Raw genomic sequence first — 72,089 nt, forward strand, 5'->3', positions numbered from 1 at the left:
TGGGCAAAAGACTTATCAGACACTTCACAAAAGAGGATATCCAAATGAGTGTAATAAATGCAGGGAAAGAAGCCCCACTTAGCCATCAAGGAAATGCAAATTAAAACTATAATGTCATATCACCACACATCTACAGAACAGCTAAAGTAAAAAAGACAGACAATATCAAATGCTGACAATGATGTGGGGCAAGTAAAACTTTTTCTACATTGCTGGAGGAAGAGTAAATTGGTTCAAACACTTCGGAAAACTGTCAATATCTATTAAAGTTGAACATAAGCATTCCCTATGAGGCTGCAATTCCATGCCTAGTTCCATACCCAACTGAAATGCATGCAAATATCCACTGAGAGGTGTGTACAAGAATGTTTAACACTATTCATAATACCCCAAAATGTAAGACAACCAAATATCCATCAACAGGAGAATGGGTAAGAAAAGTGTAGCATACTCACACAATGGAATACTATATAGTAAGGAGAATAAATGAACTATGACTACACAAAACCACCTGACGAATCTCGCGAACAAAATGTTGAGAAAAAGAATCCGGTTACAGAAAAGAATGTATTGTATGATTCCATTTATATAAAGTTGAAAAGCAGGCAAACCTAATCTGTGGTGCTAGAAATCGGGATAGTGGTCACTCCCAGAGGATACTGACTGAGGCAACACAAAGGGCATCTGGGGTTCTGGTTACACTGGTTTGTTCACTTTAGGAAAATTCATCCATCTTTTCAATTACAATTTGTGTGTTTTTCTGTATGTAGAGCACATTTCAATAAAAATGTTGCACGTTTAAATGTTTAGTAACGCTGATCTACGGATATTGCAACACAAATGTAAATTCCATGAAGGGAAGAGATATTTGTCTCTTTTATTCATTGATGTACCCCAAGCACCTAGAATAGTGCCTGATAAATAGTAGGTGCTCAACTGATATTTTCTGAATGAATGATAAATAAGCAAACTGCTCCAAACATATCAGTAGTACTATTATCTGAAACAGCTGAAATAGGATCCAAGCATCTGCATATTTTATGAATCTGTTCAAGGGTTTATGTTATGTCAAGTCTGCAATTCATCAGCATAAGTGAATGGATTTGTGTATTTGTCCTTTTTGCCTATTTTTATGTATATGTTCTTCCAGATGACTATGAGGAAGGCTTTTAGTATATAAACACTTACCACTTATTCAACAGGAACACAGTCTTTAAATATGTTGATAAGTTTTAATTTATGACCCAGAAGTCAATAATAAAGTGGTAAGCACTTTACTGAATGAATTGGAGAAGTAGCAACTTGTATCAATGCTGGCTCCACAATGCTTTCAACTACAGTATTTCTTATTCTATTTAGACAAGCTCTAAGCATTAGTATGATGTCAGCATTTTTCAAAATAAGGTTGAATCATGCCAGGCAAACTGTCAATTTTATTAAGGAGCATTCCTTAAATTGCAAACTTTTCAGAACTTTTTATAATTATGTGGCAGCAAGTATCATAATTTCCATTTTATACAGGAGGCCAATGACTGTCTCAAGGGAAGGTGCTAATACTAATTCTTAAAATAAAACATGAAACCAGTATGCTTTTATAAAGAAATTTGTTGTAGAGACAAATTTCCATTTTCTTCTTCTTCCTTTAATAATGAAACACTTTTCAAGACCAGTCTGGCCAACATAGCAAGACCTTGTCTCTACAGAAAAATTTAAAAATTAAAAAATTAGCCAGACTCCCTGTAGTCCCAGCTACTTGGGAGGCTGAGGTGAGAGGATTTGAGCCTGGGAGGTTGAGGTTGCAGTGAGCCATGATCAAGCCACTACACTCCAGCCTGGGAAACAGAATGAGACCCTGTCTCAAAACAACAGCAATAATAATAATAATGATGATAATTAAACACATGAGTTTTAGTTTGACCAACAACCATCTAGCCAAAGATTCCATGTCCCGGCCTCTCTTGAAGTCAGGTGCAATCACATGTCAAAGTTCTAGGGATTGGGATGTTAGTGGAAATATTATGTGCCTCTCCTGGGTCATGCATATAAAAGGAATGAGTGTGGTATCCTGCTGTCCCTTTCCATCTTCCAACTGGCTAGAGTGTGAACTCATAACCATTCTAGACCATGACCAGCAAGTCATGTGTTGAGTCTGGCAATGCAACAAGACAGGATGTGCCTGGACCTCTGAATGACCTCATGAAGCAAAGCCATCCTCCCAGCCCTGGACTGCCTTCCTCAGGATTATTACATGAAACAGAAATAACTCCTATTTTGTTTAAGCCAAAATATTGTGGGGTCTTTTTGTTATCACAGCCCACATTAAACTCTAATAAATACGAACTCTGCTAACTAAAACATCTCTGAAATAGAACATAGTACACTCATTTGTACAGCTTTGTTTCTCATTTCTCTACTCCCTGAAGGTGGTAGGCAGAAAAACAGCCCCCAAAATTTCCATGTCCTAATCTCTGGAACTTGTAAATGTCACCTTACATGGCAAGAGAGGCTTTGCAGATGTGACTGCGGATCTTGAGATGGGGAGATGATCCTGCATTATCCAGATGGGCCCAATGCAATCACAAGGGTTCTTAGAGGAAGGCAGGAGAGTCGGAGTGAGAGGTGATGTGAGGACAGAAGCAGATGTTGGAGTGATGTACTCTGAAGATGGAGGAAGGAGCCATGAGCCAAGGAATGCAGGTGGCCTCTAGAAGCTGGAAAAGGCAAGGAGACTCATTCTCCCTTAGAGTCTGCAGAAGGAACACAGCCCTGGTGACACTTTGACTTTGGCCCCATAAAGTTTGGGTCAGTCTTCTGACGCCCACCGCGAACTGTAAATGTGTGTTGTTTTTAACCACTACATTTGTGGTAATTTGTTGCAGCAGCGACAGGAAATGAATATATTGAATATGCTTCCACCATATGGATCTTGTTTCAGTTTTTCAAACACGTCAAGCTCTTTCAGGCTGTAGAATCACTGTCCATGCTACTCCCAATGTTTGAATGCTCTTTTCCCATATTATGGCAGGTTCCTTCTTGCCATGAGGGCTCATCTTAAATGTCACCTCTTCAGAGAGGCCTTCCCTGCCCGTCTCACCTAAAGCCCATTTATCTCTGTTATTCTTACAGTAGACTGTTATTTTCTATTATAAAAACCCATGGTTTATAATTATTTATTTCGTTGTCTGTTTACTTATTTACTATTCATCAACCCTGGTAAACTGTGAGTTCCATGAAGCCAAGGATTATGTATGTTTTCTTCATTACTTGTGAATTGTGGACCTGATATGGGCTGTCACATAAATATTTGTTGACTAGATATTTACTATTCGAAGCAGTCAGTTTGGCAATAGAGAGAGTTATACTGTTACAAGAGTTACACTTTTGCAAGAGAGAGAGTTGCACTGTTACACTGTTATCAAGTTTTAAAATTGCAAATAAATGTTAAAAATGAAACTGAAACAAAGTATGAAGTCCTCAAAAAAAAAAAAAACCCAAAATGTCTCTGATTGTTTTTAACATTTGAGAGAATATCTTACAAAAAAAAAAAAAGAACAATGAGAGGTCAAAAATTCCTTTAAATAGCATCAGAAATTGTATCATAAGACACAAATTTTAGCTGGCTAGAAATCCTTTCATTGAGTCTCCAAATTGTACACATACTGGTTTAAAAAAAAAAAAAAAACAGAAAAGCTTTTAGGCATTGCTAATGATTGACTTTGGAACTAAAATGTCTCGTAATTTGCCTTACGTGATTATAGATGAGTTTACATTCAGATGAGCTGTAACACTCCATGGCGACCTATTACAAATTTTTACCATTTGCAACTATTTATCTATATGAGTTAAAATTTTTTATATTATATGGCCAAAGTAAAATACAAAAGTAAATCGGCTACTGAAAGCAGGATCTCAAAGAGATATCTGTATACCCGTGTTCATAGCAGCAGTACTCACAATAGCCAAAAGGAGGAAATAACCCAAGTATGGATCAATGTATGAATGGATTAAGAAAATGTGCTATATAAATACAATGGAGCATTATTCAGCCTTAAAAAAAACCAGGGAACTTCTGACACATACTACAACATGGATGAACCTTGAGGACATCATGCTAAGAGAAGTAAGCCAGTCACAAAAGGACAAACACTGCATGATTCCACTTATATGAGGTATCTACAGTAGTCAAATGCACAGAGATAGAAAGTAGAGTGGTGTTTGCCAGGGGCTAGTGGAAGGGGTAAATGGGGAATTGTTTTGGGTATGGAGTTTCAGCTTTGCAAGATGAAAAGAGTTCTAGAGATCAGTTGCACAACGATGTGACAATACTTAACACTACTGAACTGTACACTTAGAAGTGGTTAAAATGGTAAATTTTATGTTATATGTCTTTTATCACAATTAAAAATTTAAAAAAGAATTTTAAATAAGTAAATTATGTCAGCATCAATAGCCAATTTATTTATTTAAAAGTTTTTGCCATGCTCATCTCTTTTGACATAGTCTTTTAGTGATGACTATGTTCATTATCTTTTTTTTTTTTTTTTTTTTTTTTGAGACTAAGTCTCGCTCTTGGCCCCCAGGCTAGAGTGCAATGGCGTGATCTCGGCTCACTGCAACCTCCGCCTCCCAGGTTCAAGCGCTTCTCCTGCCTTAGCCCCCCAGGTAGCTGTCATTATCTTGTAGCAATAGTTTCACAGTACAAACACATTCCAAAACTTATCAAATTATACACTTTACATATGTGCAGTTTATCACATGTCAATGATACTGCAACAGAGCAGCTAAAAACGTTAAGAGATAGAATATTATGTCTCTTAAAATACTTTTGCCAAACAAAACAAATATATATTTATATTGTTATATATTTATATATATAATTGATATATATTTATATATATACATGCAAATACACACACACACTGAATCCAATCAAGCCTCTCAACCTACCAATTTATAGGAATAACAGCGAACAGAGGAATATGTTAAATGACACCATGGGCATGCATTCAGCAAAATCCAGACTGTGGGAAACGCTATCAGATGAATGACACAATTCCTTCAGCAAATGAAATGCAAAGAACATAGAGATGGTGGAGGAGCTAATTGAATAAAAGAGACGCAGGAGATATAACTAATCACAATATATATACTTGGGTCCTCATTTGAACTAACAGACACAAAAATTTTACGAGACAATCATGGTAACTTGACCTTGAGCTAGACACTTGATGATAGGAAGAAATTATTTTTTAGAAGCAATAATGGTGTATGGCTACACTTATTTAAGAGGTCTTTCCTTTCAGAGTTCATACTCAAATGTTTATGTAAGAAATGATACAATGCCTCAGATTTAATTCAAAGAAATTCAAGTGTGGAATATTGATGGAAAGGTTGGCCATGAATGGCTAATTGTTAAATCTGGGGGACAGGTGCATAAGGGTTGACTATATTGTTCTCTCTATTTTAGTATATGTTTATATTTTTCCATAATAAAAGATTTTAAAGTGTTTTAAAAACTTAAGTTTAAAAATATATCTTATATAAAATAAAAATGTATTGAAATGGTCTATACAAAAGATATATATGGTATTTATATGTGCATATATACATAAAAGACAATTAGAACTATATACTGTATATGCTCAAATAGGAAGAAATTCCCTATTTTCTTTTTTTTTTTTCTTTCTGAGACAGAGTTTCATTCTTGTTGCCCAGGCTGGAGTGCAATGGTGCGATCTCAGCTCACCGCAACCTCCGCCTCCCAGGTTCAAGCAATTCTCCTGCCTCAGCCTCTTGAGTAGCTGGGATTACAGGCATGCACCACCATGCCCAGCTAATTTTGTATTTTTAGTAGAGACGGGGTTTCTCCACGTTGGTCAGGCTGGTCTCAAACTCCCAACCTCAGGTGATCCGCCCATCTCAGCCTCCCAAAGTGCTGGGATTACAGGCATGAGTCACCATGCCTGGCCTGAAGCAATCCCCTATTTTCACAATGTGAAGTTTGCCCTCAAAAATGATGTTGTCAAGCTTATATAATAATCTAAACCCTTATGGATGTGGATGAAATAGCCAAACATCTACTTACAGTATCTAATTATTAATTATACATATGTATTTAATATCACATATAATATAAACTAAATGTTAATTTCAAAATATTTCTCTTTTTCCCCATTCACATTGCATAAAATAATGCTATCTTCATTCCTTACATGCTTGTGATCACCAGAATCATGTTCTGAGTCTTTTCACAGTGAGATTCTAGAATCTCCAACTGGGTTAATGCGTACACTCGGGAGTACAGCAAAGGCTTTCAGTTTTTCAAACACGTTTTAAAAGAATCTGTCCCCAGGTCCTCAAATTTATAGACTCTTTTCCAAGAACTGACCTCCTGAAAGTGAATCAATGGTAGAGGAGCAGGTTCTATATCTGCCTGCCCTTTCATAGTCTCCCCTTTCTACCTTTACCATGGGATGTTGTACAAGCATGTAAAAACTTCCAGGGTGCCAAACAAAGGGTTAATTCCAAATACAGTACTGACATCAGTGTTGAGAAGGTGAAAGACATTAATGACTACATAACAAATTTTTTTGCAAGTAAGGTGGTTTCTAAGTCTTTGCTTTCAACAAAATTGAAGGAGGACCAAATTGAGTTGTCAGCTAACAGATGATTAAAAATAATTTCTGATGATAGATTACCATGTGATTTTTGGCACCTAACTAGGAGAAAATTCAAAGACTTAAGTGACATGGCTATAAACAAAACTCTTTCCATTTCCAACTTTCTGTTTATATGAACAAATTTTCTCAGAACTTCCATTTATGGAAATGAAAATAAGTGGCCGGGTGTGGTGGCACTTTGGAAGGCTAAGGCAGGAGGATGGCTTGAGGCCAGGAGTTCAAGACCAGTCTGGGTAACATAGCAACACCCCGCCTCTACAAAAAAAGAAATTAGCTGGGCGTGGTGGTGCACACCTGTAGTCCCAGCTACTCAGGAGGCTGGGGTGGAAGGATTGCTTGAGCCTCAGAGATCAACACTGCAGTGAGCAGCCTAGGTGACAGAGCAGGACCCCGTCTCTTAAAAAGAAGATGGGGGGGAGGGAAGGAGAGAGGGAGGAAGGGAGAAAAAGGGAGGGAGGGAGGGAGAGGAAGGAAGGACAGAAGGAAGGAATGGAGAGAGAGAGAGGGAGACAGGAAGGAAGGGAGGGAGAAGAAGGGAGGGAGGGAAGGAGGTAGAGGGAGGGAGGGAGGGAGGAAGCAAGGAAGGAAGGAAGGAAGGAAGGAAGGAAGGAAGGAAGGAAGGAAGGAAGGAAGGAAAGTAGTAATAGAACTGATGCCAAATGCAGTCTCATTCTGGCAATGAATAATACTTGTTTTTAATATATCAATTAAGGAGAAAAGGTCTCATCTATCTCATTGAGATATTCTTTTCCAATATAATTTTTTAAGTTTGATAAACATTTACCAAAATTTGTCAAATATTTTTAATTTGATCAATTGTATAATTTGATCTACTGTATAACTCTATCTGGGATCAATTTGCTAACATGCCTTATGATCATGGGGAAATTTTTTTCACATTTCAAATACAAACACGTGCACATATACAATTTGTTGCCAAGAAATATGATAGCGAGACTTCCCTGTGTTAGGATACAATTCTGTGAGGAAAATGAAATGTAATTATTATTACATAGAGAATTATAAAAATATAAATTTTAAAAATAATTTGTGAGGCTTTTTAGGGGTAGATGGGTTTATTGAATCACTATAGAATTTAGATTTCCTTAAATAAATTTAAAGACTGACATAGCAGTTTTATTCTATTTTTTTTTAAGACTGGCAAGCACTTGAAGCAGTTTTATTCTGAAATATCAACATTTACAATATGCTAGAATTGCATCCTCTGTAACCACTTAACCTTGTGATTAAAACTTTATTATTTATTTATTTATTTATTTAGAGATGGAGTCTTGCTCAGTTGCCCAGGCTGGAGTGCAGTGGCATGATCTCAACTCACTGCAAGCTCCGCCTCCCAGGTTGACGCCATTCTCCTGTCTCAGCCTCCTGAGTGGCGGGGACTACAGGCACCCGCCACTCCACCCTGCTAATTTTTTTTTTTTTAGTAGAGACGGAGTTTCACCATGTTGGCCAGGATGGTCTCGATCTCCTGACCCTGTGATCCGCCTGCCTCGGCCTCCCAAAGTGCTGGGATTACAGGCGTGAGCCACCACGCCCGGCATGATTAAAACTTTAAATACCAATTTAAAATATGAGAAAGTATATTGTTTTTCAAAATTCTTTCAGTGGCTTGACAAGTAAATAAGTTTGAAGCCCACAGTTCTCTAGAGTCTACATCTCCATCAAATCCATTCTGTCTGAGAGACATAATTATTTGAACCTGTGTATGACGCTGTCACTAGAAATTTTATCCCAACTAAAAGTGTCCATCTCCATAACATGAGAATATTGGATTTTTCATTCATCATGTATATGTATACTTAATGTTTTCTGCCAAAACAAAAAAGATTATTTTTCAAGGGTTCATTTATAATATCATTCAATATTTGGCAACGTGAGGTCGTATACCCAGGCCTAATTACCGACTCTGTGCTAAATTTCTTTGCCTCCATTCTACAAATTTTATCAGGTGACTTCTGCAGAAGCACCGCATGCTAACTGACTGTGCCACTGGAGCTCCAAGGTGACTTCTACAAACATCCAAAACTCTCAGGAGTTAAGATCATTTCAAACTAATATGTCTTCCCCAAATAGAGGTCATCCCATAATGAAAGAGGTTTTATAAGAGCTCACATGTAAGGTGATGCTTCTTTTCTGAGGGATAATTTCAGGAGAAAACCTCACTTATATATGGGCATATGTGGTACACCAAAATATAAATAGTGATAGTCTCTGTTATTTTTGGTATCTTCCAAATGTTATAGAGTGAATATGTATTATCTTTATAACTAGAAAGAAGAATGTATTATTAAATAAGAAGAGCTAGCCTAATAGTAATGAGCACCCCATGACCCAGATTGTGATTACTAAATACTGATTCACACTAAAAGGAACCAGGACTTTTTGGAGAAATCGCAAGGACAAGAAAAATGTGTAAGATTAGCCTGGATCACCCTGTTACGCCAGAAAGCAAAGGAGCTATAATAATCCTGATGCTGTGTCAAAAGAACTAGGGCGCCAACTTGAAGAGTCCATCAACCAAAGAGGGGATAATTGGAATATCAATAATAATAACAATAGAAATTAATTTAAAAGCATCAAATATTTGAAAAATCCACGAGTTTGTAAAATCACTCAAAAAAAAAAACCCCAAAAATTAAACTCTTGTTAATCACCTTTGTGAATGCAACGGAACCAATTCACTTGTATGAAAACTGGTAAATAAAAGGAAAGAAACAAGTATTTATCTTGCCTTCTTTTAACAAAGTCTGCCTCACAGTAACCAAATAATAAGTAAGGGAAAGTTTCTATTCATAGAAGTATTCGAGCTAACAATCAAAGAAGGAATGATGGAATTAGAATATCCTCTAATGAATTAATGGACGTAAACAATGATCATTAATTGCTGCTAACATCACGGAAAGAGAAACCACTGGATACTATGTGTCTCCCGTATACAACACTCCTGATGAAATATTCTTGCCAAAGAATCAAACCTGAATCTGAGCAAGCCTCTGCGTCTACCAATTTATCAATTCATAGAAAATACAGGAAACAAAATAAGATGTTAAATGTCAATGCAGGGATGCAACTGGCAAAATCTAGACCCTGGAAAATTCTACAGGTCAAACAACTCAGATTCTTCAACAAATAAATAGGAAATTTTGAAAAACTTAAAGGACTTATAGATTAAAATAGAAAAGAGATATTGACAAATTGCAATGAATGGGCCTTTTTTTTAAATTTCAACTTTTATTTTAGATACAGGGTATGCATGTGCAGATTTGTTACATGGGAATATTGCGTGATGCTGAGGTTTGAGGTATGAATCCCATCACTCAGGTAGTGAGTGTGGTACCCAATAGTTTTTCAACCCATGCCACCCTCTAGTAGTCTGCAGTGTCTATTGTTCCCACGTTTATGTCCATTGTGTGCTCAATGTTTAGCTTCCACTTATAAATGAGAACATGTGGTATATGGCTTTCTGTTCCTGTGTTAATTAGCTTAGGATAATGGCCTCCAGCTCCATCCTTGTTGCTGCAAATGATTTCATTTTTTCAATGGCTGCATAGTATTCCATGGTGTACATGTACCACATTTTCTTTATCCAATCTACCATTGATGGGCACCTGGGTTGATTCCACGTCTTTGCTATTGTGAATCGTGCAGCAACGAACATACAAGCGCATGTGTCTTTTTGGTAGAATGATTTACTTTCCTTTGTGTATATACCTAGTAATGGGACTCCTGGGTTGAATGGTAGCTCTCTGTTTTAAGTTCTTTGAGAAATATCCAGACTACTTTCTGGAGTGGTTGGTAATTTTTATATTCAAAAAGGCCTTATTTGAATCCTATTTCAAACAACCAGACTGTTAAAAACTATGCTTATGGCACAATTGGGGAAATTTTTTTTTTTTTTTTTTTGAGACAGAGTCTCACTCTGTCACCCAGGCTGCAGTGCAGTGGTGCAATCATGGTTCACTACAACCTCTGTCTCCCGGGTTCAAGCGATTCTCCTGCCTCAGCCTCCCGAGTAGCTGGGGTTATAGGTGCCCACCACCATGCCCAGCTAATTTTTGTATTTTTAGTAGAGACGGGGTTTCACCATGTTGGCCAGGCTGGTCTCGAACTCCTGACCTCAACTGATCTGCCCACCTCGGCCTCCCAAAGTGCTGGGATTATAGGCGTGAGCCACCACGCCCAACCGCAAATGGGGAAATTTAAATATTGACTGGGTATGAGATTATTTTAAGAAATTACTCTTGGCGGGGCACAGTGGCTCATGCTTGTAATTCCGGTACTTTACTAGGCCAAGGCAGGTGGATCACTTGAGGTCAGGAGTTTGAGACCAGCCTGGGCCACATAGTGAAACCCTGTCTCTACTGAAAATACAAACATTAGCCAAGCGTGTAAGCCCAGCTACTCGGGAGACTGAGGCAGAAGAAGCACTTGAACCCACAAATTGGAGGTCACAGTGAGATGACATTGAGTCATTGCACTCCAGCCTGGGCGACAGAGTGAGACTCTGTCCCCCCAAAAAAAAAAAAAAAAAGAAGTTACTGTTTTGTAGATATGATTACAAAATTGTGGTTATGCTCTAAAAAGAATTCTGTGGTACATACATACAATGGACTATTATTATTCAGCCTTACAAAGGGGTGAAATTCTGGTACATGCTACAACATGGAGGAACCTTAAAAACATGCGGCCGGACATGGTGGTTCACGCCTGTAATCCCAGCACTTTGGGAGGCCAAGGCGGGCAGATCATCTGAGGTCAGGAGTTCTAGACCAGCCTGGCCAACATGGTGAAACCCTGTCTCTACTAAAAATACAAAAATTAGCCAGACATGGTGGCACATGCCTGTAATCCCAGCTACTCAGGAGGCTGAGGCAGGAGAACCGTTTGAACTGGGGAGGCAGAGGTTGCAGTGAGCCAAGATGGCACCACTGCTCTTCAGCCTGGGTGACAGAGCAAGACTCCATCTAAAAAAAAATTATGCTAAGTGGAATAAGCCAAATGCAAAACTGATAAATATTGTATGATTCTATTTATAAGGTACCTAGAGTAGTCAAATTCATAGAGACAGAAAGTAGAATGGTAGGTGCCAGGGGCTGGTGGGAGCGGGAGTGAAGTGTTTCGCTTAATAGGTACACAATTGTTGGGGATAATGAAAAACTTCTGGAGACTAATGGTGGTGATGGTAGCACAACAATGTGACCGTACTTAATGCCTTGAAATGTACACCTAAAAATGGTTAAAATGGTAAATTTTAATTTGTAAATATAGCCATCAGTTTTCAAAAGTCCTCATCTTTTAGAGAGGCAGATGTAGTGGTGTCTGGGATTAGCTTCAAAATATTCAGGATGGGAAAGTGAATGAGGATAAGAATAGAGCAAGAGTTGATAACTGTTGAAGATAAGTGATAGATTCATGAAAATGTATTACGTTGGTCATTCTACTTTGAAATGTGCTTGAAATTATCCATTAAAAAAAGGAAAAGGAGCCGGGCATGGTGGCATGTGCCTGTAGTGCCAGCTACTCAGGAGGCTAAAGCAGGAGGATCACTTGAGTCCAAGAGTTCTGGGTTGTAATGCGCTATGTCTATCAGGTGTTTGCACTAAGTTCAGCATCAATATAGTGATCTCCCAGGAGTGGGAGGTTGCCTATGAACCAGCCCAGGTTGGAAATGGAGAAGGTCAAAACTCCCATGCTGATCGGTATTGGGACTGTACCTGTGAATAGCCACTGCACTCCAGACTGGGCAACACAGCGAGACCCTGTCCCTAAAAATAATAAAAAAGAAAGAAGAGGAGAAAGAAAAGGAGCAGATTTATATTCTGTCATACATTGTCCAGGTCAGCCCATTGATGCCCTTCATTTTGAGTAACTCAGCCAATCTTGGCTGGAACCTCAGCAGCTGAGGTCTGGAATTAGTTATGCTGCTATTGGCCCAGGACTCAGAGTGACTACAGTTATAACTGGGGATACACAGCTCTAGACATTTCAGTTCTTCCCTAATCCTTTCAAGTAGTCACTCATACAACAGTACTTCCATCTCAATTTCTTGCTTTGTGCCCTATCTCTCTCCTGGAATAGAAGCCTATTCTAAAGCTGTCCACCTATCTGAGACCTTCACACCTGCCTCCTCCCTGCTTTTTCCCTTATAATCTCAGCCTCTGTGTTCAATTTCTCCCTCAAAGAACAAATAATAAAAATATAACAAACACTTATAAAGTACTTATTTGTGCCAGGCATGGTTTCAAATGCATTACATATGTCAGGTCATTTAACCCTCACAATTGACCTACGATTCTAGTGCCATTTTAATCCCTACTTTGTAGATGAGGAAACTCAGGCACTGAGTGGTTTAAGTCCCATGCCCAAGCTGGCATACCACATGCCCATGCTGACATACCACAAGCCAAGGCAGTGATAGAGCTGGGATTCAGACCCAGGTACAGTGAGTGGACCCAGAGTCCTTGGTTTTCTCCCCATATTGGAGACCTATGTCTCTTTCAAATAGAACATTCATATCACTTCCTAACAAATCCAGCTTACTCCTCCCCTGCTAAATCCCTATCTAAGGCTCTTGAGTGCTTTCTTTGAGGTCAGTGGCCCTGATGGTCAAGCAGCTGGAATTGGAAAAGCTGCAGCAGAGAAGCCCTGCTGCTGATAACAGAAATTCTGGCTGCCTGGGAGGGTTGTGAATCCACGCTGTTTCATCCCTCAGCCCCTCAACTGGAGCAACAGGGTATGTGAGCTGGGAAGGCAATTTCTATCGTACACCAAATGATACAGGAAGTATTTGACACACCTGCAGAGTTCACTGTAATGGTATTTGACCCTTACTAAAAGTCTCTAATTTGAAGAGAGAAAATGAATATTTGTATGTTGAGGGCGACACAGAGAGGATACATTATAGTGTGACAGATGAAAATGGATTTACTAAGACATTAATAGTATCTAGACAGGTTTTCAAGCACACCTGGGAATACATTACTGACACATTACAGAAATACACTGATACACTTTTATTCCCATAGCAGGCAGAAAAACACTTTATCTTTTACAATTCAAAAGAAAACTACACTCCAATGACACCCAAATCTATTAATTTTGTCTTCTGGGCTAAAACTCAATTTTTCTGAGTTTTGGGCATCATTTGGTGAGGGGAAAGTATTTTGGGGAAGAAATTCACCAAGATCAAGTCTCTCTTTTGCTATCATTTCAATGTCATGTGGCTTAATAATATGTCAATCCTTCATAAATGTATTATATACACAATACATATTCATGCATGTACATAAACATATATACATTTATACATATATACATCTCACTATTAAAATATGAAATTCTCCTAAATATATTATACATGTACATATACATGTTGAAATGTGAATTCATAGAAATTCCATTTTTGTGGAATTTCTGCTCATGTAGTGAGTTCTTAGATATGTTTCAGTTTATTTCTGAACTCTCCATTTTCTTCTACTGATTTATCTATTTCTATGCCATCCTGTTTTCATTTTAGTATTTTAAAAGTAATTTTTAATCTTGAGATAAGACTTCATTATTTTTCACTTTAAAAATATACAGATAATCAACTTGCAGTGATTTATTCTTCCACATGAAATTCACATTTCGACAAAGGTAGAATTTCAAATCTTTGCCAAAAGGATGAATTATTTCACATACAATGCTGATATCATTGCTAGCTATTTAAAAGGAAGCAAAACTAGACTTTGTCATATCATGTAATAAAGAAAAATAGAGGCCAGGCGCAGTGGCTCACGCCTGTAATCCCCACACTTTGGGAGGCCAAGGCGGACAGATTGCCTGAGGTCGGGAGTTCGAGACCAGCCTGGCCAGCATGGTGAAACCCTGTCTCTACTAAAAATACAAAAATTAGCCAGGTGTGGTAGCAGGCACCTGTAATCCCAGCTACTCAGGAAGCCGAGGCAGGAGAATTGCTTGAACCTGGGAGGCAGAGGTTGCAGTGAGCTGAGATAGCACCATTGCACTCCAGCCTGGGCAACAGAGTGAGACTCCGTCTCAAAAAAAAGAAAAAAAGAAAATAAAAATATAATAATAATAAAATAAAATTTAGGATAATTTTATATTATCTTAGTGTAGGGAGACTTTCTGAAACCAGACAGGCAACCCAGGAACCAGGAGTCATAAAGGCAAAGACAGACATATGTGACTACATTTTTTAAATCTTAATTTTTTTATATAGCAAAATAACCATAAGTAAGGTGAAATATTGGGGGAAACAGGCAAAGAGTAAGAATAGAAGAGGAAATCTAAAGAGTAAAAAATTATGTAATAGGCTGCACAGCCTCATTAGTACTCACAGACATGCAAAATAAAATATGGGATTTTACCCATCAGACTTGGGGGATGGGGATTAAAAGGTAATTATATCCAATAACGTTGAAGATTTGGGGAAACAGTCTCGCATACTGTTGATAGAAATTTTACCAATTTTTTGGAAATTTTGTAATGCCAAATACAATTTTTAAATGCCAAATTAATAAATAAATGTCAAAATTAAAAATTTACATGCTTCTTGACCCACATTGGGAAATCTATTCCACAGAAATACAAACACCAATATTTCAGAACACTTAAATTCAAGATTGCTCATGATACAATTCAGAGGCAAAAAAAAAAAAAAAAGGAAACAAACTGAATGTCTACCAATAAAGAAATGCTTGAAGGCCAGGCGTGGTGGCTCACGCCTGTAATCCCAGCACTTCAGGAGGCCGAGATGGGTGGATCGCTTGAGGTCAGCATTTGAGATCAGCCTGGCCAACATGGTGAAACCCCATCTCTACTAAAAAAGTACAAAACTTAGTCTGGCATAGTGGTGCGTGCCTGTAATCCCAGCTACTTGGGAGGCTGAGGTAGCAGAATTGCTTGAATCTAGGAGGCAGAGGTTCCAGCGAGCCAAGATCACACCATTGCACTCCAGCCTAGGTGACAAAGTCAGATTCCATCTCAAAAAAAACAAAAACAAAAAAGAAAGAAAAAAGAAAGAAAGAAATGCTTGAATAAACTGTAGCTTGTTTATTCATATTTATTCATATAAACAGACTATGCAATGTAACATTACATTTATCTTAAAAAAATGTTAAGGAAAAACATACCTTTATAACAGAAGAGGTTTGGTGGTCACTACCTTAAGCAAGTTATCAAATCACTTACAGTGGGACAGTCTATTACACACCTCCTGACGTTATACAATAGAAGTACACAGAATCATTTACAAACTATTCTTGCCAAATATATCCAAACCTAAATCTAACCAAGCCTTTAGACTTAACTTTCAGTTTCCAGGAAACACAGGGAATAGAAGAACAAGTTAAACAACACCCTGAGGAAATAATCAGACAAATATAGAATGTGGGGCATTCTGCAAGACAACTGACCTGGTCTCTTGCTAAGGTCAAGAGTAAGGAACAAAAAAGATGGGGAACTATTCTATATTAAGAGAGACTTAAGAGACATAAAATGAATTGTAATGTGTGATCTTTTATTGGATTCTGATTCTTTAAAAAATAGCTATAAAAAGATTTTAGCCCCGCATGGTGGCTCATACCTGTAATCTCAACACTTTGGGAGGTTCAGGTGGGTGGATCACTTGAGGTCAGGAGTCCGAGATCAGCCTGCCAACATGGCGAAACCCTGTCTCTACTAAAAATATAAAAATCAGCCAGGCGTGGTGGCACATGCCTGTAATCTCAGCTACTCAAGAGACTGAGGTACAAGAATCACTTGAACCCAGGAGGCGAAGGTTGCAGTGAACTGAGATTGTGCCACTGCACTCCAGCCTGGGCCACAGAGCGAGACTCTGTCTCCAAAAAAAAGAGATTTCAGATACCATGAGGGAAATTTAAATATAAACTGAATATAAGCTATAAGGGAATTACTGATTTCTAAGATGTGATAATAGCCTCATGGGTATATACAAAAAAGTCCTTCAGTTTTAGGCAATGCATGTGATGTATTTATGGGTGAAGCATTATAATGTCCAACTTACTCTGTCTCAAATGATTCAGGACAAAATATTAGGTTACACTGTATCAAACTGTCATTTTTAAGATCAAAAACAGTTGAGTATTTACAATTTTGCAAGGCTTAACCTGATGAATGGGAGGAAGAATATGAGCACAAATATAGTAAACTGTTAATAAATAAATCTAGACCAAGGTTATATAGGTATTCAATATACTATTACTTCGATTTTTCATGCTAGAAATTGAAGGAAAAACCCAGACCTATGTCTATTGGCCTGGATCGATACATGATATATTGTCTTATTTTTTTTAATGCTGAGAAACATTTATAGAAGACCCATGATATGATTTGGCTCTGTGTCCCCATCCACAGATTACCTTGAATTGTAATAATCCCCATGTGTTGTGGGAGGGACTCAGTGAGAGGTAATTGAATCATGGGGGTGGGTTTTTTGGTGCTGTTCTCGTGATAATGAGTAAATCTCATGAGCTCTGATGGTTTTATAAAGGGGAGTTCCCCTGCACATCCTCTCTCTGCCTGCTGTTATGGAAGATGACCCTTTGCTCTTCCGCCATGATTGTGAGGTCTCCCCAGCCATGTGGCACTGTGAGTCCATTAAACCTCTTTCCTTTATAAATTACCCAGTCTTGGGTATGTCTTTATTAGCAGCATGAAAATAGACTAATACAACCCATCAAAGGAGTAGAGCAGAGAAACAACCTAAATGTTTTTATAGATATGTCTACCCATAAAGAAAAGTGTTAATTGTGAATTAAGCTATTAATATTTTTATCTGAGGATAGTGAGAATGGAGGGAGTGAAAGATTAATAACACTTTTTTTTTTTTTTTTTTGAGACGGAGTTTTGCTCTTGTTGCCCAGCCTGGAGTACAATGGCGGGATCTCAGTTCACCACAACCTCCACTTCCCGGGTTCAAGCGATTCTCCTTCCTCAGCCTCCCGAGTAGCTGGGATTACAGGCATGTGTCACCACGCCTGGCTAATTTTGTATTTTTAGTAGAGATGGGATTTCTCCATGTTGGTCAGGCTGGTCTCAAACTCCTGACCTCAGGTGATCCGCCTGCCTCAGCCTCCCACAGTGCTGAGATTACAGGCGTGAGTTACCATGCCCAGCCAATAACACTTCTTAATGTATCTCTGAATTGTTTCACTTGTCAAAATGAGGATGTTTTACTTGCATAATTTTTGAAAAACTAATTGAAAATGCACACATACTCACACATACCCCACCTATACAGAATCTCCCAGAAATTTGGGGTATGTGTTACTTTTCAAATGACCTACAAAGATTTCCACAATTTTTTAACCCTATATTTTCATTTAGATCACGGGTTGGCGAATGCCTTCCTATCCTATGGCTAAATCCTGCCCACCACCTGTTTTTGTAAATAAAGTTTTATTGGAACACAGTCAAGCCCATTCACATAAACACTGTCTATAGCCAATTTCACAGTACAATGGCAGAGTTGAGTTGTTGTGAAAGACTGTATGTCTCTCAATGCTTAAGGTATTTACTATCAGGTCCTGTCCTTTACAGAGAAAGTTTGCTAATTCCTGATTTAGATGGTCATCTTAATGGATGTTCTAGATAACCTGGACAATCTGCCTTATAATGAAAGGTTACTATCCTATTTCAGTGCTCTAATTTTCAGACGGATTTATAATCATTTCAGCCAGAGTAAAATGGCTTGGATTGTGGCAACCTAGTGATAAAAGAATATAGGTAGGCTTAAAAAGTAATTCCAGGGTGGGTACGGTGGTTCATGCCTGCAGTTCCAGCACTTTGGGAGGCTGAGATGGGAGGATTGCTTGAGTCCAGAAGTTTGAGGCCAGTATGGACAATATAGCAAGACCCCATCACTACAAAAAATAAAATAAAATAAAAAATTAGACAGGCGTGATAGTACGTGCCTGTAGTCCTAGCCCCTCAGGAGGCTGAGGCAAGAAGATCCTTGAGCCCAGGAGTTCAAGGCTGCAGTGTGCTATGACTGCCCATTGCATTCCATCCTGGGCAACAGAATGAGACCCTATACCAAAAATTTTAAAAACAGTATTTCCAGAAAAACAACATAATCTTTTGCTCTAAATTAATATTGTTAATTTAAATGTTACAGGGTATATATTTGCTGGTTATATGCTGCTTGATTTGGTTTTATACTTGTATAAAAGCTGTAAGCAGAAGGAGTTATAACTGATCATATATTACCACATAATAAAAATAATTTAGGTCAACACTGGGCTCCAATAAATTATTTCTCTTTTAAAAGGTTCTGAATATGTATGTTGAAAATTTCCATAATAAAAAGTGTATAATTAAGTGATTAAAGATCTGTGTATTATTCACTTTTGAGAATCATTCCCTTTTACAGTTGAAATAACAGCCAAGAATATGAAGCTGAAAAAACCCTCTGAGTCTAATTACACAGATTTAAGTATTGGCTCAAAGTTGCCATATTTGTTATATACTTAAATAATATACTATAGGATATAATGGAATTTTCTTCTTTGGATTTCTTTTTCTCTTTTAAATAGGAGAGTCAAAACTGTCTATAAAGGTTTACCCCATCATCCCCTTTGACTCAGGAAGTGGCCTATTCTAGAACATTTCCAGATTTCCTCCCATATTTTGAATTTATGAGTGGGAAATAAATTCTTTTTACCTTCACACACAATCTAAAGACTCAGGTGATTTCCTAAACTTAACAACACACACAAATCCTTTCAGCTTCTAATGGAGATTTTTTTCTAATGGAGATATTTTAAGGTTGGCTTTCTCTCAAAACAAACAAAAAAGCAGGATATTTTTAAAAGGCCATCATGGTTGGGCATATTTCAATTATTCTGAAATGAACATTGGCAAAAATTAACTTCCAAAACGACCCTGTAGCAAACACATCCTGCAAATGCAGCCGGATTCCATTGGCTCTGCTTCTCAGCACGCTTCTCAATCTGAGAAACCAGAATGATGCGAAAGCAAGATGCATGTCTGCAAGGAATATGATGCAATAATCATGTGTCTACAATTCCATTATGGTATAATTAATCTTAATTACACATTAAATTCTGCCTGAATTAAAAGACTAATATAGCTTGAATCTTGTTTGTGTTGCCTATAATTTTACCGTGTTATTTTAAGAAATGTAAAATAAACCTTCTAAAGCAAAATGGTGACTTTGGGGGATCCAGTTCCCAAGGGCTCCTACAGCCCAACCGTGGTCAGCCCAGCCCATTTTACCCATTTGCTGAGGACCAGGGGGGAGTGTTTTGCATCCTTATCTCCCATTCCCAGCCTCAGAGGTAGTCAGGACATGGGAAAGGAAGTGCTGATTACATATGGGAAAGGAAGTGCTGATTACATATCCAGTCGCCTGACAGAAGGGGGCATCATCCTTACTCTCCTTGTATTTATCTCTCTCTACATTGTTCTGAAGACAAACTAGAGACTTGGTGTTTGCCTCCTTCTCTGTGCACCACTGTAAGAATTTCCTGGGTTACCTTTCAGTCTTCTCTCTCTTGCTTACACAGGCACTTGCTAACCTTCTGAAGATTCTCCAGGCACACTCAACAACTACAAGAGCAGAGGATCTTCTTAGAAGGCAGAAAGTTGCACCACAGCAGCCCCTTTATTGTGGTACAATACAGACACAGTCCGTATTATCTGTGGGGCTAGCATCATGAGATCCTTTTTCCATTTCTACCTATTGAGCCATGGTGCAAATGAGAACTGTTTTTTGTTTGTTTGTTTGTTTGTTTGTTTTTCCATTTCCATGGAGATGGGAATTCTGATGTCCTATGCCTTGCCAAGCGGGCAAAAATGTCTGGAACTACTAGAAAAACTTGATGTCAAAAAAAAAACATGAACACAAAACAGTGGCTTATACTTTTTAGCAAAGCATATTTTGACCCTGAGAAGGATAAATTTGCTTATTTTTGGAATAGGGAAGAAAGTGTTCACTGAGAGTTCTGCACCAAAAGTGGAAATTACCAAAGGCACTATGCTCCACATAATACTGACAACTCTCGGCTAAGAAACTGGAGCAAAGGTGGCAAGGAATGATGGAGGGTGCCCTGGGCGAGAGGAAGACACTGAACACCTGCAGTGGGAAAGATGATGAAAGAGTATGGTAGCGGGCAAATGGGAGGCTCCACATGGAAGCTATAACCACTCCATGAAGCCTGAGAACACATCTACATCCTTCCTAGAGGATATAGTAAAGTGGAACATCAGTGCAGAAACCCTCAAACTTCCCCAAAAATGTCTGAACTTAGCCTCTCTCTTCTTGATTTTCCTGTATTTTCCAGGGAGGTTACTGAATCATAAACAGTCCCTTAGGCCAGGCACAGTGGCACATGCCTGTAATCCCAGCACTTTGGAAGGCTGAAGTGGGAGGATCACTTGAGCTCAGGAATTCAAGATCAGCCTGGGCAACATAGGGAGACCCCTGTCTCTACAAAAAATTTTAAAATTAGCCAGATGTGATGGCACATGCCTGTGGTTCCAGCAACTCGGGAGGCTGAGGTGGGAGGATTGCTTGGGCCCAAAGGTTGAGGCTACAGTGAGCTATGATTGTGCCACTGCACTCCAGCCTGAGTGATAGAGTGAGACCTTGTCTCAAAAACAAACAAACAAACAAACAACAGAGTCCCCTTTATCTGAGATATACCATGTTCATAGATTAGCGCACTTGAGATTGTGTAGATGTCAATTTTCCCCGAAAAAGTCTTAGAAACAGACCTGCACATATATTGTCACTTGGTTTATGAAAAAGCAGAGTTCCTAGAGTGCTGTTAATGTACTGTTCCTTGATCTGGGTGCTAGTTACATCAGAGTGTTGAGTTTGTGAAAAATTAACAAGCTGTATATTTATGATAGGTGTACTTTTCAGTTTGTATATTATACTTCAATTAAAACTTTGTTTTCAATCCCTTTATAAGCATTCAAATGGCATTTTTCAAAGATTAAACTGTTGTTGTTCAAAGTCAAAAAATAAAAGAAAATGTTCAAAATTTGGATGAATTCAAAGGTGATTTTGTTCCTAGTTTCTTGCTTGCCCCTTTTAAATACCTAGATAACTATTTGTTTTTCTCCACTCTTGCAATATTCTGGCCTCTTTTCTTGGACTGTTTATCTTCACATTCTTTTTCTTGCCAGTATACTTCAGGGCATTTGAAAAGCTATTGATTAACAGATCTCTTCCGTCGTGCAATTAAACCAAGTGCCCCAGGATGCTTTGCTCCAGCCACTGTAACAAGCTTCTTTGTTAACAGAAAACAACTAGAATAACTGCACTGAAGGAAATATATAACTTAATAAGTGTTTAAAAGTCACACTTCAAATGTTTCCTCCTCACCCACTGAGAAACTCCTCATTTTTACAGGGAGTGCACAATTCTTCCTAAAGGCCACTGGTACTGAGACTGTTACATTTTCTGTGGTAAAGTCACTTATCTTTAGCTGAATGCTTTCATAGATAACAAACAATTCGGTTTTGCGGGACACCCTGTAAGCCAGTAATGATCATTTATTACTTAGCTCCGTTTGGAAATCTGTAACCCAAGACTCACTGAAGTCAATAAATAGTGGAAAAAAGGGTATTCTGGCATGAAGACTGTTTATATGTTATACTGGATTTGTGCTCACTTTCCATTAAACTCATTGAAGGGGCCTGGAAATTTCATTGTTTTCTATTTCGGAAATTCCACTTACCTAGAGAACCATCCCCAAACAGTGAAATAAGATACATGGCTTTACATATCATATGTGCCTCTGGAAAATGAGGGGCACAGACAATGGCAACACAAAGATATATTAAAAACTACATAATGTAACTTGTCTTAATATACTTTTCTGAGTCTAAAAATATGCCAGACCAAAAGAAACATATTTACATAAAAAGCAGACAAGGTCAAATAACAAAGAAAGCCCTTAATTAGTTGTAATCAACTTTAATTTGCATACCGTATATAATTCCTAAATGACTGTTAATAATAACTTTATATAATGGACTTCCAATTTTCATGAAAATGGCACATTTTGATAAGCAGACACAAAACCCTAGTACTAATAAGGTTTAATTTGCATACATTAGACTGATTATCCAAACAAAAGGATTACAGTATTACTTCTCCATACCTTTATGTCCTTATTATGCACATTTATTAACTTCACAAAAGCTAGCTGTTAGTGACAAACAATAGCCATGGTTGAAAGAGAAATCTACCGAATGAATAAGGTACATTTTAATGCTAAGGACAAAGGATAAATGCTGAATTTAACTGTTTGTTAGCTAAAGGGACGAAAATTACACAAAGGGTGCTTCATCCTTTGCATAAACCAGCTTGTATTTGTGACCTGGAAAAAATATACCCTAACACACTTTATCACTCCCATTTCATAATGAACTTATCTCAAGCTAGGAAGCCTCAACACTGCAGTATGCTGAGAATTCATGAACAGCCACAGAATTAAGCTTTAAATGTGTAGTGCTAGGGTGCAGTGTTAATAAATATATTTCAACAAGCTTAGTTTTCAGCGGAGTAAATAATAATATAGGTGGCATTAGTATTGATATCGGTTCCTAATGGTATCATTTGTACCCTGCAATTAAAGTTTAAGCACTAAATAAAGCATTATTAGGAGATCCGGGTTGGCTTTTCTTATATGTGAACACAAATGAAGCTCATGAGTGTTTGGATAAAAGCCAGAAAACTTGAAACTTAACCACAAGTTACTTCCGGGGTTTTCCTCCACATTTTTGCTACTTGGCAAGATACAGAATTAGAACACCAGGAAATGATTTCCAAAGAAGGCAGGAGGAAATGGAAGCCCCAGGAACTGAACTGAACACCACCATGGTTAACTCTGACCATTCCACAACATCTTTGCTGAAGGATCTTTAAACCTTCCCATGTTACCCATGAACTGCTGCTCTCTGCTCAGAGCTCCAAAGAACTACCAAGGGCTGGGTTAGGAAGGAGATGCATTTCAGCTGATAATCCTGTATTGAGCAGGATTCTCCAACTTTCCCTCTTGCATTTCCAGAGCCTAGAAAATATATGATTCAAACGACCGTTCAATGCCCATTTGTCAAATGCCTGGACACTACACAGGGAATGCTGGCTCAGAGATGCCTTTGTCCACTCCTTACCCCCGGGTGTGATTTCCCCACTGTAAATTCCTCACCTGGGAGCTGCTCTAAACGGCCACAGATATCTGACATGAAACGTCTTTAAACCAACCTAAGACTGGAAGGCTAATCGAAAATTATGCTCTTTAAAGTGAGCAATGGAGTTCCAAAGAATTTTGTTTTTCCCAGTACGAACTTAGAGGCTTTAAATCAATTTCAAATTGGACAAGTAGCAGTAAATATGTCTCCAGTATTCAGTGTAAGAATCACCACACAAGACACATCAAATAACAACAAATGCTACTGCTCTGAATAGAGATATTATCATGACCTCAAATGACGGTAGTTAGAATTTCAAAATACCACAATAAAACAAGAATTCATTGTTTTTACCATGCAATAACTACATTGACATAAGATGGTGATAGTGACTCTACTATTTTGCCAATCCCAAAGTCAATATCTGAATGTGTCCAAGATGTTGCCATTGACTTCAGCAGGGTCACCTACATATACAGGAACACCAAATTTTGATCCAGAAAATAAACAAACACTATACTAATGCAGTTCATCCAAAGACAAAAACTTAGATGGCGACTTTCTACAAACTCAGAGGTTTGGCATGTTGATCATTTTATTATGTCCTCAATTATCTCTCTTTATATGTGGATTTTCAAAAAGGGGAAAGTGTGGCCCAGCCTGGTTAGGACCGTATTCCTTTCGTCCAGGGGCAGAGCTGGAATGGGCACGGATTAATCCTCTCACCCAGGCAGCTGTTCCTTTTGCTGTTCCACAGTGGCCCACTGAGTGGGAGGCTATGCTTCTGGACCCAGCACACAAACATAATACAACAACATGAGATAGGAAACGCAGTCTTGAAGCAGGAACATAATCTCTATCAGCGTTTCCTTTACTCAAACTGATAGCTCACGCTCCTGAATAAATAAATTTACACTCCAATTCTCTTTCTACCTTTTCTCTGTGCATTGTGGAATAGAAATAAAGATCTCTTTGTCAATTCAGATGTGCTGCTTTTCACGTGCTATGCTGCAGATCAGAGCACTTCAGATTATGCAGAGAACAAAGGCCAGCTTGCCTGCTTACCTGATTACTGAGAAATGTCCATCTACAGCTTTGTCTTCTAATAGTACGTCAGCTGCCACCGTGATTCAATCACATTCCAGCAAGACTTCTAGCAAAGGTATGAAATGCACCTCAAGCTTTAGAAGATAAGAAACACAAAATGAAAACATATGTAAATTACTGTCCTGTTAATCTCACCTACAAGTCTCCAAATCATTCCGGCCTAAAGGGGATAGCTAGAACTGTACCCAGGCTCCAAATGAATCATTTGAAACATTCAAATTCTGTGCATACTATTGAATCTCATCTACTTGCATGAGAATATAAATGCATTGTACATTAGTTTGCCTGGGATATGACGCTACTGAACGTACCCTCTTTTGCTTACTAATTCCACTAGTTAATATCTTTTAGTGAAGACTTGTCCAATCTTCTTTTCACCCACCACAGTCTTCTCTGAGAGTGAAAACTCAAATTACTTCATTAAGGTTAAGAATGCTAGAGCAAAGTAAATCCTTCTGGTGCATTCCTAAATGCCCTTTGGAAGCAAGAAAGGGAACTGGCAATGGTAAGTTTTGTGCTTATTACTTTCCTCTCTCTCTCACTTAGCCCAGGATTCCTGTCTGTGAAACTGAGATGTTGTAGCATATCCAAGAGAATGAGTTTTTAGGAAAAAAATCATTTTGCATCACAGATCTTATGTCACCACATCATCTGACAAAGCAAGTATATATCCACTGACATTTCACTTATGCCTGGGTGATCAAGTCTCCCATTTTACCCAAGACAGTCCTGGGTTTTGCCTGTTGTTCTGGAGTAAATATTAAACACACTCCGATCCTTTTCACACTCCAAAGTGTTCTGGTTTGGACAATAAATTATATAGTCCACTGAAGCTGTTTCTCATCGTTAGCATATGTAAGCAAGTATTAGATAACATCATTTACAGATGTTTATGTTGAAGGTTCTTCTCAAGTTCCAGAACATTAGTTCAACTTCATATTGATAAACTATATTGATATTTTATATTGACTTTTCATACTGATACTTTATATTGACATCTCATGTTGATATTTTAACATTTTTAAATCACTTTTGGGTATTTACACTTTTTTATCCATATAACAGGCCCAAATAGTATAAGTAGCGATGTTAGCATCCTCATTGACAGCTAAGACAAAGATCATCAATTTACCTGACCAGACAGTAAGCCTTCTTTATTTCTTACTCTAGAAGTACTCTTTCTCTTAAGCCATAATAGAAGCCTATACAATAGTACCCCCATAAATATGTACAATTTTATGTGTCAATTAATAAAATAAAATAAAAATAGTTTAAAAGGGGCCTATAGAATAGAACTGAGCTCTCGCTATTTTTGAGACATCATTCACCTTATTTAACTCCAGCTCACTTCCCTAGCAGAAGGATGCTTTTGAAACAAATCCTACAGCTTTTTGTGGCCTGACAATAACCCTTTCACAAGAGTTGAATTTCTCATCTCTCCAGATTATATCAAACCACAACCCAATTTAAGATTTTTTAAATTATAAAGTCGGTGGGGTTTGGACAACGGAAGGAAAGGGACTCATGACAGTGGGGTTTTTTTCTGTTTTATTTTGTTTTTTGAGACAGAGTCTCGCTCTGTCACCCAGGCTGGAGTGCAATGGTGCAATCTCAGCTCATTGCAACCTCCACCCCCTGGGTTCAAGCGATTCTCCTGCCTCAGCCTCCCAAGTAGCTGGGATTACAGGCGCCTGCCACCACGCTGAGCTAATTTGTGTATTTTTAGTAGAAACGGAGTTTTACCATGTTGGTCTGGTCAGGCTGGTCTCAAACTCCTGACCTCAGGCGATCCATCTGCCTCAGCCTCCCAAAGTGCTAGGATTACAGGTGTGAGCCACCACACCCTCAAGACAGTGTTTATAAGACTTCACATGTGATTCAGGCAAGTATTTTAAGGCCTGAAGCTCTGTCTTCTATATTAAAGAGAAATGATTCAAAACAGAAACATTTTCCACCAGGGGCATTTCCTAAAATGATACCTACCTAGTACTTTCTTTACATCCAACCTAGAATCACTGGGACCCAGGACACCAGAAAGCAAGGAAGACTGAATGTCCTCTTGCCTTGGCTTTTAGGACACCATGCTCTCCTGATTCTACCTGCCTGGCCACCCCACATCCTTTTGTACCAGACTATTCTATTCTATTCTATTCTATTCTATTCTATTCTATTCTTTTTTTTTTGAGACAGGGTCTCACTTCTGTCACCCAGGCTGGAGTGCAGTGGTTTGATCACAGCTCACTGCAGCCTCGGCCTCCTGGGCTCAGGTGATCCTCCCGCCTCAGCCTCTCAAGTAGCTGGGACTACAGGTGAGCACCACCACATCCAGCTAATTTTTTGAATTTTAAGTATAGACAGAGTTTCACCATTTTGCCCAGGCTGGTCTCCAAATCCTGGGCTCAAGAGAGCCACCCCGCCTCAGCCTCCCAAAGTGCTGGAATTACAGGCATGAACCACTGCATCTGGCCCTCTACCAGAGCTTCAAATTTGTTCATTCAGTTGAATTCCTCATAATTTTGTCTTACACACACTTCCTTGCAAAGGCTATCAACTGACAGTCCCCCTTTAATACATATGTATTTTAATTGGGCCACAGCATTTTTTTTTTTTTTTTTTTGACACAGAGTCTTGCTCTGTTGCCCAGGCTGGAGTCCAGTGGCGCAGTCTCAGCTCACTGCAACTTCCACCTCCCGGGTTCAAGTGATTCTCATGCCTCAGCCTCCTGAATAGCTGCGACTATAGGTGGGCGCCACCACGCCTGGCTAATTTTTATATTTTTAGTAGAGATGGGGTTTTGCTGTGTCGGCCAGGCTGGTCTCCAACTCCTGACCTCAAATGATCTGCCTGCTTCTACCTCCCAAAGTGCTGAGATCACAGGCGAGAGCCACCACACCCAGCCATGGCCCACATTAATTTTTCAAATTGAACCAATATCTAAACCCAAGACATTTCATGGTAAAATCCAGATTCCTGGCTTCAGTTGAAAATCCATGCAATTCCATTTTCAGTTGAAAATCCACGAAATTCCATTACAGCTGGAGTAGACAGTCCCAACCATTGATGCAAAGTATGCATCCGGCCCGCATTCTCACATATGTTACCTGACTGGCCACTCTAGGCACTGGAGTTTGCAATCTCTGTTCCACATACCTAGCATGGATTCAGGGACCAGCTCTTTGCACACTAACAATGTCCATTTGGACATTTTCTAAAGTCCAGTCCCACACATACCCACATGTCCTCAAAGGTCCAAACCACCACAAACCACAGGTCCTCTGAGGTTACCCATAATCCTAAATGTCCTCTGAGGTCCAAGGCCATATATTCTGCTGCCTAACCAACACCTCCAATTAGACAATTAAAAACAAGGGTATTCCATATTCAGCATCTCCAAAACTGCTCTTTCTCCCAAATGTAACCATCAGTGTGGCTTATCTCAGAAAACAAAACATTTCAAGCTAGACATTTGAGAATTATATCAGATACCTCCTTATCCTTCAACCTCTATATCCAATAATCACCAAGTTCTATTCATTGGCCTCCAAAACATCTTTCCAATGCTTCTATCTTCACTTTATCCACCTTAGACCATCCTACCATCATTTCCATCCTAGACTAGGCAGTAGCTTCGTAATTGCTATCTCCAAATGCATACTTGCACCTTTCCAATCCATTCCCTTGCTTAAAATTCTTCAATGGCGGCCACGCGCGGTGGCTCACGCCTGTAATCCCAGCACTTTGGGAGGCCAAGGCGGGTGGATCATGAGGTCAGGAGTTTGAGACCAGCCTGGCCAAAATGGTGAAACCCCGTCTCTACTAAAAATACAAAAATTAACCCGGCGTGGTGGCACATGCCTGTAGTCCCATCTACTTGGGAAGCTGAGGCAGGAGAATCACTTGAGTTGGTAGGTGGAGCTTGCAGTGAGCCGAGATTGCACCAGCCTGGACGACAGAGCCAGACTCCATCCCAAAAAAAAAAAAAAAAAAAAAATCTTCAATGGCTTCTCCTTTATGTGAATCCTTAATGAGGTCCTCCAAGCCCTAGATGAGCTGACCCTGTAAATTATTCTTCCACCGTCTTCCCTGGACCTTCTCCTCTACAGCTTCACTGGTTTTCTCTCAGTTCTGTGAAGATGCAGCACTCTTTCCTGCTGCAAGGCCCTCAGACAAACTCCTTTCTTTATCTAACAGTTATCACCTGCCTCTCCCCATTTGACCAGCTGAGCTCTTCCCAAACTTCTGTTATCATAGTAGTTAAGTATGATATTGGTATCACATGCTGGGAGAATATATGAGACCACCCACAGCTAGAGATTACCACTTTTGAGTTCTGCCCCAGCCCCTGAGAGGTGAGGTAGAGCAATTTTTCAGCTGGCCTGTAACCCACCTTCAGCATTGTGCTCCAGCGTGTTTGTTGGGAGATATAGCACAGATCAATTGGTTCTCAAAGTATGGTCCCTGAACAGCAGCATCAATATCACCCCAGACCTACCGAATTAGAAACTCTTGGGTGGGGCCCAGCCATCTGTGTTTTATGAGTGCTCCAGATAATTCTGTTGCACGCTCAAATTTAAGAACTACTGATTTTAATAACATTGTAGATAACACCTGCTCATCCCTCAGACCTTTCACTTCCTCAAGTCAGATCCCCCTGCTGTTTATTTTCATAGCACAAAGTACTTTTCCTTCATAATACATATCCCAAGTATTGCCAATTAAATATTTGTGTAGTCATCTGTTTCATGTCTCCACAATACATCAACTTCATATTGATATACTGTATTGATATTTCATATTGATACTTTATGTTGCTATTTCATGTTGATATTTTAACATTTTTAAATCACTTTTGGGTATTTTGTCTTATACTGTCTTATGAGACCAATTTTAAATCACTTTTGGGTATTTTGTCTTATAAGACCAATTTTGTCCTATGTACTTTGATCCACAGTGCATGGAGAAATGAGGCAGGTCGGGGAGAGCCTTTTTTTTTTTTTTTGGAGATGGAATCTCACTCTGTCACCCAGGCTGGAGTGCAGTGGTACAATCCTGGCTCACTGCAACCTCTGCCTCCCAGGTTCAAGCAATTCTCCTGCCTCAGCCTCCCGAGTAGCTGGGATTACAGGCATGTACCACCACGCCCAGCTAATTTTGTATGTTTAGTAGAGACAGGGTTTCACCATGTTAGCCAGGCTGATCTCAAACTCCCGACCTCAGGTGATCCATCCGCCTCGGTCTCCCAAAGTGCTGGGATTACAGGTGTGAGCTACCATGCCTGGCCTGGGGGAGAGACTTTAACACGAATAAGGAAACTCCTTTTGACAAACCCTCAAAGCTTTTAAAATACCTATTGGACATGCTTTCTGCTGAGACCATTGCCAGCCTAGGTCCAAGATCTTATTTTGGGTTGAGGGCACAAAAGGTACAATTCAAAGGAGAGACTCACCAAAACTGAAGACACCAACAAAGGCCAGTGGCCAAGGTTCAGCAGCGTGAATATTGACCATCCAAACTTCATGTCCAACCACCAGGACCTTAAAGACTTAAAATGGGTTTCAGAGAACTCAGCTGGTTCAAGATACCAACTTGTTTAGTTAAGATCAGCAATAAGGCTGGGCACTGTGGCTTATGCCTGTAATCCCAGCATTTTGGAAAGACAAGGCAGGCAGATCACCTGAGGTCATGAGTTCAAGACCAGCCTGGCCAACATGGTAAAAACCCTGTCTCTACTAAAAATACAAAAATTAGCCAGGTGTGGTGGCAGGCGTCTATAATCCCAGCTACTCAGGAGGCTGAGGCAGGAGAATCGCCTGAACCCAGGAGGCGGAGGTTACAGTGAGCTGAGATGGTGCCATTGCACTCCAGCCTGGGCAACAAGAGTGAAACTCTGTCTCAAATAATAATAATAATAATAATAAAAGATCAACAATACTAGCTACTATGGGAGATTCCTCCTGAATTTTCTATATCTTAACTAAATTAAAGTCTATTGCTCATTTATGTCACTTGTTCAGTGAGGTTAGGAAAGGGGAGTATGTGTTCAACTCCATACAGTCATTCAAGGGCCAAGGTTCCTTCCATCTTGTGGGTCTGCCCTTCTCTAGGTCCATGAAATCCTCTCCACCTAACGGAGACACAGAGAGAGGACAGCATATGGTATGTTTATCATGAGCCAGGCCTGGATATGCCTCACATCACATCCACTCAAATTTCTGTTGGCCAGAACTTAGTCACATGGCCACACTCAACTGCACGGGGAAGCTAGGGTCCAGGAAAAAAGAGAATAAGGACATTGATAAACATTTGCAATCTTGCCATATTCCTCCCTTCTGGTCATCAATTATGCATTACATGCTTCAACCTAGACACAGACCACCTCCCCAAAGAAAGAAAAAATAAGTGTTACCTCATCAATGCATCCAGATAAAAGACCATGATCTCTGGGGCATGTGCTGTTCTCCCCATCTGCTGAAGTCCAGATTTGGCTTCTCTTCTTCTGAAAACCTATGAATTAGACAAATTACCAGCATCTTGAAGAACCTGGTCACCAGCCTATCTGCCCACAAGAGGTCCCCAGGTTATTTCAGCCCTGATAGGGTTTGGATGTTTGTCCCCTCCAAATCTCATGTTGAAATAAAATCCCCAGTTTTGGAGGTGGGGCCTGGTGGGAGGTGTTTGGATCATGAGGGCTGATTCCTCATGAATGGCTTAGCACCATCCCCTTGGTGATGAGTGAGTTCATGGGAGATCTGGTTGTTTAAAAGCATGTGGCACCTCCCCACTCTGTTGCTCCCACTCTTGCCTGCTCCCCATTTACTTTCCACCATGATTGTAGGCTTCCTGAGGGCTACAGAAGCAGATGCCAGCACCACAGTTCCTGTACCGCCTGCAGAACCGTCAGCCAATTAAATCACTTTTCTTTCTAAATTATCCAGTCTCAGGTATTTCGTTATAGCAATCCAAACTAAGTAATACAGGACCCCAGACTGCTACATGCCGAAGAACAGAGGACCAACCAGACATCAGCCTGCCCAAATGCCATGGGAATGAGAACCCTTACAGGCCTCATACTGTGGGAAGCCAAGGGCTCTTCTGGACCCCCACAGGAGCACTGTGGACATGAGAACCCATTGGGCCACTATGCTTCACCTGCACTGGTTCACGGAAGGTCCCATGAACCCACCCACTAGGGTTCTGCCTGGTCATTTTGGCCCCCAGCTTGCATGGGTGCTGGGGAACAAAGACTCAACCAGCCAGCCGGGCAAAGTGGCTCACGCCTGTAATCCCAGCACTTTGGGAGGCTGAGGTGGGTGGATCATGAGGTCAGAAGTTCGAGACTAGCCTGACCAACCAGGTGAAATCCCGTCTCTACTAAAAATACAAAAATTAGCCAGGGATGGTGGCACACACCCCCATGGTGGCTCACGCCTGTAATCCCAGCTACTCAGGAGGCTGAGGCAGGAGAACCGCTTGAATCCAGAAGGCAGAGGTTGCAGTGATCTGAGAGTGCCATTGCACTCTAGCCTGGGTGACAGAGCAAGATTCTGTTTCAAAAAAAAAAAAAAAAAAAAAAAAAAAAGAGTCAACCAGCCATCAGTCTTCAACCTGCTGTGGAAATAAGAGCACTTTGGACCACCTTATGGCCTTTGTACCGTGGAGAGGCGAGGGCCCTTGTAGTCCTTCCTACCTGTGTGCTGTGCAAGTGAGAGGTTTCTCAGCCACCCTTCTAAGTGCTAGTGTCCCAAGGGACCTCCCCATCAGAAACCTGGCCGCCATTGAATGTTCCCTTGGTGATTTCGATCCCTGGCCTACATGCATGCTGAGAAGGAGAGCGCCAACCATCACTGGGGACACGCCCTGTGGAAATGAGAGCCTTTTTGACTACCATATGGGCCTCGCGTGGTGGGGAGCTGAGGGCCTGGCTGGCCTCAGATCTCAGGTTTACCGTGGGCAGGAGACTCCTTTGGGCCACCATACTTCTCCCTCGCTGGTTCACAGTGGTGGGGCGGGGAAGGGGGTTCCGGTCAGAAAAATGCCCACCCACTAGAGTTCCATGGGTCATTTTAGCCCCCAACCCTACTGGGACTGGGGAACCAAGCACCAACCAGTCATCAGCCAGCCAGTGTGCTTTGGAAATGAAAGCGCCTTTTGGCCACCAAACGGGCTCCATCCTGCCTACGTTCTGGTGCCCCCAAGGGGTCTTCCTGTCAGAAATCTGGCCACTTGCTAAGGTTCCGTGGGTCATTTCAATACCACACTAACCCCCTCCCCGCCTTGCTTTACTTGCTGGGAAACAGAGTGTAAAACGGCCATCAGTGAGCCGCTTACTCTGGAAATGAGAGCTTTTTGGGCCCCTATATGGGCCTCACTCAGCACAGAGCTGAGGACCCTTCTGGTCTCAGGCTGTAGGTGTACTGTGGAAGTGAGAGCCCTCTCAGCGACCATCCTTCTTTCCATTCTTCATGCGGGTGTATCAAGGACCCTTCCGACTACCAGCGAATCAGCTGCGGGATAACTGGATTGGAGGTCCTTCTGAGCACCAGCCATCCTGAAATCCACGCACCAGTGGATCCTTCAGGGCCCCAACCTATGGTGGACCGAGGAACTCTAAGACCCGCCCCCAGGTCTCCAGGCACTGTGTAAGACGGATGCCTTTTGGCGACTGTTTCCCACACCCTGATATCCTGGAGGGATTTCCGGTTCCTAACCTGACTCTCAGCGAGAGTTCTGCAGGTTAATTTGGCCCTCCAGATTCCATGCATGTTGGGGAACAGAGGACCATCCAGAAGTTCTCTTGCCCACATACTATATTGATGAGAGCCTTTTTGTTTTCTTACAGCTCTTGCATGATGGAAAGCAGAGTTGCCTTCTGGCCACAGGCTGCTTGCCTGCTGGGAAAGTGAGGACTTTAAGCCACCATCTTGCACGATGATGCTCCCGGGCTCCTTCCAGCCACCTACCTGTCCACACAACAGGGTTCTGCCAGTCCTTCAATTTCTCAGCATGCTCATGTGCAGTAGTAAGCCAGGGCCTATTCGGCCAGTGTCCTTCTAGAGTACCAGTGTAAAGAAGACCCTTCAGATCACCCAGTTGCTTGTGAGCTAGGGAACTGAATTGGAGACCCTTAGGGTCACCAGCCTGCCCAGGTGCCATGTAGCAGTCAGTCCTTCTAGGCTTCAGCCTGTGTTCACCTGGGAAACTGAAGACCCTTCTGACCTTTTGTGGCCTGAGTGTTGTGGAAACAAGAGCCCCTTTAGGCTCTTTTTCACCATCCTTTCCTTGGGACCGTGTCCCAGTGGCCCTTGTCACCAACTTGCCCACTCACTAAGGTTCTAGGAATCATTTTATCCCCCAGCCTGCCTGCAGGCCAGGGAACAGGAGGCCATTTGTCATCAACTTGCCCACAAGCAGTTGAGTCTAGAGCCCTTTCAGCCACCATCCTTCCAGTGTTCTGGTGCCCCAGGGGCCCTTTCCAGCCACCAACTGGCTTTGCCCTAGTGCCATGGGGTCCTTCCAGTCCCTAGCCCACCCACAGGTCACAGTTCCCTTTGTCCTTCAGGCCCCCTACCTACACATGTGCTGAAGAACTGAAGGTCCTTCCATTCATCAGCCTGCCTTCATTCTGTGGAATGAAGAGCCACTGTCAGTCTCTTGCACTGGTGCTCTGGTGGCAGGGAAGGGACTTTCCAGACAGTAGCCAGCTTGCGTGCCAAGGTTCCAATGGTCCTACCAGCCCCCAGCCTGCCAAGGAGTTATGATCAGAGGGCCCTTTCAGTCACCAGCCTGACAACATACTGGGGTCATGGAGGAGTGAGGTTACTCAGGGCAGTAGCCTGCCCACTTGCTGTGGAATCTAGAGCTCTATCAACAATCATTTGCCCTCACACTGTTTCTCCAGGGCCCTTTCGGCCACCATCAGTCCCACAGTCAGTTCCTTGTGTTGGTGACCTGGGGGAACTGTCCAGCCACCAACCAGCCCACACACTAGGGTACCAGGGATCCTTTTGGCCCCCAAACTGTCCATGTGCTGGTGAACCAAGGGCCCTTGTAGTGAAAAAGCAGCCATAGACCATACAAATAAGTGGGCATAGTTGGATTTGGTCCACAGGTGTAGATTTCTGTCTGATTATCTATAATAGTCACTCTCTAAAGTTCTAGCCAGGTACATGCCTGTACAGAATAAATACTACAGTTCTAAACCTTTTTTGCATCTAGATGTGACAATGTATCTAAGTTCTGTTCATTTAGATATGATAAAGAGCAATGTGTGCAACTGCTAAACCATACCCAAAAAGAGAAGGGAGGTGACCTCTCCCTTTCTCTCCTGTTCCAGGGATGGAATGTTGACATGCACTAAGTCGGGTCATGCAGATGAAGGCAACACCCTAGGGACAAAAAAGCAACAAAGAGACAGAAAGATCCTGGGATCACTATGACTTCTTGGAGTAGAGCCACCATATCATCTGTATGAAACACTAACATCTATATGAAAGTGAAATAAGCTTCCAACTTGTTTAAACCACTGTTGTCACTGACTTGCATACAGTCCAATCTATATCCTAACAAATATGCCTGGTTTCACCAAAAATTAAGGAGTTAGTTCAGTTCAATCTCTTAATAACAAAGAAAAACCAAAATCAGGAATCCAAGCACAAAAGTATGAGTGAGAAATAGCTCTTGAATCTTTTGACTTCTCTCCATCTCCTGCACTACTATCTTCTCCCCTTTAGACCACTGCCATTTGACAGCTTAGAATGCTCAATGGTTTTTCAATGCTTTTAAAACATTGACCAGACTCACAAAAACAACCTACTCATTCTCCCATCTGCAACCCTCTCTGGCCTCATGCATACCAAACTCACCTCATTCTCCCAACTCTAGCTACATCATCTTTCTGTCCATTGTATTTACCATGCTCTCTCCTACCGCAGAACCGCTGTGCTGTCACCTCCACCTGCAACGCTCTTCCCTATCCTCATCACACAGTTAACTCCAGCCTACTTTTCAGACATCAGCTCAAATATCACTTCCTGACCCTGTCTCCCTTGATTCAGCAAAGGCCATATTATGGGCTATGCTGACACCATGAGCTTGTCTGTCAAAGGCTTGTGACAGTTACAGTTTTCCATTTACTCTGTGATGATTTGACTAACTGTAAGCTAATCATGTCTTAGGGGCTATGTCTGATTTTGTTCACCATTGTATCCAGATGAAGGGTTCCCATAAAGTAGACAAATGAATTATTATACATAAGCCCCTGTTGCAAAGGCAAGGCAACATGCTTCATAATGGTATTTGGTCTTGTCCTATGTCTCTGAGGATTAGGTTCAGCTACAAAGAATAGAAAACAAAACAAAACAAAAAGACAATGGCTTCAATCAGAAAAGAGATTATTTCCCTTTCATATAAAATATGTGTGGAAATAGTAGGTTCAGGGCTGGAGCATGATAGCTCTCTAAGATTGTGAGAGATCCAGGTACCTTCCAGCCAGCCACTCTGCCATCCCTAGGATGTGGTTCTTGTCTTCATGGTTCCTGGCTTCAGCCATTACATCTATTCCAGGCAGCAAATCTGAGGAATGCAGAAAAGGGCCTGCCTCCTCTCTTTTAAGATGACTTCCTGGAAACACCACAAAAAACGTGTCCTTCTCCAGAATTAGTTAAATTGGCCACTCCTTCCCAAAAGGGAGGCCAAAAAATGTGATCTTTCAGCTGCACATGCCCAGATAAAAATCAGGGTTTGGTTACTAAAGGATATAGGGAGTGTTTTGATTATCTATTGCTGCCTAGTGAACCACCCTAAAACTTAGTGGCTTAAAATAATAGCAACCAAGAATAACTAATACAGCAATAACCATATTATTATCTTTCATAAATCTGTGGGTTGAGTGGGCTCAGTTGGGCAGTTCTTAGGCTGGCCTCACTTGGGGTCTCATGCAGTTGGCAGTCAACTGATATGCTTGGACCTGTCTCTTCCTTGTTATGATCTCATGGCCTCTCCTCTCCACACATTCTCTCCATGTGACCTCTCTCCCACTGAGCGTCCAAAACCACAAAGCAGAGTCTTCCAGGCCTTCTCAAAGCTTAGGCAAAGTGTCACTTCACCACCCTCTACCGGTCAAAGCAGTCACAGGGCCAGTCCAAATTCAAGGGGAAGGAGAAATAAACTTCACTTCTCTATGAGGGGAGTGACACAAAATTTTTTTGAGCAAAATGTCTACATTTCTTTTGAAATATACACTAAAACAGAATGAGTTTTACTAGTCAATGAAACTTTGTCAAAGCAAAATCACAAACTTCTACCGGGGAGGCCCAGTCAGCTAGCAGCAGTGATCCCCAAGCAGGAACACCAAGGAGAAGCCTGGGGGACCCCTCTCCAAAAAGCCTCCTTTTAAGAGGCCCCCAACTCACTTCTCCCATACGAACCCACACAGATTTAGGAGCTTGGACATTTTCCAATGACACTGGAAAATGAGCTCCTCATTTTCATATATTTTTAGTTTCTTCTTCCACTGCAATAAATATAAAATTGGCAATGCTCATACACCACAGCACAGACAATATTTTGGGCTTTAGCATTCAACTGTAAACAGTGACTAGGTTAAAAAAATAAAATAAAAAGAAAGTAAGTTGGACTTTTTGGGTTTTTTCCCCCGAGATGGAGTCTTGCTCTGTCACCCAGGCTGGAGTGCAGTGGTGCAATCTCAGATCACTACAACCTCCGCCTCCTGGGTTCAAGAGATTCTCCTGCCTCAGACTCCCAAGTAGCTGGGATTACAGTTGCCCACCACAACGCCCGGCTAATTTTTGTATTTTTAGTAGTGATGGGGTTTCACCTTGTTGGCCAGGCTGGTCTCGAATTCCTGACCTTGTGATCTGCCCACCTCGGCCACCCAAAGTGCTTGGATTACAGGCATGAGCCACCATGCCTGGCCGCCTTTTTTTTTTTTTTTAACAAAGAAACAAAATTCCTAAGAACCAGGCATGAGCTACTCAAGATTTATTTTGTTGGGTTAAGGTTTTGGACCAAAGATTCTGGTTTAGGCAGATGCCCTTGACAGCCCAAGTAGACCCAGGATAGTAGCCAGAGCACGGTCTATGGCAATGTAGAATGCACGCACTGGAAGACAGCCTGCCCTCGGTCACCCTTGGCAGTACATCTTCAAGCTGCCATGTTCGAGATACGAACACAGACATCTTTATAGTTCCATCATTGGCTGCCATCTAGTGTAGCAGGAATGCGTGGGTGAAGGAATACAAATGTGCTGGGAGAGGAAGAGAATAGTATCTCTGCTAGCTGCCTGGAAAGTTGGCCCCTTAATCACAATGACAACTAGGACATTTCACTTGGACAGTGCATTAAATTTATAGATTTCTTTTAAAGTACAAAGACTAAGCAGTAAGTTCTGTCACTGAAGCAAACTGGGATGTCAATAAAAGAAAAATAGATTAACTATTTTTGCTTAAAGTAGTGCAAAGAAATCTGGCAAAAAATGAAAGTGAACTCAATATCTGCACATGAGTAATGGGGCAGAATTTTATTTAAACGGCTAGTGGTTCAAATACTATTGCTTAATAGCTCTGATAGATATAAAATGTAGAAACATCTGAGGTTTATACACATGAGCAAAGGAGCTGAAGGCCAGGGATATGGGATTCTCGTTCAAGACAGAAGCTAAAAGCACATGCTGCAGGAGCAACCTAATGGATTTATTTGGATCGTACTCCCACCTTCTGACAAACAGAAAAAGACCTGGATAGAAAACTGTCATTCCAGCCGGGCACGGTGGCTCATGCCTGTAATCCCAGCAGTTTGGGAGGCTGAGGCAGGTGGATCACCTGAGGTAAGGAGTTCGAGACCAGCCTGACCAACATGGCAAAACCCCGTCTCTACTAAAAATACAAAAATTAGCCGGATGTGGTGACGTGCACCTGTAATCCTAGCTACTCGGGAGGCTGAGGCACTAGAATTGCTTGAACCAGGGAGGCAGAAGTTGCAGTGAGCTGAGATAGTGCCATTGCACTCCAGCCTGGGCAACAAGAGTGAAACTTTGTCTCAAAAAAAAAAAAAGAAAAGAAAAGAAAAAAAAGAAAATTGTCTTTCCACACACAAAAATCTGGCTTAATTCTTCTTCCTATACAACTATACCTCAGCTAAGAAAAAAAATCTCTCATGAAAAACTCAATAACCTGGGCTACTAAAAATAAAAAGGAAATTTTTAATACATAAACAAGTTTAGTAAACAACATGTGAATTTTCTGTTGTTAATGAAGACATGATACATTCAAAACAGTATTTTTTTGAGATGAAGTCTCACCCTGTTGCCCAAAAAAATATATTTTTAAAAAAAGAATAAAACAAAAAAATATATAGAAAGAGACTTCACAAGAAAAAATGAGCCCAAGTCAGGCTGGGCGCGGTGGCTGACGCCTCTAATCCCAGCACTTTGGGAGGCCCAGGCAGGCAGATCACAAGGTCAGGAGATCAAGACCATCCTAGCTAACACGGTGAAACCCCATCTCCACTAAAAATACAAAAAAATTAGCTGGGTAGTCCCAGCTACTCGGAAGGCTGAGGAAGGAGAATGGCGTGAACCAGGGAGGCGGAGCTTGCAGTGAGCCGAGATCTCGCCACTGTACTCCAGCCTGGGCAATGGAGCCAGACTCCGTCTCAAAAAAAAATTTAGAAAAAGAAAAAATTGAGCTCAAGTTCTATCCCTCACAATCAGAAGTGGGTCTTAGCACAAATCAGTAGCCCCTCCTCCAACACACAAAAGCACTGCCATTTGCCTTTGCAGTAGAACATAAAACATTTGTTACTGAATTAGAACATTAAGCAGAATCACTGCAGAGCATATTTTGATGGGTTACTTCAATATCCACCTGGTTCAGTTCAAAATATCTGTAGATCCAGTTTGTACATATTCATTAGGTATACTGAATAAACCACCTATTATCCCATTATTTTTTTAAAATGGCAGTTCTTATAGCTCAAACATCAAGATTATAAAGAGTGCTCTTAAAACAAATTCTCAGATGAAGTACATTAATGAGACACCTTACAAGTGAAACAAACCTAGTTCTTTTTTACTAAAATGACGGGATAAAGGCAGTCTATGCTGAGGAGTGGCTTCACTTGTTTCCCCATGGAAAAAGGCTGAAAATTTTTTGGATGATAATTTAAAAACTAAGCCAATAAAAAAATATACAGGCCAGGCGCGGTGGCTCACGCCTGTAATCCCAGCACTTTGGGAGGCTGAGGCAGGTAGATCACCTGAGCTCAGGAGTTTGAGACCAACCTGGCCAATATGGTGAAACCCTGTCTGTACTAAAAATACAAAAATTAGCTGGGCGTGGTGGCAGGCGCCTGTAATCCCAGCTACTCGGGAGGCTGAGGGAGGAGAATTGCTTGCTCCCGGGAGGCAGAGGTTGCAGTGAGCCGAAATCGTACCACCACACTCTAGCCTGGGCGACAGAGCGAGACTCCATCTCAAAAAATAAATAATAAATAAAACAAAATAGAATATACACCTTAAGATATTATAAAACTTGAAATAATGTCAGGTGCTATGGAATGGAAACAGTTCTGAGTCCCCCCTCAACAACAACAACAACAAAAAAAACTGTAACAGGTTTTAAGGGAAAAACAAAACAAACCAGAACTCTGAATATGAATAGCAATATACAGACTCCATAGCACAGAATACCACACAAGAATGAGTTCTATAGCAGTACTGTCATAAGAGTAGCTGGCTGGAGACTATACTTCCAGCAACAGGGCTCCTAGGTCAAAAATGTGTTAAAAGCTTGTGATGTCAACAAGGACCAAAAAAAGAAAAAAAGAGGGGATGAGGGGGAAAAGGGAGGAAATGCTGCATGGACAGGTCCATTATAGACATGATATTCAGAAGCATAAAAATAATATTCTCCAAAGAGTCCCCCTACTGGGGCAAAATCTGTTTTTCACTGCTAAGCACAGGAAAGATTAAGAAAGCGAAATAAATTCACTTGTAACCATAGCATCTTCCATATTTGAATGACAAGCATGTTCAACCTGAGGCTGCATGTTAAGAAAATATTCAGCCAGGCATGGTAGCTCACTCTGGGAGGCCGAGGTGGGTGGATCACGAGGTCAGGAGTTCGAGACCAGCCTGACCAAGATGGTGAAACCCTGCTCTACTAAAAATACAAAAATTAGCCAGGCGTGGTGGTGGGTGCCTGTAGTCCCAGCTACTCAGGAGGCTGAGGCAGAGAATCGCCTGAAGCTGGGAGGCGGAGGCTGCAATGAGCTGAGATAGCGCCACTGCACTCCAGCCTGGCGACAGAGCAAGACTCCATCTTAAAAAAAAAAAAAAAAAAAAGCTTTTTGAGGAAGACGCGGCCGTAGGACCTGCGGATCTTTGGTTCGCACGCTCCTGCTCCTGACTCACCGCTGTTCGCTCTCGCCGAGGAACAAGTCGGTCAGGAAGCCGCGCAGCAGCCGTGGCTTTTAAGGATACCGGAAAAACACCCGTGGAGCCGGAGGTGGCGATTCACCCAATTCGAATCACCCTAACGAGCCGCAACGTTAAATCCCTGGAAAAGGTGTGTGCTGACTTGATCAGAGGCGCGAAGGAAAAGAACTTGAAAGTGAAAGGACCAGTTCGAATGCCTACCAAGACTTTGAGAATCACTACAAGAAAAACTCCTGTGGTGAAGGTTCTAAGACATGGGATCGTTTCCAGATGAGAATCCACAAGCCACTCACTGACTTGCACAGTCCTTCTGAGATTGTTAAGCAGATCACTTCCATCAGTATTGGGCCAGGAGTTGAGGTGGAAGTCACCATTGCAGATGCTTAAGTCAACTATTTTAATAAATTGATTACCAGTTGTTAAAAAAAAAAAAAGAAAAAGAAAGAAAACATTAAATATGCATATGAATCTAAGCAACATAAAAACCAAAGACTAAATTATGAATCTTAAAAAATTGGAAAAAACATGTTTTAAAGCCAAGTAGGTATGATTCTGAAAATTATTATATATGACATAATCCAAGAAAGGCCAAGAAAAGAATCCTCATATTGTTCAGTATTTAGGCTTGATGTTGTCCTAGGAAAATAGTGATAATTCAATGAACATGTTACACATACAACTAAAAAGTCCCTTTCTGGTTTCAAATGAATTGAAACAACAATCTTCCTTGGCTGACTTTTCTCCTCTGTCAAACAAACCTTCTATGTACAGGACCAGTTTAAATCCCTCCTCCCCTTCAAACACGAGATATGAACATCCAGGAACATTCTGCAATGCAAAGTGCCTTAAGAAAGAGAAGGATTCTGGAGCGCCGGGGGTGATATAACTGATCTGAGGAAACTGAGATGCTGTTGACACTGATGGGAGCCAGTCAGGCCATAGTGGTTTGTTTCTCCTCGGGTGTTTCCTCCAACAACTGCATGATCAGTTCACGCAGGGGTTTGCAGACCTTTGAGTAGCCCCCTCCTGTCAAATGCAGAAAATCAAACATGTCGTGGCAGGAGATGGCATGGTTGGAGTGCACGAAACCCCTGTCAGTATCCAGGAGCTGCATGTTGGTAAGTTTCAGCAGCGAAATCTTGAGGAGTTGGTTCACCTTGGCATTCTTTTGCCTCAAAGGGTTGGGTTTCTCACCTTGAGGTAACAGATCAAATACAATGATTTTGGCCTGTGGCTGCCTTGTGTTGATAAGTTGTACCATGGCCACCATACCACCTGCTACCTCTTCTGCTTCATTTTCATGGCTGTTTCTTCCTACCCAGACAACAATGACCTTAGGCTTAATATTCCCCAGTTCTCCATTCTTTAATCTCCACAAAACATATCTTGTTGTATCTCCCCCAGTTCCAAAATGCAGTGCTTGAAGTGGGGAAAAAAAGCTCTCGCCATGTCTCATATGGCTGCGTTAACTGCACCATGGAGCCTGCCACAAATGGTACATCAGGCTCTTTGTCTTTACAGTCCAAAACAAATCTGTGGTGCTGAGATATCCGTCTGTCATCTCCTTGAATGTCTTCCGCCGCACGTGGAATAGCTGCTGGGCTTGAGTCTCCTTGGTTCATTCTACACTGAAGGAGGGGTCCATGCGGGCCCCAAGCGGCTGAGGCGTCCATGGGTGTCGTGTCTGTCGCTCCCTTGGTCAGGCGGCCCCACTCGGGCATATCCCTCCTTGGGCCCCAGTACCAGCAGCAGCCGAGAGTGACACAAAATTTGCAGTCTCTTTAACCCACCACCAGAAGGATGAATATTTGGATGCAATTAGCAGTCTTTGTCTCACATCCCTTCAAGACAAACCATCTAGAAGACTAAGAGAGGGACATTGGTCTGTAAAACTCCTCTCTTTTAAGATGACTTCCTGGAAACACCACACAAAACGTGTCCTCCTCCAGAATTTAGTTAAATTGGCCACTCCTTCCTGAAAGGGAGGCCAAGAAATGTGGTCTTTCAGCTCATGAAATAAACTCATGAAAACGCATGAAAATAAACACTGGCCATTATGCTTAGAAGCTAAAGGAAATCAGAGTAAAGGCCGGATCTCAGCTCACTGCAAGCTCCGCCTCCCGGGTTCACGCCATTCTCCTGCCTCAGCCTCCCACGTAGCTGGGACTACAGGCGCCCGCGACCTCGCCTGGCTAGTTTTTTGTACTTTTTAGTAGAGATGGGGTTTCACCGTGTTAGCCAGGATGGTCTCGATCTTCTGACCTCGTGATCCGCCCGTCTCGGCCTCCCAAAGTGCTGGGACCACAGGCTTGAGCCACCACGCCCGGCCGAAATAGGCTTTTTAAAGGACATTTTGTCAATATCTATAGTTACCATACATACCTTTCAATGGAGCAATTTCAGTCCTGAGTCAATATTCTATAAAAATAATTTTACAGGTATTCAAAAATGTAAGCAAAATAAGGCCAGGTGCGGTGGCTCACACCTGTAATCCCAGCACTTTGGGAGGCCAAGCCGGGCGGATCACCTGAGGTCAGGAGTTCAAGACCAGACTGGCCAACATGGTGGAAACCCATCTCTACTAAAAATACAAAAATTAGCCGCGTGTGGTGGGGCACACCTGTAGTCCCTGCTACTCAGGAGGCTGAGGTAGGAGAATCACTTGAGCCCAGGAGGCAGAGGTTGCAGTGAGCTGAGATCATGCCACTGCGCTCCAGCCTGGGTGACAGAGCAAGACTCTGTCTCAAAAAAAAAAAAAAAAAAAAAAAAAAAGCATGTAAAATAATGTGCATTTCAGTGTTCATGTGTCACACAATATAAGCTAACTTTTATTTAGCATCTATAGTGCAGCACAGTGCGGCAGGTACTTTTATCATCTTCAATTTTCAGGTGAAGAAAGTAAGGTTAATTTGATTGCCCATGGCTACTGAGCCAGAAGTAGAAAGAATGGGCTCCAAGCCCTGTCCCATTGATTCCAGAGCCCAGGCCCTCACACACTGCACATTCTGTTACAGATGTCTTCACAAATCTTGCCGAGCATGGCAGATGTGCACTGCTTTAGGATTACCTTTCTTTCTTTTTTCTTTTTTTCCTCTTCTTTATTTTATTTATTTATTTAATTTATTTATTTATTTATTTATTTATTTATTTTGAGATGGAATTTTGCTCTTATTGCCCAGGCTGGAGTGCAGTGGCACCATCTTGGCTCACTGCAACCTCCACCTCCCAAGTTCAAGTGATTCTCCTGCCTCAGCCTCCCTAGTAGCTGGGATCACAGGCGCCCACCACCACACCTGGCTAATTTTTTATATTTTTAGTAGAGATGGGGTTTCACCATATTAGGATGGTCTCGAACTCCTGACCTCAGGTGATCCACCCACCTTACAGGTATAAGCCACTGTGCCCAACCAGGATTACCTTTCTTCTCATGTATTCTTGTCATCTTAGTTCAAGTCATTCAGACGGGCAAGAGAGAGAGATGCTGGAGTGAGGGGGAAGATACTGAGCATAGAGTTAGGAGAACTAGATTCAAGTATAGAATTATTTAAATCACCATATTTTGAGGCGGGGGTGGCAGGGTAATACATAATGCTGGCAAAGTTGTAGCAAAATACATAAGCTGTAATACATAATGCTGGCAAGGTTGTAGCAAAATTGGTACATTCATATGAAGGTAGTGTCAATTGGTTCAACCAGTTGGAGACATTTTTGGCAATATTTCAAGAGACTAAAATGTTCATAGTCTTTAATCAGTAATCCCACTCTTAGGAAATTATGTAAAGGAAACAATGCAAAAGAATAAGTTAGGTGCACAAAGGTTTTCATTACAATGCTATTTGCGATAGCAAAACAATTAAAATAACACAAATGTCTAATATGGGGGAATGATTAAGCAACGATTAAGAGTTTGTGTTTGACAAGAACCACAGCTGTTCACCTTTTTTCTCAGAATCCTTTGGCTCATCAAGCCCTGATCCTCACGCAGCCCCGGGTGCTTGTGTAAAATAAAACAACAACAGTCATGAAGGCACATTTTAGCTCTGCAGAATCAGAATGGAGTCAGCCCAATGTTTTCTTCACATGTAAAAAACTGAGAACAGCTCCACCTGCCCTCTTTTAGCTCTGCATAAGTCTCTGGTCTTTAGCACATTTGCTGTTTACAGTTGCAACTCCCTCACAGTTTTCTCGTCATTTCCAAAATGTTTTCTTCCCTGAAGTTGTGCCTAAGCTTCTGGCGTTCAGGATGCCCGCCAGGAGAGGCTCTGGGGCCTGGTTGCCTCCAGCGTCAGCATGACAGAGGCCAAATCGCCACTTTACGAACTGCAGAGCCTCACCAAGAGATGACCTATAATTATAAGAAATACAACAAATAGTGATTATTTTTATTGATGTCAAACTGCATTTTTACAATGAGCTGTGTTCCAAGTGAGAATGCCTTCTTCCCTGGCCAATGCCCAGCTACAACCTGCTTACCAACTCCATGCCCAGAACATAATCAGTTCTTGCAGGTTTGTCCGAAGTGTCCTAGAGAAGCTGTTTGGAAACAATGTCCACTGCAGGGGGCTGCCAGTTTTGAGGATGACGTGAGGTGGAACAATGACCATCATTAGTGAACAATAATGGAATCAGAACAATACACCAAATGCTTTAGGAAGTTAAAATGTTCCCTGCCTAATGGCCACATGTGCCATATAATTATTTTCTTTGTGTACTTATTGCAATTTTGAAATTGTCTTTCATTATAAATTGTGTTTACAATATAGGTGACCCCCTTTTGCTACATATTCTAATACTGCCAGGTCGTGATGTTTCTCAATACAGTAGATGTCTTTTTCTTGGATATATTTCTTTATTTAGCTCGTTACTTCTATGTTTTTTTTTAAAGCTGCTTTCTTTTCTATAAAACCTCTTTCAGAAGGTAGCTGAGAGTAGAAAGGAGGTGTGCTTTGTTAGTCCCAAATTGTAGTCGTCTACCCACTACTAGCAAGCTGTGTGACTGCGGACAAGTCAGTTCATCTCTCTCTAATGCCCCAAGTTACTCATTCTGTAAAATTGGGTGAGATTTACAGAGGATAAGAGCAGTAGATTCCAGGGTCAGACTGCTTAGCTCATTCCCATGCTGGCTCCACCTCTGCGACCTTGGGCAAACTGCTTCTCCCGGTGCCTCAGGTGAGCAACCATCGCAGTTTGCCTGGGATTGAGGAATTTCCCAGGATACAGGACTTTCAGTTGGAAAACCAGGCAAATCCTGGGAAAATCAGGCTGAGTTGGACACCCTCTCTGTGCCTTGGTTTTCTCATCTGTAAAAGAGGGATTCTAATAAGTTGATCCATGTGAAAAGCACTTAAAACTGCAGTCTAGCATTTTGGTGTTCTTTATATGAAGGAAACTTTTTTTTTTTTGAGACAGAGTCTTGCTGTATCACCCAGCCTGGAGTGCAGTGGCACGATCTTGGCTCACTGCAACCTCTGCCTCCTGGGTTCAAGCAATTATCTCACCTCAGCCTCCTGAGTAGCTGGGATTATAGGTGCGTGCCACAATGCCCAGCTAATTTTTTTGTATTTTTAGTAGAGACAAGGTTTTACCATGTTGACCAGGCTGGTCTCAAACTCCTGACCTCGAGTGATCCACCCACCTCGGCCTCCCAAAGTGCTGAGATTACAGGCATGAGCCACCACACCTGGCCAGGAAACACGTTTTAAGTACTGGCAAAGAGTAAGCGCTCAATCTGTGCCACCTTTTATTCTCAGGATTGTCTTCTCTAAGGCATCTTCTGTCTCTCTCTTCCATCTCACTCTGATACTATTTCACCATCCCCTTTCTTCTCTCTTCTATTTAATAGCTTAAAGACTTAAATGTGAGCATAGTTTGTAATAAGCCCGACATGCTGTGAAATCCTTTGTTTCACTTACCACTACAGACAATACCAATGATGCCTTCGAAATGTTTTTAAGCAATTTAATATAGCTCTCATTGGAATGTCACAATTTTCAAAGTTATAGTTCAATCTCCCTTTAGTGTAATGCAATAAAAAGGTTACTCTAATGTCATTTCCTTCGTATAAATAACATCAAAGTGCTTCAACCCAGAAGCTGAAGAAGAGAGAAAGAAGGTGAGGAGAAGTAGGTAAGAAATTGGTCCATGACGACATGCAAGGGCAGCATTGCCTGGGCCGGTTTCCCTCTCTGTCTTTGACAAGACATTTCTGGGTGAGATATTTTTGCTTTCCATGCAGTGGGAACCAAGCCTGACCAACGGGATCCTGGAAGGTGGGGGGATAGCTGTTGAAGAGATGGCTGGGAACAAATGAATGCAGAGAAAATCTCCATAAACAAGGCCCCCTTTGAGAGGAAAACAGGACTCAACATATGCCAGATGGAAGTGGGACCTCCCAGGGAATGGAACTTGGGACAGCCTTCTCTGTTCTTTTTCTTTTCCCAATCTATGATTCCTAATAACTAAATAGGCCATATTTTTGGAGGAGATCAAGAGAATGAGTGAAAGAAAGGACAGGCATTTTCTCTGATGATCAGTCCCTTTTTCAGTTGGCAGAGAGCAAAAAATCCCTCCTCAATATTTTTGTGGGGTGTGGGGGGGGGCGCAGAAATTAAATCAGCCTATCTTTGTTTACAATTCTCTGTGTGGGGTACACACCACCATACCCCAAAAGCCAGGCCTGCATGAGGGAGGGAGGAAGGAAGGAAGGAAGGAAGGAGGGGGAGAGAGAGAGAGAGAGAGAGAGAGAGAGAGAGAGAGAGAGAGAGAAAGAAAGAAAGAAAGAAAGAAAGAAAGAAAGAAAGAAAGAAAGAAAGAAAGAAAGAAAGAAAGAAAGGGAAAAGAAAAGGAAAAGAAAAGAAAGAGAAAGCAAGCTAGCGTAGAATCGGCTCTACAGTGTGAGAGATTGTCAACAACAGCATTTTCTATTTGTACTGTTGGTGGTCTCTTCATTTGTCAGAAAAGGGAAATTTTACACCTGTTAGATTATAGTCTTGCAGCTATTTATTAGGTAGAACGTACAGTGACAGATAACGCCAACTCTCTATTATCCATGAAAAGAAATACGTAAAAATCACTCCTATGTCTAAATTTCACTTGAACCGTGGGTTTCAATCGCCTTTCTTTCCAGCCTTTCTGGGATTCTCTAAGCAAAATACATTGCTTTTAATTTCTTTTTAGTCCTTTGCAAGCCTTAAACCGTAGGAGTAATGAACAATGAAATGGCCCCAACAGCAGTAATGGGAGAATTGAGGGAAAAGAATGGGGCCAGGATAAATAAGGGATGGGGGCAGGGGAAAAGATCAATCAGCGCCCACCTCATGAGGATGAAACATCAAGTGCCATTTGCCCAAATAAAAGTACCTACTACACTCCCACAGCCACAGTGCAATTTTCTGGTTCGGGAAAGATGTTCCTGGGTACCAGGAGCTGTACTAAGACCTGCAAAACCTAAAGTGGGGGCAAAGAATGTGATGTTGATTAGAGGCATGCAACACAAAATTTCATGCGATTGTGAGAAATCTACAATTTCCTACTCAAAAACAAATCCGTTTGAGATTTCATTTAATCTCCAAAGAAAAACAGCTAAGGCTCACTTTCTGTGCATTAGCATCTGAGTAGATGTATTTGCTCTCCTCCTCCCACTCCTTCTGCCTCCACTCTCGGCCTGCACCTGCTACCACGGTCATTTTTGAGGGGCGATCGAGTCTGTGCGTCCTGGGGACCCCTCGGTCCCGAGCCCCACGCGAAGCCCGGCGCCTCTCCTCCCAGGCCCTCCCGGCCCGCGCCCTCTCGTGGGCGCCTATAAGTCCAGCGTCCTCATTCACCCGCGCCATTGGGGCCACCGGGGGTCCGGTCTTGGCTTTGCTCACCGGGTCCCCGAGACCCAGGAGGCGATTTGACAAGGGGCGTCGGGGCCGCAGCCGCAACGCCCCTAAGTAGCGCGGCCCCAGCAGGGCGCCCGGAGCTCCCCTGCCCCTGGGTTCCTGCACCTCCTTCCAGAGGGGAAACCGAGGGCGCCTCGGGCAAGCCGTGCCCTGAGGAGCGCCCTGCCCGGGGTGCCCGGTTAGAAGAGGAGGTGACGCCGTCGGTGCCGGACAGGCCCGGCCTCAGCGGCCCCACGAGGCCCCTATAGGCCGTGAGTGCTCCAGTTCTCCGCCACCGTCGCTGTCCCAATCTCAGTCTGGGAACCGTCCCCCTTCCCTCAGAGATGCTGGGTGTCTCAAAAGAGATCCCGGGTGGGCTGGAAAGTCGGGAGCAGAGTGGGGGGCGTTGGGAGGAGGATAGAACTGGCCCAGGTTTGGAGGAGTCGCCTGTCAGAGCGTTGAATGTAAGCCCTTTTGCGCAGTTATTTTTATTCCGGGGCCTTTCTTGCTCGTCCTCGTCCTCGTCCTCCTCCTCTATTTTTTACCCCTTCTGTTCAGCTGTTTGTGTTTTCTGATCGGGGAAGTGATTTGCGGCAGGAAATTAGATATCTTTATTCCAGAAACACTGTGGTTCTAATGGTATCTATTCCAGAGCCGGCTCCATCTTAGTAGCTCTTTCTCTCTCTTTCTTTCTTTCTTTCTTTCTTTCTTTCTTTCTTTCTTTCTTTCTTTCTTTCTTTCTTTCTTTCTTTCTTTCTTTCTTTCTCTCTCTCTCTCTCTTTCATTCTCTCTCTCTCTCTCTCTCTCTTTCTTTCTTTCTTTCTTTCTTTCTTTCTTTCTTTCTTTCCACTTGCAGGTTATTTTGCGATGAAGGGAACAGAGCGCAGAGCAGCCCGGCATCTTTCCTCCTCCCATCCACACAATACAACTCTTAATTAAACACAGGGACATCCACACCTCCCTTCCCACAGGACCCCTTCCATCTGCTCCTCCCGCTCTGAAATATCAGCCTTGTATGGGCAGGGAAAGCCTCGTGTTGAACTTCCCAATTAGCAAGACATATCGCAAAACGAGGGACTCTGGGAGCTGTTGTCACTACTATTTTTGATCCTTCCTTTCTAGGCCCTACCTAGTAAGTGTTTTGGTGGCCTTGGTATAACTTTAAAATCCTGCAAGTCTTTAGAAGCACGATTTCTGTTTTTCTGATTGATGAGTTCAGATTAACACACACGGTGCAAAAGAAGTAAGTTATGGATCGATTTGAACTGGGAATTTTTTACATTTGTAAAAGCTTCGTCTTTAACTTTTTTTTAAACCAGAGGTTGTAAGGGCTTCAAGGAAATTCAATTATTTCCAGGTTAAGCAAGTGAAAGAGGGTTGGACGAGAACCCTGCATTTCTCTTTTCTCAATTTCTGGCCAGACCAAGAGGGAGTAGATAATGTATGAGTAGCGGAAGTAGTGGAAGCTGGGATTTGAGGATTTCCAGATTTAAATGTTGCAGGAGAAGTGAAAGGAGGGGGAGAGGAGGATACCTGGGGGGAGCTGGAGCAGGGTGGTGACCCGGGAGGCCATCAAGTCAGAAGATGGAGAAATCCCAGAGAGAGGAGGTAGGGAATCATCTAGTCAAAAAGTGGAGAATCCTAGCTTCAGAAGATGGGAGCCCCAAAATCTGAGCTCAGGGAACTTAGAATCACAGAGTGGGGTATTCTCAAATCAGAAGATGGGAGGGGACCTTGAGTGATATGAGGGTACCACAGAGGCCGATGTCAAATCAGAGAAATCTCAGAGTAGCTGCCTTCGGACGATACTCCGCCGCCACCACCACCACCACCACCACCACCACCACCACCACCGGGGACTGAGGAATCTGAGGGCGCAGGCCGCCAGGCCTCCACGAACACCCCAGAGACTGCGGATTCAGACTTCCCGGCTGGTGTCGCATCCTCGGCACGCTTGCCTTGGCCCCACCCCCAATTATTTCACTTCTCAGTCCAGCGTTTCCCGAGGTTCGCCGGCAAGAATCCACCCAGCAATTATCTCCCTTCTCGCGCGCATGGGGGGACATTAACCACGAACGCGCTGGAGAAGAAAGGTACAGATGGGTCTTTTATTGAACACTTGGAAATGTTTCCAAGGCTTTTGTTTTTTTCCCCCATTCATTCCTGCCGGATCACTGGGATCTGCCAACTTCAGTCCCCAGAGGTTGCAGCAGGAGAGCCCGGCCCACTCGGAGCCCCCGCTAGGGGGCGCGCTCTGGCCGTGGCTCTGAGCCGAGCCCGAAAAGGGGGCTGGGGTGGCGAGGCTAGGGGTGCGGAAGCCGACAGTCCAGCTCGGGTCCGCGCGGCCTGGGAACTGACACAAGCGTTGGGTCGCCCGCTGCATCATACTCTAACTCCAGTTTGTGCCCACCCGCCCCCAACCTCCACCCCGTCCAGGGTCGCCCGGAGCAGCAGCTACTGAGCCAATGCTGCACCGGGGACGCCTCGACCCTGGCCGTAGGCGGGGTCCTGCCGTCCGGCGGAGGAGAGGAGAAAGCAGATGGTGGTGATTACAGGGCACAGTAAAGTTTCCCTGTCTCTCGGGTCTGGAAAACTGGAGGGATGGGTGCGGCGGCAGAAGATGGGGAGCTCCCGCCGAGGAACTCCGTGAGAGCTCAGAGCCCAACCACCTGCTTCTCGCCCGTGGGAGGGGACACACGCCCCCTCTTCTGAGAGCAGACAGGAGGCTGCGACCATCTCGTCCAGCTTTGTGCTTGGAGCAAAGCTTGAAAAAGCCTCGGCTGCCGCCTGGATGGCTGATGGTGGTGGCGGTGAGGGGTTCTCTTTCCTCTCTAATTCTTTCTCCCCCACCCCCTCCCCCGGCTACTGACGGGCAACAGAAAGTGAGGAAGTTTGTAAATAAGGGGAGTTGTCCTAACATAGCCATCACACTCACGCATCCATACCTTGAGGGCTCGGCCGTGGTCCTCGGGAGGCTTCCAAAAAGCTGCTTCCCAACAAACCTCTCCCAGCCAAGCCCTAACTGTGGAACCCAAGGCTTAGGCGGAGGACACGGCGAAGAGGGAAGGATTAGCAAACGCGACAGAGTCTTCCCAGGAAATCCAAGTTCTATCAGTCCCTTTGGACCTTTCCACGGGCTGTTTCTTTGAAAATACATCAACAAATATACACCGTCCACAGACATATCCCAACAGCCGTGGGGAGAACTGAGGCAGGGTAGGAAGTGGAGAGCACGCAGGAGGCCGAGAAGGCAAGGGAGAAGTTCTAGGCAAGCGGATTATGTTACATTTCCTCCTATTACCAGACTTCCAGGAGGAGACACCTCGATTTGTGCATAAAATGCATACCCTAAAGTGGATAAGACTCTGAAAGCAGCGTTTGAGGAGGTTAACCTTGACTGGTTGAAGTTAAGGGGGGGTTGGGGGGAAGCAAATATTTCTGTTTGTGCCCTCCGGCTCTTCCCAGCACCGGCTGTCAATCCCGACGCTTGTTATCCTCACAAGGCTTCAGTTTGTTTGCCTGATCTCAGCAAGGTTTTCTTCCACAAGTAGAACTATAATTGCTATAATTCTACTGTATCATTTGGATCATTGCAGTATTGTTGTTTTCTCTCTCTCTTTCTCTCCTCCTAACACTGCAATAACGCGCTCCAGTGTTAAATTAGCAGGTTGCGGAAGACCATAAATGAATGAAAGTTTGTTTAAAAAAAAAAAGAAATTAAATAAATAAAACGGCAAAATGACTTGGCAAAGGGGATATCACATCACAGAGAATCCTTGCGTGTAATCAGGTCTTATTGTCTTCTCTTCCAATGGCTTCCAAATTGGTCGCTAGATTCCAATGAAGTTTATTTCTATTGTTTAAATATATGTTTTGAAGAGGCTGACCGTAATTTAAGGGGACCTGAGCTGTCCGGTGCAACTGGAAGCCCATCGCAGCTTGATTTATCTATGTGTATATTGCACAATAAATTAAAACATCTCAAGTGAAAAGTATGTGAGGTTAACTCTCTTCCAAACATTTTTTTTCTTCTGGATAATGACATCTAACTGCCACCCCCCTTATTCCACATTTCTTGCAAATATAATTTTAAAACTACAATGTAGAATTAGCTCTCAGAAAAGAAAGGGGTTTCTTCTTCCACTCTCCTCTTCAAGGCAAATTATTATTTCCAGTTCTGGGAACAAGCCCCATTTTTTACCATAAACAACAGTTCTAAACACATGTGACCATCACTTCCAGCCATTATTGTCATTTTTATTTAGTGATTGATTTTAAAAGCAGATGAACTGCAAACCATCGTTTTCCAAGCAGTCCAGGAAAAGCAAACCAACAGCTACAGACCCCAAAGATTAGAGGAGCCTGGACTTGTGAATAACAAAGTACAAACAAGAATGATATTATCACTAAAATGAAATTACTTTTGATTAGTGAGTAAAAGTGAGGCAAAAAGGAAGTGAAGTGTCATTTTCCTGGCAAAGTAAAATTAAATTGGGCTAAACTGTAAGTTCTTTCATACATAATCCTATAGCCCAATTCTTAAAAGTCTGCCCACTCAACACATCAGTTACACTCTTCCTAGATATTAGAGACATTATTTTATTTTTCTAAAATGATATATAGAATAACATAATATATATATACACAACCCATATCCTAATGAGACATTGTGAAGACCACCACATAGTCTTATGTCTCCCCACCCAGCACCTTAGAAAAGTTTTCTGTAATTTTAAAAATTTAATCTCTTAGAAATAGCAAAAGTTAATTGTAGATTTTTGAAGTTGGGTATTGAATTGTGACAAGGGCGGTCTCAGGGCTACTGTGTGTAGAGTGAGCGAGGTCAGGCCCTTCTCCCCGAGGTGGACGTGTTTCCCAATAGCATACTCACTTGGGAAGATTGATTAGAAAATAACAAAAATAAATAAAAGAACAAATAAAACTAGTGTTTTCTCACAGGTCTCCCCTGAAAACATTTTATATCCCATTAATAGAATTAGATCTAATTCCAGGGATCATTAAGTCAGAATCAGAAATTCTTTGTTAACCTCCCCTTTTACAGTGGATGATTAAAATTAGAATACACCCCAGCAGAAAGTCCGACTTCTTTTAAAAGAAGAACAGCTGCACAAGGGGAAGGAGGGGGATGGAGGCGAAGAAGTCTTCCACCCAGAGAGTTGAAACTCCGTTGGGCTCTCAGAAATGATTTGTGCATTTGTCTTTTTGTTTAACATGATCTTTCTTGGACTCATTTTCAGCCCACTCCCTGCGTGTGCGGAGCCGACTCTGAAGTCACAGAGCCACCCGGCAGCCGGGTCTTGTAGATTTCCAACGCGGGGCCCGCCGGGGAGGGAAAAGTGCCTCTGTCTCCCCCAGCCACCAAGCCGCAGGGACGCCCGCGAGGGTCCGCGGCTGGAGGCTAGGAGGAAACCGAAGCTTCTTTACTCCTCTTGGCTGCGATGAGACCCGCGCGCCGGGAATGCACCTTCGGGGCCGGGGGAGGGAGGGTGGGAGGAAATCAGAGCGCAAAATATTAGTTTAAAGCTGAACCGGACGGTGTAAAAACGCCGAACTCTTGGTGGGGATGGAAAAGGAAGAATGCGGGAAAGGCAAGGAAAGATCCCAGGTGACTTGGAATCGCAGAGAGGGCTTAAAGGAAAATCAAATGTCAGCGATGGCTCGGGTTCTCCTCCGCTCCGCACCGCAGCCCGCCCCATCTTCCAAGTGTAGGAAGAACGGACGAGAATTAAGCTAAAAGCCAAAGAGAGAGACAGAGAGGGACGGAGAAATTCTTTTTGTCCTGTCTTGAATAGTAGTAGTAGTATCAGTATTAGTATTCGCATTATTAATGTGCCTGTTCCCAACCCTTCATCCCCTCCCCCCAGTTTTGTCTTGAAGGCTCCTGCCAAGGCAGCCCAATCTGTCTGCTACCCACCCACCAGCATCCAAGAGTTATGCAGATGTTTATGGCTGGAAAAAAAAAATCCCAGTTGTGCATCCTTGTATTTTTAAATACTGACTGTAAATGATTCAAGTATAATCCTTTGTAAAATGCTTTTCTCTTTGACACATTGGAGGGGGTTGAGAGAGGAAAACCCGGCGTGGATTCCCCCTCCCTGGCCCCTCTCTCACCCACCACCCTCGCCCCAACTCTGCCAGCGTCGGGGCCCCTGGAAATCCCTAGGAACCTGCACCCAGGAAGGGAAGGCGTCCGTGCTGGCCCCTGGCCCAGGCTCGACCCAACTTCAGTCGGAGTTGGATTTTGGTTCTCGGCGCTGAAAACTGTTTGGGAAGAAGGGTGCTATCCCTAAGTTTCACTCTCTCACCTTTTCTCAAGGGAGCCAGGTCATGAGAATTCAGAATTTTAGACGCTTAGATTTGGCTGCAGCAGAATTTGGGTTCCTTCCACCCTGGAGAGGTCAGGCATCCCCGAGGGTTCTGCTCCCTAGGTGCGATTGGAAGGTGAACAGCCTCAGGGTGACTGCCTAACAGATATGAATTTGTGGGGGGAAGAGGGAAGAGAGTCCAGGGAGAAAGAGGAGGCCCCCAGACTCGTCCCCAGTCGCCCCTCCTCGCTGCTGATATTCGCCTGTCCCTTCCCACCCAGTAAATGCTCTAGGGAAGGCCGCACGCCTATGGCAGAGCTTTGTCTGTAAGGAGGCTTCTTCCCATTCCAGAGTTTAAAACGGAGAGGAGAACGGCTGGGGGACGCTACAAACAAGAGAGCCACAGTCGGGCTCAGGGTGAAGACAGGCAGCGCAATGCCTTGGGCCACAAGAGAAAAGCGAACTCCCAGACGGCAGATGTTTGCTTGGGGCGGTCACCCTGGCCCCTCGACGCCCCTCCGGCCTAGAGAGGACCGCAACTGAACGCCAGTGAGGTCAAGGCGGTGTCCTGGGAGCCCAATATCGGCTTTGAAAAGTGCCAAGTGAGTCTGAACGTGAGCCTCGAGGCCTCGCCTCAAGGGAACGAGGTCCTCGGGTTAGTGGAAGGGGCGCACGGCGCCCGGATGGCATTCACAGGCCTGACATCCCAATAAGCTAGAACTTCGGCCGACACTAAATGGTCAAAGGAGGAGTTGCAGGAAGAGGATGGCGGACTTAGAAAATTGGTAATTTAAAAAAAGAAAGAAAAGAAAAGAAAGAAAGAAAGAGAAAAGGAAGAAAGAAGAAAGAAAGAAAAGAAAAGAAAGAAAAGGAAAATTGGCTCTGGTGCGTGCCCGCTGCCCCCTTCCCCGCCTGCCCCTCTGGAATCCAGTCCGGGCTTTGCGCCGCGCCCACAGGCCGACGCTGCCCGGCCTCTGGCGAGAGCCAATCAGAGGGCGCCTCTCAGCACGTGGAGGAGAGAGACTCCAGAGCTCTGCGCCCGCTGCTCACTACACTTGTTACCGCTTGTCCTGAGCGCGGAGAGGGCGAGCTCGGGCCGCGGGCAGGGCGGGAGCCGGCAGCCGGCAACCGAGGGAGGCAGAGAGGCACAAAGATCGCAATAATATCCATTATAACCCGCTATCTAACCCCACCCCCAACACACACCCATCCATCCCACCCTCCGGGAGAGGCAGCCGGCGATCTGCTCTCTGCGCCCTGGGAAAAAGCCCCAGCCATGAGCAATCAGTACCAGGAGGAGGGCTGCTCCGAGAGGCCCGAGTGCAAAAGTAAATCACCAACTTTGCTCTCCTCCTACTGCATCGACAGCATCCTGGGCCGGAGGAGCCCGTGCAAAATGCGGTTGCTGGGAGCCGCGCAGAGCTTGCCTGCTCCGCTGACCAGCCGCGCCGACCCAGAAAAGGCAGTGCAAGGTAAGGATGCGCCCGTCAGGCACTTACTAAGGGCGTTGGGCCCTGATTTGGATGTTTAGTGTTCGGGGGCCAGTGGCCTGGAATTGTCAATTTGGAGAGGAAGGAAGAAGAGGGCATAACTCTGAGGCCTGCTGCCTCACAGAGCGTTAAATATCTAGCCAGGGGCTGTCTCTCCCTCCCTCCCTGCTTCCAGAAAAAGGCCCGTTTTCGCTTAGGGAGCCTTTAGGTTTTCGGTGTTGATCGTTAGGTTGTTTAAATGCCCCTTTTGGTGGCCTTGGGTGTGCTCTGAATAGGGGCGACAGGTCAGAAACAGTAGATGGCCGGTGGACCCTTGTAGCAACAACTTGATGAAGACAAGAAGCCCAAAAGCTGGTGAATCGGGGTCTCCAGGCTGAGCGAGCCTTGGCCTTTCCTCTTTGGAAGATTTCTGTATATGCGGTGTTTTGGTTTTATTTTTTTAATTGTAGATTACTTGTGACCTTTTAAACCAAAGCTTTGCAGAAAACATCTTCCTGGGATTCTCCAAATGCTCCTTAATGTATCTAAAATGTATGAAATGTGTGACTTCTGGGTGCTAATTTTTTTCTCTGTTATTTTATTTTTTAAAATAGAGTTGAGCTGTTTAAAATATTTTATTTTTTTCTGAAATTAAAAATTCCAGAACAAGTATCCTTTTGCCCCGAGCCTGTTACCCTCAAGTTTCGCCTCCAGCTTGCTGCAGAGGTGTCGCAGGGAAAGGAAAGAACTGTTGATTTCTTTTAAAATTCAAAAACCAGCCGTCCAGCCACAACGCAGTTTGGACGGCAGGAGCAGACGGTTGAGAAGGGGACATTTAAATAAAATTGACTTTTTTGCTTTCTTTTTTTAGCTTGCAGTGGCACCTATGCCAGGCGCTTCCTCAAAAGGAAGGAGCGGCCTGTGCCTGCTGCACTCCCACTCCCTCTCTGCCCCAGGCCTCTCCCAGAACATTTTTGCCAGGGTGATTTTTCTTTGCCTTTTTGTGCAAGAAGCCCCCCAGCCCTCTCCCGCTGTGGGCTGTTGGGGCGCGGCCTGCACTTGGAGCCACAGGGTCGCTGTCCCCCACCCCGCCCCGCAGCGGTCGCCCTCAGGGCTGCAACCCTCTTGCCAGCCCTTGCCCTCATGGTGGAGCAGCGGGCAGAAGTCGTGCGCAAAGTTTTCAGGATGGTGGTGATTTTTTTTTAAAGTTGTAGAATGTTTTCGGATTTTCCTCTGCCCCGAAGTGGGAAGGGAAATAAAAGTGAGAGAGTAGGAAAGGGGAAAGAGAAAGGAATAAAGAAGAAAGAAGGAGAGAGGGGAGAGAAAGCCTGCGAAAAGAGAAAGAAAAGGGGAGAGAAGAAGGAGAGATGAGGAAAAGAAGGGAGGGGGAGAAAGAAAAAGAAAAAAAGAGAAGGAGAGAAAAGGAAGAGATGGGCAAGAGGAATAGATAAGGGAAGGAAGATAGGAAATAAAAGAGGGAGAGTGAGAGAGGAAAAGGAAAGAAGAGAGAGGGAAGGGAAAAAAGAAGGAACCCAAAGAAAGGGAGAGGGAGAGAAAGAAAGAAAAAGAAAGAGCAAGAAAAGTGGAGAAAGAGGCCAAGGCGTCGAAGTCTGGTGGTGCGCGGTCCCTGCACGCCTGGGCCTAGGCACTGGGGGAGCAACTGCGGGCGGGCCCCGGCAGCAGCCCTGGCAGGGACTCCCCGGCTGGCCGGCTGGCTGATCTCTCTCCCTTGCCCGCAGGCTCCCCCAAGAGCAGCAGCGCCCCGTTCGAGGCCGAGCTGCACCTGCCGCCCAAGTTGCGGCGCCTGTACGGCCCGGGCGGGGGCCGCCTCCTTCAGGGTGCTGCAGCGGCGGCGGCGGCGGCGGCGGCGGCGGCGGCTGCAGCCGCCACGGCCACGGCAGGTCCACGCGGGGAGGCCCCTCCGCCGCCACCGCCAACCGCGCGGCCGGGGGAACGGCCGGACAGCGCAGGGGCCGCCGCGGCCGCCGCGGCCGCGGCCGCCGCGGCCTGGGACACGCTCAAGATCAGCCAGGCGCCGCAGGTGAGCATCAGCCGCAGCAAGTCGTACCGCGAGAACGGGGCGCCCTTCGTGCCGCCGCCGCCCGCGCTGGATGAGCTGGGGGGCCCGGGGGGCGTCACGCACCCGGAGGAACGCCTCGGCGCTGCCGGGGGCCCGGGCAGCGCCCCGGCTGCGGGTGGCGGCACCGGCACCGAGGACGACGAGGAGGAGCTGCTGGAGGACGAAGAGGATGAGGACGAGGAAGAGGAACTGCTGGAGGACGATGAGGAGGAGCTGCTGGAGGACAACGCCCGCGCACTGCTCAAGGAGCCCCGGCGCTGCGCCGTGGCTGCCACTGGCGCCGTGGCCGCAGCAGCTGCAGCTGCAGTGGTCACAGAGGGCGGGGAGCTGTCACCCAAGGAAGAGCTGCTGCTGCACCCGGAAGACGCTGAGGGCAAGGACGGCGAGGACAGCGTGTGCCTGTCTGCGGGCAGCGACTCGGAGGAGGGGCTGCTGAAACGCAAACAGAGGCGCTACCGCACCACGTTCACCAGCTACCAGCTGGAAGAACTGGAGCGGGCGTTCCAGAAGACGCACTACCCCGACGTCTTCACCAGGTAAGCTCGTAGGGTGGTCTCGGCCGCAGCGGCGGAGAGCGCACGCTGGCCCCAGGGAGGGACAGCAGGCGGGCAGGGGCCCCAGCCTCAGGGCGGACACTTGGCTCCTGGACTCTGCGGAGGAGCGCCCTCCCAACACACCCACCCTTGCTCACCCAAACCACCCACTCCCCCCACCCCTATCCCGGTTCGTGCTTTAAGTTTAGGCTGGAATGGTTTCTCTCCTTCCCAAGGTCGTTGCAGTTTAATGTTTTCAAATTACAAGTTTTAGTTAGAGAGAGGAAAAGAAACAGCCTCTCCAAAGAGCGCCCGAAAGCGCCACCTTGGAGACGCGCGCGCAGCAGAGGGCAGACACAAGGCCTCCGGAGCTGCAGTCCGGGCTAGGTCCCCGGCGAGGCTCAGGAAGCGCTGTCCGCGGTCGTGCGGCCAGAGCAAAGCAGGGGCTATTTTTGGTCGCTGTGCTGTGCGCTCGCCACCCCCGCCTGGTGCCCCAGGAGCCTGGTGGGTATCAGTTACGCAGTTCGCAGTGAAGCTGGAGCCTGTGCCAGCGGAGAAGGCCTTTAAAAAGATTCGAGTTCTGTCGTTTCAGGACTCCTGAAATAACCAAAGGAAATCAGAACTGGGCAGTGTTTGGTGTCTGAACACCTGAGGGGCCCCAGCCAGACTCTTCCCTTCTACTCTCTGTCCTCTCCCGACACACACATTAAACCCACCGTGCGTTTAATGTAAACGGGTTTACCGGGTGGGCAATGATTGCTGGAAGCCTGGCAGGGAGTAGACAAAGCAGTTGGGGGAATTTTCTCTTTGGATCAGTGTCCAAGCCGGGTGTTCCACCTGGTCACACTCCACCTCCATTTGTTTTTCTGGGAAACATGTGCCTGTGTGATGACTGGACCCTCGGCCCCAGCTTATTCAGCCGACCACCTGGGGCGCCGGTCCAGGTAGGGGTCCTTCTCTCCCACTCCAAGGCCAAGTTCTGAGCTCAGGCGAGGAGCAAGGGTTAGGGCAAACGTCCCCCACTGAGGGGGAGAAAGGGATGGTGACTGCCTAGCGCGGGGCTTGTCAAGCGCGGGCAGTTCCTTCAAAGGAGACGTGCACAGTTTTTCAATGTGCATTTTAGAAGGGGAATGCTGCCCGCCCCTTTGAACCAGAGGAGAAATCGCTGCTTAGGGCTCGGGAGGCCGAGTTAACTCCAAAATGTAGTTGGCCTGGCAATTGCCTAACTCTCCTAACCAGAAACAGAAAAGAGCGGACTTAATGCCAGGCAAAGGCACTTAAACCTGGTCATCGCTTGGGCTACACTTTGTCTTCCCCTGTGTCACCCAGTCCTTTCCTTATCTTTAAAAAAGGAAATAAGTTTAAAAACCTATGTGTGCTATCGAATAGCGAATTGGCCGACCAGCGTTTTGCGTTTATCATACGTGTGTATTTCCAAAGAAGAAACTGAGCTGGTGTCAGTTGGCATCCAGGTCCGCCCTTTTTTAGCTTCTGGCGGGCTTGGGGGCGGGGGAGGACCGAAGTGCACGAGGAGGGGCAGCTCCTTTTCCCCGCCCCACCCCCACCTCCTTCCAACCCAGGAGTCTGAGCCCCTTGGCTCCGGCCCTGAGCCAGCCTGAAGTGCCGCTTTAGATTTGCTGATGCCCGCTGTAGCTGGGGACAACGGAGGGCACTTATGGAGACGGTTTACCTCTGGTGCTGAAGTTTCAGGTGTGGACTGGGGGCCTACCGGCAGGGCAACCCCAGGTCCCAGGCTTCGGCGGCCCCCGCTCTTTCATATCAGCGAGCGGAGGGCCAATTATTCTCGGCGCGCTCATATTTTCGGTAAACAGGTCGTAAGCCGTTTTACAGCATCTTAATGGTTTCCTATTTGCCTTAATTGTCGCAGTAATAACTGCAATGACGGGGTAGGGTTTCAGTTAAATTGACTTCCCCTGAGATGGGCAGGGTTTGTAGTGGGCACTGGAGTCAGGAGGTGCGCAGAATTTTGTTTAATCGAAAAATTACCCCACTGAACTCTTAACAAGCTTAACATACCTGCAGAGGGTAATGGGGAGTGTAACCCAAGGGGATGATGGAGGGAGGAAGGCGGGGGAGAGAGAGATGGAGGGAAAGGCATAGCGCTGGAAAGAGAAGAAGGAAGAAGGAGGGAAGAGAAATTTTTAAAAAGAAGGCAGAATGAAACCAAGGGGACAGAAAAATATTTTCTTACTTAAGTGCTGAGTTCCTATTCCACTTAATATTAGGACAAAACAGGGTGTAAGCTCTGTGTGTGTGTGTGTGTGTTGTCTAACTCTGGCTTAAGAGAGAACCTGTGTACCCAGGTTTGTAGACTCAGAGACTCAAGAAGCCACCCTTGCTTGTCACACACGAATGTAGTATGATATAATAGATAATATCCTATATCTGGCAATGTACTTCATGTTTTTGCATTTTCAGTCAAATAGTTGGCACTCCAGGGGTGATGGAATGGCAATGCCCATATGTTTGGGGGTTGGGGGCAGGCAGCCAGGGGAGACCCTAGTGGAGTAGGCCTACCATAGAGGAGTGGATAGCTGAGAGGGCATTGCTGGGGCCTGCAGTGATCTCCTGTCTGTCTGTTGCTTTCTTATAGGGAGGAACTGGCCATGAGGCTGGACTTGACCGAGGCCCGAGTCCAGGTGAGCTGCACAACAGAGGGAAGAAGGAGGGAGGAGGGCTGGGGGCCAGCAGGAGAGAGAGAGATTGGGTTGGTAGGTGGGCGGGGGAGGGTTGAGATCCCCTTCACAAAACCAAGAGAAGCAGAATCAGAAAAGTAGACCCAAGCACTCTCACACACACAAAGATATTTAAAACTTCAGACATGGGAGGTGGAAGGGGGAAGTTTTTGGGTTTGGGAGCCGGAGGAAGGAGTCCAGGATCAGAACAAGGGCTTTAGAGTCCCTGAGACTGCAGTTTGGGAGCCCCTAGCCCTAAAGCCCCTATAGGAAACAATCCACCAACCTACTTCTCCTGATTGAAATAATGGGATGGAGCATGGATTTGGTTGTTAGACAAATCCGCTCAGCCCCAAGCAGGTATTTGGCTGCGATTAAGTCTCCAATCGGGCTTCATAAAAGCCCACTTAGTGCTAGAACAAACAGGGCCATTTGAAGGCAAAATGCTGTTTGATTTCCCCTCCGCCCCACACAAGGAGCTGGCTAATGCTATTTGATTTCCCATTTTTTATAGCAATGAGCCCACATTGATCTAATAGGGAGTGAGTGCAATGCTATTAAAGGTGTTTGCAGCCCCATACCAGAGTGCATTTCCGAACCCAGGCCTCATAACCAAAGAGACGATCAACACTGAGCAGCCCCGATGGCCAACAGAAAACAGATGTCCCCGGGTTAGGAGCTGAGTGAATCACTTTACAGTCAAAATCAAGCGCTGATAAAGCACAATAAATTCCATATGGCTCATTTAATACACAACAGCTTCTTGCATTAGAGGGCTAATGATGAGGCCTGTCCCCTCCTTTCTGTTGACACATTTCTCCATTGTCAAACAGAGATGTGACAGCAACTCCGTATTTTCAGCTCAGGGGAATGAGTCGTGGGAAAGTTAAATAACTTTTAAAAAGAAAGAGAGCGCCCCCTCCCTTTCTCCTCTCTCCCTATTCACTGGAGAAGATGTAATTAAGTGAATATGAATTATTAGAGTCCTTTCGTTTACCTTTGGGGGGCCTCAGAGGTATTAATTCAATAATGAGGAATTGCAGGGGGACATCTTGATAATTGCAGTTGAGCCGGGAGAGACGATCTGTCTGTAAAAAGGTTTCCATGTTCTTTGAGGGCATTCTGAGTCCACTGCCCCCAGTTCCCCTTATTCTTTCACTGTGATCAAGGAGTGGCGGATATTCTTGTCTAGACAGATTTGGATACACAAAAGCTGCCCACCCAGTCCGGTCCCATCTACAGTCTTACTTTTTCAAGCCTCTGGGTTTCCACACTGAAGTGTTTCTGAAATTCACAAATAGATTATTTTGAAGGCTGTGGAATGGTGTCAATGGGCCCCCTTTTGGCAGAATTGGAAGTAATTGACCGATTTGGATTCTTGATTTTTCTTGCCCTGGGGGGCTGTCTAGAAGTCAAACCAAGCTTAGATGCTACTGCTGGTAACAAGTCCCAGTGTGTAGATTTGAAAAATATGGATGTGTTTCACATTTTAAAATATATTCCTCTGGGATAATTTACATTATATTTTAATATAACTCTGTATAGCCCTGGAGTTCATTCTTAATTTTCAGACTTGCGTGCAGTTATAAACCCAGCCCTAAAAATATTAATGCCTTCAGGGGAGAAGGAGCATATCTTCCCAGCTGTGGGTGTGATGAGCAGGTCACATAAAAATAATTTCATGCTCCTGGGGTTTATTTTTAGATGATGGTAGCTGCCATATTTCAGGTAAAGGTCTCTATTAAAATTGCTTTCTATTAGCAATTAGGAAAATACCTCAGGCTGAAAACCTCCTCCAAGCCTAGAACTATCTTATTTAAATAACCGATTTAAACCACATCTCCAAAAGGAAATAAAAGACTTGTTAGCTCTGAAGATGTGAAAAGTCTACACCTATCCTGCCCTCTGATTTCTATGCGCCCAGGTATTGCTGCCTGCTTCATCCATGTAGTCAGTGCCTTCCTGCATAGAACTGGGTCCTGCAGGGAGCCCCTGCCAAGAGCAGGCTGTGTACCCCTGTTTCATTTCATAGAGGAATGACCCCTTGAAATGTATGCTTGCTAATTAACTCGAGCACTTCTTCCCTCCCTCTCATCCCTCCCTGAACCCCAGAACCCAGCATAGCGCTCTTAGGTGTTCAGTAAATATTTCTGAAAAGAATAAATGAACTCTCTTTCCACTTTCCTCTTCCATACAGAGCCAAGAATTTTGCCAGCTCTTGCGTAAATCTGAAATAGGTGAAAATAGCTGACATACAGTAAAACAAGCATGTCCCTCATCTCTTGGTGGCTGCCCATTCCCTAGAGTCACCATTGAATGCATGCTTTCACTTGCCTTATTTTACCCAGTCCTCATAACAGCCTTATGAGTGAAGTTTTATTATCCCCATTTTACAGATTCGAAAACTGAGGTTCAGAGAGGTTTAAGTGACCTGCCTAAAGATCCTAGCAAGCAAATGTCAGCACAGACGTTTAAACTTTGGTTTCCCCAACTCTAAACACACTGAATCGCGTTCCTTAAACTTGGAAAACTGGCCCAGTTGGAATGCGGGCAGAAGGGGTTTGCTTGTCCTGTTTGCTGCTGACTTGAAGTTGTGGCTCCTATTCACTGCTCATTTGGCCCCAGACATGTCCGAAAACTACCTGAGGCCAAAGAGGGGCTGGTGGGCGCGGGCCGCGGTGGAAAGGAAGGCGGGCCCTGCAGCGCGCCGAGTGAAGGGACGGGTACGCGCCCCGTGCGCCCGCCGGCCCGAGCCGCGCCGACCCTGGGCTCTCTCTGCCTTGCAGGTCTGGTTCCAGAACCGTCGGGCCAAGTGGCGCAAGCGGGAGAAGGCGGGCGCGCAGACCCACCCCCCGGGGCTACCCTTCCCGGGGCCGCTCTCTGCTACCCACCCGCTCAGCCCCTACCTGGACGCCAGCCCCTTCCCTCCGCACCACCCGGCGCTAGACTCTGCTTGGACTGCCGCCGCCGCCGCCGCCGCCGCCGCCTTCCCGAGCCTACCTCCGCCTCCCGGCTCGGCCAGCCTGCCGCCCAGCGGGGCGCCGCTGGGCCTGAGCACTTTCCTCGGAGCGGCAGTGTTCCGACACCCGGCTTTCATCAGCCCGGCATTCGGCAGGTAACGCGTGGCCTCGGAAGTCTGTCTGTCTGTCTGTCTGTCTCTCATACACACAGAGGCTGGGGGCAGGGAGGAGGCAGGAGTCAAACAGGGTTACACACATCTTTTTCTTTGGCCCAACCTCAGAGACTATAGCCAGAGAAAAAACTCTCTAATTGCGCCTCAAAAAAAGGGGGGTCTTGAAGGGATTGACTTGGAACTGAATGGGAAAGGGGAAGGCAGTGGCAGTAACGACAACCGTGACAACGGGGAATGAAAGCTGTAAAAGTACCATCTGAAGGCTGCAGCAACTCCCACCATAGGTGGTATTCAAGCAAACATGTACAGGTGTAGGGTACAGAGCAGGGATGACTTTTCAAGTTTTGCAAAAGTTCTTCCTCATGCCCCCAAACCTGGCAACCTGAGGAACACAGCCCTCATCCCCATGGGAGCCCTCGAGCCACCAGGCCCTCTGGGTGCACAGAATTCTTTCTTCTGCCCCAGACTCCATCTTCCTTGTCACTCGTGACCCGCTGCCAACGACACGACACCTCCGTATGTGCAAGCCCCGATCTACAAGGTAGTACAAGACAACGAAATAAAAGAAACAGCTCATCTTATAACTCCTTTTCTTTAATGAACATCGAATGAGGAAATAAAAAGTCTGCATAATCACATAGACAAAGAAACAAAGGAGGGATGTATTGTGTTAGCGCAGTGAAAATAAAACTGGATGCAGCTTCAATGATCACTCTTTGGGAGAACAAAGAAATAATAGATTCATCCAACTGCGCAGCTGCTTAACAAAAAATCATCTTACAGAAAATTAAGACTCGGAGTAAATTTAGTTTCTTATAACAAACCAATAAAATAAACAGCGAGTGCACTGAAGCAGAGTTAGTGACTCAGTTTACCTAATGGAACCAGGGCATGTTACTACGCCACCTCCGGGTCACACTTTATCATATCTTTCTGAGAAAAATTTTCAAGTTCTGTCTCTTCCCTCCCTCCACTTTTTCCCTCTGACAAGTGACTTGTAAACCCAGGCGAACCGTGGCTGGAGGACCGAGTTGCGAGATTCGGAGAGGCTGGAAGAGGGTCTGGGCTGGGGTGGTGCGAGGAGTGAGCAGTGGGCTTGGGAGAAGGAGGCGGCGCTCCGTGAGCCCAGGTGGGCTCATTTCTAACCCTGGAAATTCGGAATTGGCCCCGCGGGCCTGGAGCCAGAGCCCTCAGGGAGGCGGTTGGGAAAGCTCGCGGGCGCTCCAAAGCGGTGGGCGTGGGAGTGGTGTCCGGTGGCCCCGGGCGGCTCCCGCCACAGCTAATGTCCGGGTGCTGTGTGCATGGGGTGTAAGCGTCACGTGGAGTAATCCCGGCGCCACGCGGAGGCGGTGGCGCTGGCGTGGGTGCCAGGCTTGGGCGTCGCCTTGCGCCTTGCGCCAGGGTCGTGGGTCGGGGGCTCCCTGAGGCCAGAGGTCACAGGGGCGCGGGGAAGACCGCTGGGGTCGCCGCGCCAGGATGTGGGGCTGCTGGCAGGTGACACCCGCCCGTCGAGCGGAAATCAACAGGCGGTCGTCCTTCCCTCCCACCCGCGGGCACTGGCCAGCCGCGGGTCGCTGAGTCCCAGGCGGAAGGGCGGCCGCGGCGGCGCGGGTGGCCCGGGAGGCCGGCGAGCTAGGCCTCTTTCTCCAGGGCGCAGTAAGTCCCGGGCCGAGGAGCCGGAGGGAGACCTTAGAGCCCGTGGCGTGCGCCTGGGCAGCTGGAATCCCACCTTCTCCGTCTTTTTTCCTCCCCACTCCCACCCTCCACCTTCCCTTCTTCTTTTGCTCTCCGTCTCTCCTTTTCTCCCTCCGCATTCTCTCCTAGAAGATAGTGTCTGCAGCCTCTGGCCTTGGAATACAGCGTCCGTTTAAGCGAAACCACGGAATCCACGCCACTGGGCCGTGGGGCGTGGGCTTTCCACGCCCGCCTGTGGACCCCGGCCCGGCCCCTCGGGGAATATCTGGACTCGGTCTTTTCATCCCAGTCGGTTCCCTGCCCTGGGAAAGCCCTTTCTGCGGGGTCCAGCCTCCGCCCGCGCCCTCTGCCCATTCCCCCCCCCTCCCCCGCCGCGGCCCATCCGGGTCCCGTGGGTACCGCACCCCTCAGCTGCCGCGGCGACTAGCGGCTGGAGACGCTGCCTGAGGCGCCGCGCACAGCTCCCGAGGCCATGACCGCGCTGTTTGCTCTCCCCGCAGGCTCTTCTCCACAATGGCCCCCCTGACCAGCGCGTCGACCGCGGCCGCTCTCCTGAGACAGCCCACACCCGCCGTGGAGGGCGCAGTGGCATCGGGCGCCCTGGCCGACCCGGCCACGGCGGCCGCAGACAGACGCGCCTCTAGCATAGCCGCGCTGAGGCTCAAGGCCAAGGAGCACGCGGCGCAGCTGACGCAGCTCAACATCCTGCCGGGCACCAGCACGGGCAAGGAGGTGTGCTAAAGGCTGCCCTCCACCCCCGCGCCCCGCGCGCGCCCCGAAAGGTCACCTCACTCAGCACCACTCAAGACCAAATGGAAACAGAGGACCAGCACACTCCCGAGACGGCACTGAGAGAGCGCAGCCGCCTTCGCAGCACTCTGGATGCGGGCATGGCAGCCCTCTGCGCTCCGGGACGTGGCACCTCCTCGGCTGGCTGTCCACCCACCCCTGCCCCTGCTACTGCCAACCTCGCTCCAACTCCAACATCCACTCTCTCTTGTTCTTGCTTTCCTGAAAATATTGGGGAGGTTTTCTCCCCCAGACGCCTGACATTGAAGTAAAAAATTTAAAAAGCCCAACCTCTTTCTCCTGACACCCCACTTAGCCTTTTTTTTTTTTTTTTTTTTTTTTTTTTAAATAGCATTTTGGCGCTCGAAGTTGATCTCCCCAGTGAGGGCCCCAGCGTGAAGCCAGGGCCCGGGAAGCAAATGCGAGCCTGTAAGATAGCTAACAGTGCACTTAAAGGAAAGGGGCATCTTGTTCTTGTTCTCTTCTTTATCATACACCAACCAAGGTTTTTATATCAAACCAAAGGGAAATACTCTGCTAGAATATGGACTGTTGAAGTCACCAAACTGTGATTATTGATTCTGTACATACCATTGTTATTAAAAAAAAAAAAAAAGAAGAACAGAGCTTTGTATATTTGAAATGTTATAACGCAATTGCACTCAGCGTGGTATGGTAAAAGTTTGTCCTCCTGTAGATTCTTACTGTGTTGTAGATACGGTAGGGTTCCTAGACAAATATTTATGTACTCAAGCCCTTTATTTAACTTATTAACTGTAGAGGCTTCCGAAACCTTCAAGATAAAGGCAATGGTACAGTACTTTTGTGTAATGTGTAATTGTTACCACTTTTCCTTGCTATCTAGTGGAGAAGTGTCACGCTCAAAATAAAAAAAAATTATATGTTTAACAAAACGAAGTGTGAATGTTCCATACAGGCGCTGAGGGGACAGTAGAAACCCCCAACCCCACCCCCTCCCGGAAGTCAAGGGTGGGCTCCAGTGTCCAGGCATCTCCTGGGATTATCTGCACACGCGTTTTCCTGGCAGAGGTCCCTGGTTTGAATCCGATCCTCAAAGGGAACCGGATTTCCTACAAAGGTTAAGGACGCCGCCGCGGTACTTTCCACGCGCACCTCGGCTCTCCCTGGTCGTATCGCAGCGGGAGCTGGGGGCCCCGGGCCACGGAGGTGGGGTGAGTTCCAGGATGGGTGGATGGTGGGCGTTGTTGACGGTGGAGTCAGAAATTTGAAGCAAGCGGGAGTCTTGGCTCGGAAGGCGAAGGGAGCTGTTGGAAAGTGCCACGTAGCGAGGAAGTGAAGTGCGCAGTCCGAGATGACAGGTAATGGCGAGAGCGAGAAGCCCAGGCGCTCCCTTCCGAGGGGGCGGGCTCCACGGCACGTTCTCAGGGAGGAGGGAGTGTGTGTGTGTGTGTGGGGGGGGGGTAGAGAGAGAGAGAGAGAGAGAGAGAGAAACATGCGGGAGCAGTAGTGATGGAAAGGCAGCGAGGGGTATCCAAGTGGCAGGTCTTAACTCGACAAATGTCATTACATCACTTATCCAGGCATTGGTAAATGTATACATTTAAAAAAATCTAAACAACTCAGGTTTCGTGAGGAGACCCAAACAGATTTGCAATCCGTAACCACCTCGGCGCACCCCTCCCTCCCCGCGGCGGAGACCGCAGCTTCTCCCTCCCCCAGGCCCTGCCCGCGCCCCTCCGGGTGACCGCTCGGTGGAAGCCCGCCCGCGGGGGCTGGGTCTCGCCGACTCTCCCAGGGTGATGGGAAAGGGAAGAGAAGCTTAATTAGTTTCAATTTGCTGTAATTAGCGCGCCGGACCTTTGGGGAGAGGGGCAGGCGGGAGGGGTGCGGGGGTGCCGCGGCGTGACTACCGCGATCGCGGAGCTGGGGCCGGCAGCCTCGCCACGCCGCCGGCCAGTCGGTCGCCGCGGGGGGCGCGGGTGCGTCTCCCGGCCGGGGCCCTCGGGCTCCGCGCGCGCCCTGGAGGAGGGGGGCCGGGTCCCCTCGCGGCCCAAGGCGCAAGTGTGCGCTGCCGAGGGGAGGGTGCAAGGTCGGGCAGAGGTCAGCGGCCTGCCAGGCGCTGTGCCCACCTGGGTGTGGGCAGCCCGCCCGGCAGCCTCGGCGCTGGAGCCCGCGAGACCCGGGCTCGCCTCCTATCCTGCACCCCCCTTCACTCCCCACTTCAATCCCCCCTCCCCCCAACCCCGGGTCCATACGCCCGGAGACCCCGACCGCCCGAAACGTTGGGTAGTTCGCCGACCCGGCTAGCCGGCTGGTGGCCGCTTCTGGCACTTGGGCCGTCGGGTGGATCACCGCCACCCTACGCTGGCCCTGGACTCGCGGGGGCGGCACTCGCAAGAAGGGCCCCGGTCTGGGGTATGGGGAGCGGCCGCCAACTACCATTCCTACCACCCACTCCTTTCCCGGGTTTAGTAGGCCCAGTGGGAACTTTCTAGGGCCTTACTGGAGGTCTCAGAGTCTAAAACCCTCAGACTCCACATCCACAGGCTCTCGCTGAGCGAAAGCCGCTTTGCTGGGGTGGGCGGGACCGCTGGAGAGTTTGGGGAGGAGACAGGGTACTGCTGGATAAGACTGAGGGAAAGAAGTTGGGTGTGTGTTTTTTTTTTTTTTTTTTTTTTTGTGGTTAATATCAATTTTCCGTCGATTTTGCCTTTTTGTTTAGTAGGGCTTCTTTTCCCCCCTCCAGGCTGCTAGTTGGATGGTATACGAGAAACAGTACCATTCTTCCTGTTAATGAACTCTTTTTTAAGTCATTTTTTCTCATTTGACCCTTCCATGGAACAGAAGCAAATTGCGTGAAATTACCTCCAAGGATTACATTTATTACTGGCCAATGAGAACCCCTCGCCTTGTTTTACAAACTCTTAATCCTATGTCATTCTGATGCTGCAAACAAGCCCGGTCCTGGGCCTCCTATTCTTTCAACTTTCCCCAGCTGGAGGGACCTCATTCTGCACTTAATATTCCCCATAAATATCACACGCTAAAGACCCCCTGACTTCCAGCAAGTCCACATTAAACATGTGACATGTCACGCATGACAAACTCTGAGTATCTTTTCAAAGCAGCATTAAAAGCAAAGAAACCAATTTTCTTCTCCTTCCAAACCTCCCCAAGTGCTGAATGATGGGGATTGGAAAGAGCCACTGGAGCGTACTTAGGGGGATTTTATGAGATTTTCCAGAATGATTTAATCTTATTGTGAGCATTATTAATGAATGGCAACCCAATTTGGCCCCAATATCTGGGAACTTGGTCACAATGCTGGGAGCGGCTGACCCCCCCAACCTTAAGCAAACCTCTTCCACCATGGAGGAGGACACGCAGAGCCCCAGGGAGTTTGCGAGAGCCTAGTTCAGGGCATGGCTGTGTCCTATCACACCCAAGGCAGAATGGCCCAACACCTGCTTTCCCAGGGCCACCCCCACAGCATCTTGGGGTGAGGGGTAATTGACGCCTGGGACAGGCCTCTGTGGGAGGGTTGAGGGGAAGGGGTAAGTTAATTTGCTACATATTCAGACAGGTTAGCCAGATCTGGAGGAGGTCCTGGAAGGCAAAAAGGGTGCATTTGGCATAACATTATCAGAGGTGTCCTTCCGTCACCAACTACCCATGGCCCGAACTGTGGACAGTAGTCAGGGCGGGCATCTTAGATATGTGGGGGGGCAAGTGGAAGAATTAGGGAGAGTGACTGTTGAGAAAGTTTGGGCCTCCTTGGGACTTGAAACTCAGACTTAAACTAAAATCCATGCTGAAATTGGCTCAGACCAGTTTCCCATTTTTTTCTCTTACTACCCACCCCCCAACCAATTGGGGCAAACACTGTTGTTTTTGATTTGTAGTATCAAGAGCCAAAGCACCTGTAGTTCTGTTTAGTATCCTTTTAAGTGTCATCTGACTAGAATGACAAAAGGGGCTGATGCGAGAGAAAAGGAAATTATAATAGGTTAGCCCAACTTGCTTTCAGAGGAAAACAATGTCCATGAGCATGTGTGTATGTGTATACCCAAAAG

The 72,089-nt window shown here is 45.0% G+C and overlaps 1 protein-coding gene and 2 pseudogenes across 1 annotated transcript; 2 read left to right on the plus strand and 1 right to left on the minus strand.

The window, feature by feature from the left end:
• Positions 1-41,422: 41,422 nt before the first annotated feature.
• On the plus strand, positions 41,423-41,876 carry LOC140710800 (small ribosomal subunit protein uS10-like; annotated as a pseudogene).
• A 506-nt stretch (positions 41,877-42,382) lies between these two features.
• On the minus strand, positions 42,383-43,198 carry LOC103231731 (platelet-activating factor acetylhydrolase IB subunit alpha2 pseudogene; annotated as a pseudogene).
• A 13,517-nt stretch (positions 43,199-56,715) lies between these two features.
• On the plus strand, positions 56,716-68,368 carry ARX (aristaless related homeobox). The gene is made up of 5 exons (XM_037986435.2): positions 56,716-57,111; positions 58,848-59,724; positions 62,336-62,381; positions 65,204-65,532; positions 67,746-68,368. The coding sequence occupies exons 1-5, from the start codon at positions 56,916-56,918 to the stop codon at positions 67,984-67,986; spliced, it is 1,689 nt and encodes a 562-aa protein (XP_037842363.1). The 5' UTR covers positions 56,716-56,915; the 3' UTR covers positions 67,987-68,368.
• The last annotated feature ends 3,721 nt before the right edge of the window (positions 68,369-72,089 follow it).

The sequence above is a fragment of the Chlorocebus sabaeus genome, chromosome X (genome assembly GCF_047675955.1).
Source record: "Chlorocebus sabaeus isolate Y175 chromosome X, mChlSab1.0.hap1, whole genome shotgun sequence".
Taxonomy (NCBI): domain Eukaryota; kingdom Metazoa; phylum Chordata; class Mammalia; order Primates; family Cercopithecidae; genus Chlorocebus; species Chlorocebus sabaeus.

What these genes read in the sequence shown, in the direction of transcription:
- ARX (XM_037986435.2), top strand. Translation starts at nt 56,916, where the DNA reads ATGAGCAATCAGTACCAGGAGGAGGGCTGCTCCGAGAGGCCCGAGTGC. An exon ending in CCCAGAAAAGGCAGTGCAAG is followed by an intron (nt 57,112 to 58,847) that starts GTAAGGATGCGC and finishes CCTTGCCCGCAG; the next exon opens with GCTCCCCCAAGAGCAGCAGC. An exon ending in TGACCGAGGCCCGAGTCCAG is followed by an intron (nt 62,382 to 65,203) that starts GTGAGCTGCACA and finishes TCTGCCTTGCAG; the next exon opens with GTCTGGTTCCAGAACCGTCG.